This window comes from Monodelphis domestica, chromosome 2 (genome assembly GCF_027887165.1).
Source record: "Monodelphis domestica isolate mMonDom1 chromosome 2, mMonDom1.pri, whole genome shotgun sequence".
In the NCBI taxonomy this organism is placed as follows: Eukaryota; Metazoa; Chordata; class Mammalia; order Didelphimorphia; family Didelphidae; genus Monodelphis; species Monodelphis domestica.
In genome coordinates, this window is record NC_077228.1 from 498583577 (window position 1) to 498655665 (window position 72089).

At 39.0% G+C, this 72089-nt stretch overlaps 2 protein-coding genes across 3 annotated transcripts; one reads left to right on the top strand and one right to left on the bottom strand.

The window, feature by feature from the left end:
• Nucleotides 1-13675: 13675 nt before the first annotated feature.
• Nucleotides 13676-23650, top strand: LOC130457528 (uncharacterized). 2 transcript variants are annotated; one of them, XR_008916817.1, is made up of 3 exons: nt 13676-13790; nt 14676-21903; nt 22024-23650. XR_008916817.1 is itself a non-coding variant. In XM_056819437.1 (2 exons), exon 2 carries the CDS (start codon nt 15099-15101, stop codon nt 16812-16814), a length of 1716 nt encoding a protein of 571 aa, XP_056675415.1. In that variant the 5' UTR covers nt 13676-13790; nt 14676-15098; the 3' UTR covers nt 16815-23650. The 2 variants fall into 2 exon arrangements, 1 of the variants encoding a protein (XP_056675415.1); XM_056819437.1 differs by having other exon boundaries at nt 14676-23650.
• Nucleotides 23651-59619: 35969 nt separating this feature from the next.
• LOC103096160 (late cornified envelope protein 3C-like) lies at nt 59620-60099 on the bottom strand. The gene has a single exon (XM_007485490.2). The coding sequence runs from the start codon at nt 60090-60092 to the stop codon at nt 59787-59789; it is 306 nt and encodes a 101-aa protein (XP_007485552.2). The 5' UTR covers nt 60093-60099; the 3' UTR covers nt 59620-59786.
• Nucleotides 60100-72089: the final 11990 nt, after the last annotated feature.

Genomic DNA, 72089 nt, shown 5'->3' on the forward strand with positions numbered 1-72089 from the left:
GAAAACATTTGATTCAATAACACAAGATTTCAGTTTCATCTTTTTTTTTTTCTAAAAAGAACAAGTGACCTTTTGAGAGGCAGTAAAGTAAGATAGATTGGAAGTCCATTGACTCTGGAGTCAGAGTATATGGATTCAAATTTCACCTCTTATTGCTCAGTACCTGCATGATCTTGGATAAATCACTAAGATTCTAAGCTTCAATTTCTTCATCTATAAAAAGAGGAGGCAGCACCAGGTGGTGTAAGAATCCTTTTAACACCAGATTTCTAAGCCTATTCAGTCTTGGTTGGGGATTTTGAAGAGGAAATTTGTGTTTGAGAGGCAGAATCATATAATGGTTGTAGTGCTGGCTTCAATCAGGGAGACCTGGGTTAAAATCCCACCTTTGTGAAAATTTGTGATCCTAAAATTCACAACTTTGGGTCATTGCCCTTACACCCAGCACAATATGGTTCCTACAGCAATGGCTTCATTCCCATGTCTCACCTCTCCTCCCCAAAACTATGGCTATGTTGATAGCTACCCACTGGCTGCAAATCTTATCCCCTTCTCTCTGTCCCCTTCAGGGGAGAGATCCCCATGGCCCTTGTCCCAAGGGAACCGGATCTGCCTTTAGAATATCCACTATGAGAAAATGAAGAGTTGAGGGGACTGGAGTAGCAAGTAGTTAATTGTGGGAATTGAGTAAACCACACCAACTCCATCTTATGACTTAATTCTGGATTTAGTTTGGATTCCATTCTAATCAACTATGCCTAGTCCAAATTCTATCTTGTGAGAAAAATGTATTCAATTGGGGGAAATGGGAGAAAACTATATTGCCTTATTTGAACCTAGTTCTGCATGGCTGGAAAAGTGGACCACCCATATCTGCTGTTCAAAGACCCTTAAACAAGGACCCAGTTTATGTTGCCAGGAATGCAGTCAGATCCTAGGATTGATGTAAAGAGTTTTCTGATAATTGTACATTTCAAGCAACCTATATGTGTTATCCAAAAACTAGTTCCATGCTGATCGATTGGTTATTGTTTCCATGTTTCTTTGATTATTTAAAGATACTTTTCGCAGTTCAGGGAAATATATTTGTTCACTCTCCCAGTCACAATTTGGAAAATCCTTCAACCAATTAGAAATAAAATTACCTAGTTTATTGCTTCCTTTTAATTAATTGTTCTTATTTGATTATTTTTAATAAATAAAAGTCTGTCTCCTCCTGTTTTCTTTAGCTGAGGAAGGGTCCTGGTCTTGATTTGTTAGACAATTGGCCCATATTGTTTAATAAATTGATATTCTCAAAATATTAAACCTTTGTTTCCTCAAGCATTTTATCTTTTGCTTGTTACATGTCAGTACTGCCATCTCTTCCCTCTACCCTATCCCACCCTCCCTCAACTGTTTTTGCTCCTGTTGAAAAAATAATCCCATTTATGATTCTGGTGATTTTGTGATCCCTTAGATTCTTTGGATATGATCTCCCTAAAGTCTATGTTCTTTTCCCCTTCTGAACTCTAATGGAACATAAAAACTCTAATAGAAAAATATACGTTTGACCATAATCACACACTGTTTTGTACATGTAACCAGCATCCACACTGGGGTGCCAGATTGCTCATTAAAGAACTCTTTCTCTTCCATTGGGATCCCTTGTTTCTTTCCCAATGATCACTTACCCTGGGTTCTAGATTTTTGGGGAAATTTGGGGGGAAATTTGGGGGGAATGGTTGGCATAACAATACTGAAGATCACATTTTCCTCTCTCTTTGGGAATCTGTTTTCTGACTGTCTTCATTCTTCTGCTGTCAGTGTATTGGAAAGTGTCTAAGTCACCCTAAAGAAATTAAAGGAAAAGTGGAAGAAGGAAGCTAGATGACTATGTGAAGAAGAGCATGTTCTACTATCTTTTGGCAATTTCACTGTGTTAAATCATAAGATCATAGATTCAGAGTCAGAAGGGACCTTAAATTTCAACTATTCCAAACCTTTCATTTAACATATTAGGGTACTGTCCTAAGAAAGTTCAAATGCCTGGGACTAACAGAGGTAGAATTTGAATCTATGTCCCATGGGATTTGAAACCATGTTCACACCAAGGATGATTGCCTGTGTAATATTAACAAAGATGGGACGAGATTGAACTCTGAAATCTCCTAGAGATAAGAGATGGAACTCTGGAGTTAAAATTATCCTTTGTTCATAATCCAGAGCAAAAATTGTGTCTTGAAGCCAAGATTGATTCTGAACTTTGGTCACCAAGTTTCTTTCTTGCTCAGTCATTTTGAAGCCCTAGGCTTGGTAGTGTAACAATTAAATTAGTTTCTCTACTAAAAGTATTATATTTTTAGAGGTTTATTAAAGATTATTAAAAATCTAGGATAAAGAAAATACACCATAAGAAAGCACATGCCTAGGGCATATAGCCTATTCACAGCCACTTACATCTTGCCTGTGTGTGCTTAGAAGCAGAAGAAGAGAAACCCAAGTAGGTGGTACAGTCAGTTTAAATACAAATTTTGTTCTCGGTCCAGGTGAGGATCTCAGGTGAGATTATAGGGCATTCTGGGAAGTTCCAAGGACTTCTGGGAATTGAAGTCTGGGGTTCAAATCTCCATTTTTACAGTAGAAATTGGACTGTGAAAGGATGAACATAAAAGGATTCTTCTTCCCAGTATGTCAAAGGGACCTCGAGATCACCACTGAGCTGGTGCTTAAAGAAGAGTACCACCTTGTGGGTAAAATTACAACCTACAATCCTTTGCTGGTTAATGGTAAAATGGCACAGCTGATATTTCTGGTCTATAAAAGGCAGGACAGAAGCTGATATGGGGTTGCTTATACTTGCACAGTATCTCAAGTGTCTTTGGAACACCCAAGAATATACCCAGCTCATGTCAAAAGTCATAAATAGTTCCATTCTCTGAGACTGTAATGGACCATAAAGTCCAAAGAATCTCAGAGATAGGAGGGAACTCTGCCCGTCTTAAACCTGAGCAAGGATCTCTTTAACAACACTCCCAACAATGAGTTTTCAAATCTTTATTGAAGACCTTTAAAAAAAGGTACTCATTACTTCATTGGACAGACCATTCTACTTTGGGTTAGCTCTACCTCTTAGGAAGTTTTTCCTTTCCTTTAGGTCTAAATCTTCCTGCTACTTTCATTGCACCTTGCTTTGCCATCCAGGGCCAAAAAGAACAAGTCTAATCCCCTTTCTATAAAAAGTAGCTCTTCATATTCTTGAAAAATGCTACCATGTTCCACTATGGCACAATTTCTTCCTTTTGCAGATCTGAAAACTAGGGTGGAGAGAAGGTCACCGGAGGGGACCTAGACAATAAATAGCACAGCCATCATTTTTCATGTGTTCTCATCCCTAATTCTTTGTATCAACCACAGTACCTTATACACAGTAAGCACTTAAAAAATATTTGTTGATTAATTGACTCTTCAGCAATGTAATCAATTCAAAAAATTCAGTCCTTCCAAAGGACTATAGACTCATCAGAGAATTTCATCAAGGTGTGGCACATTACTGAATTAAAATAAATAGCATGGTAGTAACCTATACTCTGGCTGCTCTAGACATAAACATAAATATATGTGTGTCTTTTTATTTCACATATTTATTTCATAACAATTTTATACTGAACAACAAAATCTACAATATTCCTTCATGATTAGCTATAAAATCTAAATTTTGTATTTTTCTTAATTAAGGAATCAGAATCTTAAAGTTGGAAGTGAAAGCATTTACCTCTCTGATCAATTCACTCTTTCCCTTTCCTTTTCATCCTTCTTCAAGCCTCCCATGGCACCCCCTACCCCATTTTGTTAGCTAACAAAAACTTTATGTCATACTTGATTGAAAAAAATTTAAGAAATTGCCTAAACACTTTCTTTTCTTCTCCAATCCTTGTCTCAGCTCCTAGACTTCCTCCTCCTTTACTGCTGACTTCACATGAAGAAATGACTTGTCTCCTTGGGAGGGCAACCCCCTTGTATGTATTTCTGATCCTATTTCAATGCATTTTCTCCAGTGAGTTGGCTACCATCATCTCTACATTCTTGAATCTTCAATATCTTATTTTCTATCACTTAGCTATTTCATTGCTGTCTCCAAAATCCCCACATCTTCCTATCTTCAAAAAATTTAAATTTTAAAAGTCTTCATTTAATTCTACCATCCCCAATAACTATCATCCTGTATAACCCTAGCCCTTTGTGGTTAAACTCCAAGAGAAAGTTGTCCACAACTTAAACCTCCTTCTCTTGCCTTTAGTTGATTCTAAACTGTCTGGAATCTGACATCTGACCTAATTAGTCAAGTAAAATTGCTCTCACCCAATTTACCAATCATCTCTTAATTACCAAATATAATGGCTTTTTCTTAATCCTCATCTTTCTTTGCCTTTACAGCCTTTGACACTGTTGAGCACCACCTTCTGAATACTCTCTCCTGCTGTTTTTTGTGATACTGCTCTCTCCTGGTTTCTTTCTGTCTCTCTTAGCCCTCTTTTTTTCATCTAATCAGTTAGTTCTTTTTCTAAGACATGTCTATGAATTGTAGGCTTCCTCTAAGGGTCTGTCCTGGACCCTCCTCTTCTCTCCCCCTATACTATCTCATTTCGTGATCTCATTAACTCACATTGATTCTGTTGTTAACTCTGCAGACAAGTACTAGTCCATATATCTAGCCCTACTCTCTCCTCCATTCTCACACTGCCTAGGCTACTTTTTGAACTAGATAGTCCTTAGATATCTATATAACTCATCTTTCTCCCTTCTTCCTCTTTCTTCCAAACTTCCATGATCATCAAAGGCATCCCTGTCCTCCTAGTCACCAGGCTCTTGACCTGGCCATCCTCTTTGGCTCCTCACTTGTAACTCATCCCACATTTGGATTCTTATCATTTATACCTTTCTAGCATTTCCAGAATACCCCCTTTTCATTCTATTCACAGAGCCCCCACCCTAGTGCTGGCCCTTATCACTTCATTCTGGATTATCGTGATAGTTTGCTGTGATCTGCTGCCTCCCCACTCCAATCTATCCTCCACTCAGCTGCCAAGATCATTTTCCTAAAGCACATGCCATTCCCCCTCTTTTCATTCAATAAACTCTAGTAGCTTACATTACATCACCAATAAAATATTTAGAACCTTTCATGACTTGATCCCTTCCTACTTGTTTAGCTTTCTTACGCTTTGCCCTCTTCTCTTTATACTATGGTCCAGCAAGGACCTTGAAATTCTATATTCTATTTCTATGCCTTTACATTGACTATACCCCAAGCATGGAATGCTTCTTTCCTGGATCCTTGCCTTATGACTTCCCTAACTTCCTTCAAGACTCAGTTCAAATCCCACCCTTTCTAATAATAATAATGATCATATTAAACATTTATATAGGACTTACTATGTGCTTTACAATTATTATCTCATTTGATCCTCACAATAACCCTGAGAGAGTAGATGCTACCATCCTCATTTTATAGATGAGGAAACTGAACAACACTCCATTCATCCCTAGCTTACTGTCCTGCTGTGTCTGTCTGTCTTCTCTCTCAAAGATTAAACTCGTTCCCAGTGGAATAAAACATTCATTCTGTATGTTGTCTGGTATTTGATTTCCTGTGTATACTTTCTCTGATTTTCATTTGCTATCAGTTTGGATAAATGGGTATATTTGTTGGTCACTATTTGTGTTCATTAAAGAATTGGCAGTTGGTGGGAGGCATAATGATGATTGTAATGTAGGTGAAATTAGCTTAGTTAAGAATGGACTGTACTCAGTCAGGACTTATAAACCTCAGATGTGAGGTTTATATATGTGAATTGAGATTTCCTAGGATGCTTTAAGATTTGCCATGGAACCTTGATGAGGTCAGAGAAAGATAATTTTGCAGTGTGTCTTAAAAGTGTCAGTTGAGAAACCATCAACCTCTTCTGGGACAGAGACTCAGAGGTTGGTTGTTCCTGGCTTTCTCTCTGATCAGCCTTGGAGAGTTTATGGAAGATTTACATTTTGAATCTGACAGAGTTGGGAAGCTATTTTGATCAGAGAGCAGGAGAGTTACTGAGCAACTCCTCAGAACTCTTCTGGGGGCTGCCAGAGGGCAGCTGCTGTGGGAACAGCTAGTGACTCAAGTCTGACAGAGTTTGGATCTTTGACTGAAGGAACAGGAATCTCTATCTCTATCTCTATCTATCATAATTTTTGGAAATGTGTTTAGTGAGTTAGAATTCATAATTTAGATAGATAGTTGTATAGTTAGAAATTCTTGATCCCGAGACCTCGTGGAAGACCCTTCCTTACCGATACAGACTGAATGCTCCTAGGGCACCGAAATTCAATCTGAACAATAGGACAGAAGTAGGGAACCCTCCTTCTGGACTCAAATCAAAAGGTATGCCCCCCAAAAGCCGGAATCTGAGAATACTCAGGGCTAAGGGGAAGGCAGAGTGAAAGTCCCAGGACCCCTCCCCCTCAACCCAGTGGGCTGAGCCCCCAGTAGCAGCGGGAACCTCTGAGCGGGCAAAGGTGCTGGTTTGCAGGGTCTACCTTGTGAGCAGCGGGGCGCCGGGCTCGGAGCATCCAGCTTGGACAGCGGGGAGGAAGCCAGGGAGAAACAGGCCTTGGCTGGGTCCCTCCATTGGGCTCCAGTCTCACCATTGCCTTGGGGCACATCCAGACCAATCCAGTTAAATCTAATCCCATCAGAACTCCTCAGAGTTTAGGGAGGTGGGCAAAGGCACTTGCGGACAGCAGAGAAGCAGCTGGAGAGAACTGGAGAGAGCCTGGGCAGCCCAGCCTTCCAGGAGTCCTCAGAGCCTCAGAGCTTCATACCACATACACCCCAGCCCAGTTGAACTCAATCCAATCAAAAGCCTCCAGAGGACAGGGAAGCTAACATTCCTCCCCTAGAGACTGTACCAAGAGATCTGACAAAGCTCCAAGAGGGGAGACTGACAGCCCCAAAACCAAAACAAAATGAGAGGAGCAAGAGCACAGCCAAATATGGGGAGCAAAGAAGGGGTAAACTCAAGCAAACAACAGAAAAAGAAGAAAGAAATTACAATAGACAGCTTCTGCACAAGTAATGAGCAAAGAGTGAATGAAACAGAGGGGGAGGACCCAGCAAAGGAAAAATCAGAAATCCCAGCGAATTAGATACAGGCTTTGGAAGAACTCAAAATGCAATTCAAAACACAATTAAGAGAGGCTGAAAACAATTGGGAAAAGAACTTAAAAACTAAGATAAGTCATCTGGAAACAGAAAATAGTGTCTTGAAAGCCAAAATCAACCAGCTGGAAAATGAGGCAAAGGAGATGAAAGATGAGGCAAAGCAGATGAAAGATGAGGTGAAGAAGATGAAAGATGACCTCCAAAGAAAATCCGACCAAAAGGAAAAGGACGACCAAAAAACTAAGGATGAAATCCAGTCTTTAAGAACCAGAATACAACTAGAATCGAGCAACCTCACAAGGCAGCAGGACACTATAAAACAAAATCAAAAGAATGAAAAAATTGAGGAAAATGTGAAGCATCTCATTTACAAAACAGAGGATTTAGAAAATCGTTCAAGGAGAGACAATTTAAGAATTATTGGCCTACCAGAAGACCATGACAAAAGAAAAAGCCTGGACATTATATTACAGGAAATTATTAAAGAAAACTACCCTGAAATCCTTGAACAAGAGGGAAAAGTAGAGATTGATAGAATCCACAGATCACCTCCTGTACTTAATCCCCAACTGACAACACCCAGGAATGTTATAGCCAAATTCAAGAACTATCAGACCAAAGAAAAGATATTACAAGCTGCCAAGAAGAAGTCATTCAGATACCAAGGAACCACAGTGAGGATAACTCAGGATCTGGCTGCATCCACACTGAAAAAAAGAAAGGCATGGAATACGATATTCCAGAAAGCAAGGGAACTAGGTCTACAACCAAGAATCAACTACCCAGCAAAACTGACTATATTCTTACAGGGGAAAGTATGGTCATTTAACAAAATAGAAGAATTTCAAGAATTCATAAAGAAAAGACCAGACCTGAACAGAAAATTTGATGTCCAAGCACAGAACTCAAGAGAATCATCAAAAGGTAATTAAAAAAGAGGGGGGAAAAGAAAAACAAAAACAAAAAAAATTTTAAGAGACTCAATAAGTTAAAATGATATGTATCCCTATAAGAAAAGAGGTCATTGGTAACTCTTAAAAACTGTTGTTATTTGCTGGGCAGCAAAAAGAAGTATACTTAGAGGGAACAGCAACAAACTGTATAGGATGAAAGGACAAGACATAAATAGGTATATAGATACATGCATGCAAAAATACATGAGTATGCATATATATTTATATATATAACTAGAGCTTAAAAATAGGTTAATATTAAAAAAATGGGAAAAGAAACAAATGGGCATAAATTTATATGTCATAAAGAAGCTCATGGTGGGAGGGGGGAGAACATCAATACACTGGAAGGGTAAAGAGGTCAGAGACAGGAAATACTCAACTTTTATGTGCTTTGAAAGTGACTCAAAGAGGGAAAAACAATCCAATCCATTGGGGGCAGAGAATAGATTTGCATCCTATAGGGGAGTAGAAGGGTAACAAATGGTCTGGTGGGGAGGGAAGTAGTACAAGAGAGGGAGGGAGCAGGGGGTTAATTTTAGAAAGACTACAGGGAAAATAAGAGGGGGATAGAAAGGGAAGTAAAATAAGGGTGGGAACAAGGGGGACTGTTCAAAAGCAAAAATTGGTGTAGAAGGAAATAGTGAAAGAAGAAAAGGCAGGTAAAGGAGCAGAAATCAAAATGCTGGGAAATACACAGCTAGTAATCATAACTCTGAATGTGAATGGAATGAACTCACCCATAAAATGCAAGTGAATAGCAGAGTGGATTAGGATCCAAAATCCTACCATATGCTGTCTACAAGAAACACATATGAGAAAGGTAGATACACATAGGGTGAAAGTAAGAGGGTAGAGCCAAATCTATTGGGCATCAACGGACAAAAAGAAGGCAGGAGTTGCAATCATATCTATATATCTCTTAACCCATTTCAACAGCAAGAATTAGAAAGTGAAATACCGTTCAAAATTACCCTAGACAATATAAAATACTTAGGAATCTATCTGCCGAGACAAACACAGGAACTATATGAACTCAACTACAAAACACTTTCCATACAGCTAAAACTAGATCTAAACAATTGGAAAAACATTGATTGCTCATGGGTGGGACAAGCTAACATAATAAAAATGACAATCCTACGCAAATTAATTTACTTATTTAGTGCCATACCCATTGAACTACCAAAAAACTTCTTTACTGAATTAGAAAAAACCATAACTAAGTGCATTTGGAAGAACAAAAGATCAAGGATATCCAGGGAAATCATGAAAAAAAAATGCAAAGGAAGGAGGACTTACAGTCCCAGATCTCAAACTATACTAAAAAGCAGTGGTTATCAAAATAATTTGGTACTGGCTAAGAGACAGAAATGAGGATCAGTGGAATAGACTTGGCGTAAATTATCTCAGCAAGACAGTTTATGACAAACCCAAAGACCCCAGCTTTTGGGACAAAAACCCAGTATTTGATAAAAACTGCTGGGAAAATTGGAAGACAGTGTGGGAGAGACTAGGAATAGATCAACACCTCACACCCCACACCAAGATAAATTCAGAATGGGTGAATGACTTGAACATAAAGAAGGAAACTATAAGTAAATTAGGTGAACACAGAATAGTATACATGTCAGACCTTTGGGAAGGGAAAGATTTTAAAACCAAGCAAGACTTAGAAAGAGTCACAAAATGTAAAATAAATAATTTTGACTACATCAAATTAAAAAGTTTTTGTACAAACAAAACCAATGTAACTAAAATCAGAAGAGTGGCAACAAATTGGGAAACAATCTTCATAAAAACCTCTGACAAAGGTTTAATTACTCAAATTTACAAAGAGCTAAATCAATTGTACAAAAAATCAAGCCATTCTCCAATTGATAAATGGGCAAGGGACATGAACAGGCAGTTCTCAGCCAAAGAAATCAAAACTATTAATAAGCTCATGAAAAAGTGTTCTACATCTCTTATAATCAGAGATGCAAATCAAAACAACCCTGAGGTATCACCTCACACCTAGCAGATTGGCTAACATAACAGCAAAGGAAAGTAATGAATGCTGGAGGGGATGTGGCAAAGTAGGGGCACTAATTCATTGCTGGTGGAGTTGTGAATTAATCCAACCATTCTGGAGGGCAATTTGGAACTATGCCCAAAGGGTGATAAAAGACTGTCTGCCCTTTGATCCAGCCATAACACTACTGGGCTTGTACCCCAAAGAGAATTAAGGAAAAAGACTTGTACAAGAATATTCATAGCTGCACTCTTTGTGGTGGCCAAAAATTGGAAAATGAGGGGATGCCCATCAATTGGGGAATGGCTGAACAAATTGTGGTATATGTTGGTGATGGAATACTATTGTGCTAAAAGGAATAATAAAGTGGAGGAATTCCATGGAGACTGGAACAACTTCCAGGAAGTGATGTGGAGTGAAAGGAGCAGAACCAGGAGAACATTGTACACAGAGACTGATACATTGTGGTACAATCGAAGGTAATGGACTTCTCCATTAGTGGCAATGCAATGTCCCTGGACAATCTGCAGGGATCTAAAAACCACTATCCACAAGCAGAAGATAAACTGTGGGAGTAAAAACACCACGAAAAGCAACTGCTTAACTACAGGGGTGGAGGGGATATGACTGAGGAGAGACTCTAAATGAATACTCTAATGCAAATACCAACAACATGGAAATGGGTTTGAATCAAAAACACGTGATACCCAGTGGAATTGCGCTTGGGCTATGGGAGAGGTGGTGGGAGGGGGAGAGGGAAGAAAAGAAAATGATCTTTGTTTCCAATGAATAATGTTTGGAAATGACCAAATAAAAATTAAAAAAAAAAGAAATTCTTGATCCCCTAAAACTATATTACCCAAAGTTCATTTCTGTATTACCTAGAATCTTTTTCCCTTTTCCTGCATCCTCGGGTTTTGCGTGATGGTATTTAAGTAGGCTGTAACTCCTCCCATGCTCATTTTACTTGCAACTGGGCTGAGTTCAAGTACTTCCTTTTACTTTAGTTATTATTAATAAAAACTTTTTTATTATTGTTTTTCCTTTCATATGCAATATAGTATTTCAGTTTTAATTTTTCTCTCCTTTTTGTATTTGAAGCACATGTCAACAATATTGAGAAGATTTTTCTTTAACTTTTTTGATTTTGCAGAAATCTAAGTTTAAAAAACATTTGCTCTAATATCAATGCATGCCCAAAAATCCTTAGACTATAAAAATGATGCCATTGATTGTTAAAAAATTATGAGACTTTGCTTAATGATTCTGTCTGATTCCAGAAGGGAATAACAAAATAACCATTATACAGTGCCAAGGAACACAAGGTCAAAAAAAAAGGACCAAACAAATCCAGGTAAGATTGATAAACTTCTAAGCCAATATGAAAGGACTTGAACCTAGTGTGACACTCAAGGTTGCGGCACTTGACATATGTTAAGATGCAGGAAACCTTGTACCACACTCCTTGTGAAATACTCCCAAACAAGTACTGAAGTTTTGCTATCATCCTGGCTCCTCCTATCCTTGAGAGTGAAGTTAAATCAGCCCAGAGAATGACACTTCCCTATCACACAATAATCTAGTCCCTTTTTTCTGTCTTTCATAGTGTTGCAAACTTTCTGTAGTCCTGGCTACTGATTGAGTAAGGGCATAATTGCTTAAATGATTTTCATTGGGCCCTGATTCAAGGACCTGCTATAGGTTTGGTTTTATTTTTCTTTTCTTAGATTTTTTAGACATAAGATTTTGATATTTTATATTTTATCCATAAGTTATTTTTTCTTCTTTGTTTGGATTTTTTTTATATTTTGGATTTTCTTTTGCAAATTGATTCATATGCCTCATAACTCAACTACATATCCCTGTGTGATTTCTATGTGTATCCATCTATCTTCCTCAAGGGGAAATGTATTATTATTCACCACAGGAGGGTTGATATTATTGTTTGAACTTTGATTTAAATTTGAGCAATTTTAGGATAAGAAACTTGCTACCTCCCAGGACAGATTTTGGGGGAAAATAGAGGTTGGCATAACAATACTGAAGATCACATCTTCATCTCTCTTTGGGAATCTGTTCTCTGATATGTCTTCATTCTTCTGCTGTCAGAAGACTCCATGAAAATGCCTGCAGAGACCACATGCTACACCAGAAGATCCAGAGTGAACTTTGGGATGTGAATTGAACTATGGGGGGTTGAAATGCCTTTGTTTTGAATGTATACTCTTATGCTAAAGGGGACTGCCCCGAAATTGGCTTTTTGTCAACCTTGTAATCATTGATTTTGTTCTTTTTTCCCCTTTTATCCACAAACTATTGCAAATTTATAAGTTAGTTGTGTTTCCATGATCCTTTTGGGAAGACTGGTTTCCCCAGCAGGATCACAGGGAGGGATGTGTAGTTAGAAATTCTTGAACCCCTAAAAATACACTACCCAAAGTTCCTTTCTGTATTACCTAGAATCCTTTTCCCTTTTCCTGCATCCTCGCATTTTGCATGATGGTATTTAAGTGAACTGTAACTCCTCCCATACTCTCTTTACTTGAGAGGGTGCTGAGTTCAGGTACTTACTTTTACTTGAGTTATTATTAATAAAATTTTTTAAAATAAAATACTTAGTTATTGATTATTAATTTAAAAACCCACATTGTATAGGGTAAGCAGGATCACTATTAGTGATCAAGAAGGCTTTCCATGAGGCAAAGAATTGGGTTGGGAATTTATGTAGAATTATTAGTTACTAGGGAATTTCTTATCAATACTTATTTCCTTTTACTTTTGTCTTTTTTTAATTTAATAGTCATAATAAATAGTTTATATATATATATATATATATATATATATATATATATATATATATAACTGGCCTAAGCAGGAGTTTTCCTTCAACTGCTTGAGCAGCCATTTCCCTCAACGGTCAACCTCAAGAGCCTGTTTTCACAAGTGACAATTATTGGTAGTACCAATACCAATAATGAATAAGAATCGATTCCATTTTCAACAGAGGTTAAATTTTATATATATAGTTCAGGGACACTCCCAAGGGATTAAGGGATAATGATCAGGAGCTCAATATGAACCAAAAAATGATTTCTCTAGGCTCACAATATTTAGGGGAGTAGATATATATAATTCTAGCTTGGTACCCCCTTTCTCTGAGGTGAATAAAGTGGCTAGTCTCTGGTCCCAATCTCTTGTTCCCCTCCTGGCAGGAATCAGTCACCTTTGGAGAAGGGTGAGGTCAGAGACTCTAAATATATCTCTTCATGCCTCCCTGCCAGTCATATCTAGTTAGTAGGTTATGTGTGGAGACACATAACCTACTTAGGCAAAACACACCCCCTTACACTAAGGGCAACTTCCCCAAGTGCCTCATTATCCTAAAGTATAATCACCATAGTCTCTTCATTTCTTACTGAACTCCTCCAAACTTCTCCACTATGCCCCAGAAACCTCTTTAGCCCTGGAATTCATACCACAGCAGTGCTCTCCACCCAAAGCTCCTCCTTATAGGTGGCTCCTCACAGAACCTCCATTTAAGAAGCGTATCCAGGACAATCATCTCTTCATTTCTTACCAGCTAAAATCCCAACTCCATCATACTCACATATTGGGCACCCTCTACTCTCCTTTTCAGGTATCCTTTTAAATGCTGTCTTCCTCATTAGAATATAAGCTTCTTGAGGGCAAGGACTATTTTTTATGCTTCTATTTTTATCCCCAAAGTTTAACATCAGTCATTACAGTCATGTCTGACTAGTTTTGAGCCAATTTGGGCTTTTCTTAGCAAAGACACTAGAGTGATTTGCCATGTGCTTCTTCAGATGAGAAAACTGAGGCATATTAGGATGAGGCAGATAAGGAAACTGAGGCAAATAGAGTTCAATGATTTGTTGAGGGTTACATGGCTAATAAGTATCTGAAGTCAGATTTGAACTGAGGAAGATAAGCCTTCCTTACTCCAAGACTGGCATTCTATCCACTGAGCTGAGGAAGTCAGCTAAATGGGACCTGAGATGACATTGAGTCTAATTCCTTATTTTACCAATGAAAAAATAAAAGCTTAGAGAAAGGAAATTACTAGCTTAAAGTCACATATATGGTAAATGGTTGATCAGTCACTTTGACTGTACCATACTGCCTTGGAAGGCAATGATAATGGCTCTTACCAATAATGGCCTGCCCTAAGAATTAGTAGGAATAGATGAAATTTATGGAATGTTTCATGATGCTTCTGATTGGCATGGAACATTGTACCCCCAAATTATAGAAGTGTTTCAGGTCAAACTGTAAGCAGGAAAATTCTTTGTTCCCTTACATCCTTGTGACTACTAACCCTAAACATCTGATAATTACTAACATTATACCTTGAGAGGATTATCTTCTTTGGATTATCCTTTAGGTTTTGAGATGGACATAGAGATACACCTCCAGGCTATGCCTTGATATCATCTATGCTGTCTTCCTGGCCAGATTCAACATTACCTAATAAACTAATAAATTTATTTTTTTTATTTTTAAGCTAAGCTGTGGATCCTTGTATTCTTGGAAAGGGTACCCTTCCGAAACTCAGGTGCTTTGCCTCAAGTCCCCCTACAACATTTGGCATCTAACGTGTTTGGTTCTTGGGAAAGCTGCTCCTGTACCCCGGATGATCCACAAGAATACAGCTTCTCAGGTAGGAAGCGGCTCTTCTTGGACTCCTGAAACACCCCATTTTTGAGGGGTGACATCTTTGTGGGACCTCTTTTGCTCTCTCTCCCATTGACCTCAGAGGTCAGTCAGGCTGCTGGATTTGGGGCCTATCGTCCGCTGTTTCAATATTAGAAGACATTCTAATTTAGAGGAGACTCACCTCAGTGCTGAGCTAGTGATACAAGTCAGGCAACCTCTGTGGATGCACAGTTGTTGACTCTTGGTAAGCAATTGGCCATTCCTCATCTAAATGGGACAGAGACAGAGCATACCTCGAGATTCCCCTTTGGGGTGCATACTTAAAAATTGGAAAAAATTGACTCTAGACAGCTTGAGAAGAAAGAAACTAATTTATTTTTGTAATGTTGAATGGCCACATTACACCCTTGATAAGCAAGAGGTTTGGCCTATTCATGGTACCCTGAATTATAATACCATCTGTCAATTGGATTTGTTCTGCAGGAGGGAAGGGAAATGGACAGATATTCCCTATATTTCAGCCTTCACTAAACTTAGTCGGAACCCAGACCTTAGGAAGACCTGTAGGATGTGCCTTACTGTGCCCTTGCTGACCCCCAGTGGAGAAAGTTCTCAGGAAGATGTTCTAGATGATATAGCCTTTATGAGGATTGCTCCATTGGCTGAGGTACAACCAAAGCCTCCCTCCTCCTCAGCCTCCACAGAAACAACATCCACTTCAGGATCTTCTCTTCTGGGTTCAGCTGTTTCCTCTCCTCACCCCTTGGCTCCCAAACCCCCACCTTACTCTCTGGATTCAGAGCCTGGGACCACTCCCATCCCCCAAATCACTCCCTATCGTAACATTCTTTTATATCCCCCACTGCCTGATATTCCCATCTCTTCCATCCCCCACCCAAGCCCTCTTCACACCCAGTGTGGACTGAGTTATGGCAATAGGGCTTGTCTGCTCCCTGAGAGGGAAGTACCTTCACAAAATGGGACAATTCCACTACATGTGCCTTTTTCTATGACAGATTTAGCCTATATTAAGGAGAAATTAGACTGCTACTCAGAAAACCACACCAAGTTCATTGAAGGGTTTAAATCACTTACCCTACAATTTGACCTGTCCTGGGCAGATTTGAATATTATTATTTCTAATTGTTTTACTCCAGATGAGAAAAAGAGGATCTGGAATTTGGCTATAGGAATAGGAGATGAGAAGGCTCAAAGCAGCATATGGGTGGGAATCCCTGGTGCCACAGCTGTGCCAGGGCAGGATCCTGGGTGGGATTATCAGAATGAGAGACACAGACGTGGAAGGGACCATATGATTGATTGCCTCTTCGAAGCCATGCAGAAAGGAATCAGAAAGCAAGTGAACTATTACAAACTTAAAGAGGTTACTCAGAGGAAAGAAGAAAATCCTGCTCTTTTCGTGTCCCGATTTGTCAAAGCTGTGAAAAAATATACAAATGCCCATCCAGAGTGTGATGAAGGGGCAATTGTCTTACACCTCCATTCTATAGGACAGTCAGCACCAGACATCAAGCCAAAACTGCAGAAGATGGATCTGGGACCCCAGATTCCAGTGAACCAATTAATAGATGCCGCTTTTAAGGTTGTTCACAACAGGGACCTTGTGGAAACAGAAGGACAGGCCTATGAGAAACTGCTTACAGCTGCCCTCACCTCCCTAACCCATGGGCAGAGGCTAAAGGGTTCTTGCTATGCTTGTGGATGGAATGGGAATTGGTCACAGAACTGTCCTTCAAAGGAAGGACTGTCCTTGACTACATGCCTAGCTTGTTGGCAACGGGGACACTTGAAATGCCAGTGCCCCACTAGAGCAGAACCTCAGCAAACCAAGAAGCATCTCCCTACCCTCAAGTCTCCTGAATACTCAGAACAGACATGCCCTGGAGCCAGCTCGCTCCCATTTTCTGTCACCATGGATGAACCCAGGGTCTCTCTCAAGGCTGAAGGTAAGGTGGACTTAAGGTAAGTGACCTTAGAAAGGTAAGTAACCTTTCTAATTGACATGGGAACTACTTACTTGGTTCTTATATTTCACCATGGTCCTACAATTTTATCACAGCACAGGATAATTGGAGTTGGTGGGAAGATACTTAGATGTAGAGAAATGGCACCCCTAGCCTGTGCCCATGAAGACAAATTATTTCAACATGTATTTTTGGTTATTCCCTTCTCCCCATGCCCCTCACTGGACAGGGATATCATGAAGAAGCTAGGCTTTCAATTCTCCCTTATCTCAACTCTATCTTCCCCATTGTGATTAGCCACTCCCTTGCCGAAACCCTCAACAATATCATCAGAGATCTGGGAGAAAGTGCTTCCCATAGTCTAGGATCAAAACATTCCTGGGTGAGTCTTTCATGCAACCCCAGTAATGGTTCACCTTAAACCCAATTCTCCTTATCCACAAAGAAAGCAATACCCTATATGCCCAGAGGCCAGAAAGGGATTACAACCTCTCACTGATAAATTCCTAGCCCATGACCTATTGGAGAATTGTTCTTCACCTTGTAATTCAACCCTCCTCTCAGCAAAAAAAAAGAAATGGGGCTTGGTGTATGGTCCAAGATTTTAGACATGCAAATGAAGAAATAATTTCTTTCCACCCCATTGTCTCTAACCCATAAACCAGTTTGGCTCAGATACCAGGAAATTCTCAATGTTTTTCTACCATTGACTTGAAAGATGATTTCTTTTGCATCCCCCTGCACCCAGAGTGCATATTCCTCTTTGCATTTGAGTGGGTCTTCCCCTCAAACCTCCAACCCCACAAAATCATGTGGTGTGTCCTTCTACAGGGTCTAAAGGACAGTCCCCATTACTTTGGGAATGCCCTCAGCAAAGATCTCAGGGTCCTAAAACTCACAAGTAGCTCAATCTTAAAATATGTCAATGACATTTTGATAGCTAGGCCATCGAAGGCTGCTTCTATTACAGATACAATTTCTACTCTAAACTTCCTAGGAAAATGGGGTTGCAAAGTCTCTGCCTCTATATCCCAACTAATCTCTGTCTGTAACTTATATGGAACACATCCCAAATTCTCACTCTCTGACCAGAGACCTGAAACAGGCTATCCTGTCCATACCTATTCCCTCCACAAAAAAAGAGAGCCCTGAAATTTTCTGGGTATGACAGAGTTTTGCCACATTTGGATCCTAAATTTTGGAATCATTGTGAAACCTCTCTATGAGGCCACAAAGGGACCTGATTTGGAACCCCTGGATTTGGGGGGGAGGGTGATCAGGAATGAGCATTTTCACTTTTAGAATCAAGGCTCTCCTCAGCCCCTGTCTTAGGGATTCCAGACCTCAAAAAGTTGTTTTTCTGGTTTGTGGATGAGAAAAAGCAATTTGCCATAGGGGTTTTAGCACAATACCTGGGACCTGACCTCTGCCCAGTAGCATACTTCTTCAAATGATTGGGTTTGGTCAGCCAAGGGTGGCCATCATGCTTGAGAGCTGTTTCAGCCACTGTCCTCATGGCAAAAGAAGCATCTAAGCTAACTCTGGGCTAAATATTAGAAATTCTGACCCCTCATAGGGTCTTCAACATTCTGAAACTAGAGGCCACAGATGGATCACAGGGGGCTGCCTTACAAAATACAGAACTCTTTTGCTAAACACACCCTACCTCATCCTAAGGGTTAGCAGGATGCTGAACCCAACTCCCCTACTCCCTCTTCCAAAAGACCCCACCCCCACCCCCCATGACTGTGAGGGATTTATAGACTATAGACTTTTCAAGCTGACCAGACCTTAAAGATAGTCCATTACCTAACCCAGACATGGTCTGGTTCACAGATGGGGCATCTTTTATGGAAAATGGGATTAGGAAAGCAGGGTACTCAGTGGTATCTGAGATAGCCCGGATGCAAAAGGGCTTCCCCCTGGGACTTCAGTGCAAAAAGCAGAGCTGATTGCCCTCACAAGAGGGTTACAGCTAGCTAAAAGGAAAAAGGCTAACATCTATACTGACTCAAGATATGCTTTCCATGTTCTACACACCCATGAGGCTGAATGGAAAGAAAGAGGTTTACTAACCTCCAAGAAGACTCCCTTAAAGCACAGGAAGGAAATCCTGAGCTTACTTGAGTCAGTCACACTACCAAGGCAGATCGCTGTTATGCACAGTCCAAGCTCTGGACTCCAACATAGCCCAAGGGAACCATGGGGCAGACCTAACCACCAAAAGGGCTGCAGAAACCACTCCATTGCCTGCTCTGACCCTAATCCTAGAACACTCCATAGTGATAATGATCCCATCTTTATTGCACAAATCACACAGATGGTTGCCAAGGCACTGGGCATTACTTATCATCTACACTCAGCCTAGCACCCCCAATCTTCAGGGAAATCAGAATTTATAAATCAGACCCTAAAAAGAGCCCTCACCAAACTTTGTGAGGAGGCAAAGATTGTTTGGATCCAGGCCCTCCCAATTGCACTGACCAGAATTTGGATAGCTCCCTCAGTAAATCTAGGGCTAAGTCTATTTGATTTCCTGTATGGGAAACCTTTCTTAACCTCTGATTTTTTTTAGATACAGAAATCCATAGTGTTATGCGATTCTCTAAGCAAGTTGGTCCCATTCATCAAGCTCTAAGGGAATACACCAATCAGACTCTCCCCAAAACTTCAAAGGAGGATAGAGAGGAATTCACACACCCCGCCTAAACAAGAGACTTGGTCTACCTGAAAATCTGGAGAACAGAAGGATCAAACCCAGCTAATACCTCGATGGGAGGGTCCCTATCAAATTATCCTATCCACCCCCAATACTGTCAAACTGGAGGTACAGAATACATGGACTCATGCCTCTTGTATTAAATCCTAAACAGTTGGTAGAGGGGGAGAAGAAGACACCTATTCTTGTGAGCCAGTGGAAGATCTCAAATTCCTCTGTTGCTGCAGGAAAAACCTACAGAAGGGCACTTTGGAATAAGTATCCCCTCCCCCTCTCTCCCTGTTATCTTAATCTCTCTTATTACTTTTGTTACTTTAACTCTTAACTACCTGACCCATGACTTATTCCTCTCCTCACATTCTGGGTCTTCTTTTTGTTTTAAAGTATGCATACCCAGCCAGCTGGACAGATAATTCCTTGATTCAACTTGGGGAAGCAGTAGCAAAAGCAGGTTCCTCTGACTGTTGGATTTGTATGAAACACCCTGCCCCCCCACCCCACAAGTGGAAAAAGTCCCAGACCTCTAGCCCATGGTCTCAGTGCCTTTGAGGCTTCCAGGAGATTTACATCCACTCCAGTTTTGGCTACTTCCCTATGAAATACCTTAGAGGATGCTACTTGCTTTCTCACAGGACAGCCTCTCACTTTTATAGAATATGCCCAAGCCTAGCACACTGGGACAGTATTCATCAAGGATGGGTGGGTTAACCTAGAGCCCTTCTGGTATAAGTGCTTTGATAAGAGTTGGAACACTAACCCTTTTCCTTTTAATATGACTCATACACTATGTAGAAATTGCTCTGAGGATCTTGCCACCTTCATGATAGCAGTAACAATATATATATGGGTATCCCAATGAAACCAACCAAACTCCCAGGGATAGCTTCAAGAAGTTCTCCACCCTAACCCCCTTTCCAAACAACCACACTATGCTAAAAACTTTACTCAAGGCTGGCATCAGACCCAATAGGTTAGCATCCTACAATAGTTCCTCTGAATGGGGAATTAATGCTACCCAAATGCTAAAATTCATAGATAGATCTATTTGTGCCCCATTCAAGGTACAGATTCATCTGTGGTCACCATATGGCCCCCCTAACTTCTCAGGTCAGCACCCCATTTTATACACCAGAGTGGTCACCTGAAGAATCTTTTAAGTCAGTAGTTTTAACTACATCCTGCCTTAGTCCCTATATCAACTTTGGAGCATATACTTTGGGCTTCCTGGAGTTCCATGTATTTTTATACCAGAATTCCCTAACCCCTTATCCCACTGAAGAATACAGGGTAAAGGGGAGTTCTTGGGACAATTTCTTCTGGTGGGCTCAGAAGACTACAGCACTGACAATCCTCTGGATAGGACACTTGAGCCATGAGGTCATACTGACCAACCTGACCTTAGCAATTGAGAGTTGAAAAAAGCTACATTTTATTTATCACCCCATTTTGGGAGTGTGGTTGAAGTTTTTTTTTTATTAATAGAATTTATTTTTGTTTATTAATTTATTAATGTTTATTAATTTATTAATGTTTATTTTAGAATTTATTAAGGTTAATTTTGCTAGATTTCTTGTTGAAAGATAATTCAATCAGAGTCCCTGGAGACCTAACTATTATCCCAGCCACTTATCAGGGAGCCAAAATCTATGCAAGATTTTTACAGCCTAGAACCTGAAGGAAAGAAGCTACCAAAAACATCTCTTCAGGGAACCTCATAGCTACAGAAGAAAGACTTCACCAAGCTTCCCAAGGACTATTGGAACCAGATAAGTATTCTGTTTCTTGTCTCCATTGATGTTTTTAATAGGATACTTAATTAGAATTTTACTGATATTTTTATTTTGCCACTAACAGTGAGAGGGGCCATCTTCAGATTCAAAAGCCCTGATAAAACTTCGATATGGATTTTATTTTTGCTTATATATTTCTATAGTTTAGTTTGTACTTATTTTTATTGTTGTTTAATAAGATTACCTTGGTATAGAGTAAAACAATCTTTTTTTATGATTAAGCATATAGCTTACATATTTTTGTAATTGATATAAAATATTCTGATAGAATTAATAAGAAGGTGTTAAGAACTAGCTAATGAGATTGCTTTTAATAATTGATCTAAACAAAAGTGGCAAGTATTTTTAAGGACTGCTGACATTTTAAAGCAGACCAAAAATTAGCGGCATATTTTAATCCCATATGAAATAGCAAGCAAAATCACTGGGAGTTATTCAAGTCTTATTGAAGGTTTATGGTTTTCTCCTGTTTTCTCTTGCAGCAAGGACGTTGTCTACCCAAAAGAGAGATCTGCAAAGGAGAGTACATTGATGTCTTCATCAGCACCCATTTGAAAGACTAAAAGACTTTGGGGAAATGAGGTAGTGTTTTGTTTGTTATACCTTTGTTAGGGCAATGGCTGCGACAGGCTGGCTAAACCTTGTGAGGGTAGCCACAGGGTTGTCATCGACCCCTGGTGAACTAGGGCTTTGCTTACCCAGCATGTGAAGACTGTTTCGGTGGAACAGGCGGAAGAAACCAACAAGAAGGTTCAACAGCTGAGATGGCGATACAGCAAGGCACTGTGGAGTGCTTAGGGCGTGTTGGAGCACAAAAGACGACATGGCCATCCAATGTAGCTGAGGAAGTCTCCAGGTGTAACAACTTTTTGTGCCAATGGACCGAGGCTTCCAACGCCGAGAGAGTGGGACTATCTCTGTGCATCGACTTTTCCACTTAAATCTTCATGCACAAGTGTCTTTGTGCCCAAAAATGCATAAAGACAATCGTCATCTTCGGTTACTGAGAGACTACTACTACTAACTTTGTTAGAAGTGTGATAAAGGATGAAAGGTTTGCAAAAACTGTTGCAAAAACTGAGAGATGCAAACCTTAGAGAATGATTGACAGGAGCATGTGACTAAGGATCACATGGGAGCCTGGGCCTTGGGATCTGGGAAAATTCTATGCCCAATGTTTGCTTCATCTCATAGTCTGCTCTCCTGGAAGGACCTAAGGCTTGAAGAGGATTTTTCTCCTGAGACCATCAAGGAAAGAGGTTTCCTGGATCTGGCTGCTGGTAGCATCAATAAGAAGATGTCTGGACTACTTGGACATCTACCAATTGAAGATCCTGGCCCTATTTGATTGGACTCCTGGTGTAAGACTTGGATGTTGGAAAGTTAATGCTTAGCTTAATAAGATAGTTTAGCTAGTTTATAAAGTTTAGCTTTTACGATAAATATAAGTATAGTTATCCCTAAAACCTCTGTTCCTTCCTACTCTTCCAACAAATAAATTTGATTTTATTTTAATGTTCCCCATTGTTCTTTCCTCACCCCAAATCCCATCATAACAGAAGCAGACTGCCTGCTTTCTGTTCCTTTGTTAATGTGCCAAGCATTTGGGGAATGCCCCCAAATGCCAGTTGTCTATACTTGTACCCCAAAGTTTTCCACCTTTAGTAACAGGGTCAAACTCTCTTAAGCAACACCCACTTATTCTTTTGTGTGGTCAAAGGCATTAAGCCTTGACCACAAGGGGGGGGATGTCAACTTGAAATCTAGAAACCCCAAGTTTAGTTAGCTTGAAAACTGGAGACCCCAATTTTGCCCCTGCTCCCCTGAGAATTTGCCTCCAGGAAAGTCTCAGACTTGCCATATCAGACTGAATAACAGACCCTGAAGTACTTGATTATCCCAGATTAGGTGGGGCTTAATTTAAGCATATACTAAATACCCTTTTAGTTTTAGAAGATATCCCATTGTATCAAAGTCCTCTCCCAGGCAGCCCAACCCTTGTCTGAATGTTTCCCTTTTGTATACATTGTAAAGTATCAGCCTCTCCCTGGTAGCCCAGCCTCTGGCTATGGTTCCTTTCCCAAGTCTGTCAGTGCAGTTTGAACATTCCCATTTCTTTGTAGTCATGGTAATGCCAATCAGTCATATTTCCCTGTCTCTCAGTTCATATAAGTTCCCCAAATTATTTTTCTCCTTAGAGCCATCATCTCACATGGTGATCTCTCCCAGGGATCCTGTGGCCAGAGTGCCAGAGCCTTCAACTCTATGTGGGTTTTGAGCCTCTGACTCTGTGTGGAGGCCTAAGGATTGTAGCGCATCCCTTTCCTGATTAAAGACTTGGTTTTTCTGACTATTTAATAGTTCTGTGTTTTTCTCCAAATCAACACTACAAACCCTAAACATCTGATAACTACTTACAGAAGACCCTGAGAAGATTATCCTCCTTGGGTCACACTTTATGTTTTGAGATGGACATAAAGATACACTTCCAGGGAATGCCTTGATATCATCTGGTTGTATCTAAGGCATCTATTTGTCCCCTAAACTATGAGGGTCATCCCCTATGGGTGCTTCTGCACACCACTCTGAAACCACACCTTCACTGATGTAAAGAGTATAAAGACCCCAGAATTGATGCCCTCTAGGAGGAAACTTTCCAACTATGCTGTCCTGGCTGGATTCAGCATTACCTTCTAAATTACTAAATTTCTCTTTTTATTCTTAAGCTAAGTTTTGGAGTCGTGCATTCTTGCAAGGGATACCCTTCCCAAACCCAGGGGGTTCACTTCAAGCTCCCCACAGCACCATCATCTCATTTGATCTTCCCAACAACCTGTGAGGCAGGCACAGGGCAGCAAGTATCCTCATATCCATTTCATAGATGAGGAAACTGAGACACAAAGAAGTTATTACTCGTCCAAGGTCACATAGAAAATAAATTATTGGAACCCACATCATCTGGCTCTATGCCTAGGGACTTTTTTAGTATTCCATGACAGTCTTCCCTTCCCTAGAGGTCTGTAACAACTGGTCCAAAATGATGTAGAGGGAATTCCTGGTCAGGTTGGACTGGATGACCTTTGTGACCCATTCCAACTCCAAACAACTGTGATAAATAACAGAATATTTCTATAAATTGAGTAGGTATGGTATCAAATTCTTCATTTAAAAAACAATTAACTTATTTCAGAGGTCTCAGGATTTCTATATGTATAATTATAGTAGCTCAGGAAGGAATATGAACAGGAAAGCGAGTAGATGACATCTGAATTAGTGGAGGAAAGTATCCACTTATGAAAGATTTATTTTTTTTAATAAAACCCTTACCTTCTGTCTTGGAATCAATACTTGCCCAGGGTCACACAGCTGGGAAGTGTCTGAGGCCAGATTTGAACCTAAGACCTCCCATGTCTAGGCCTGACTCTCAATCCACTGAGCTACCCAGCTGCTCCCCACAGATTTTTTTTGAAAAATTGTTTTGACCCAAACCCCTATCTTAGCTCCTCCAGAGCTAATTCCAATTGACTCAGAAATCTGTGTGGCAGGGCATCAGTAGAGGATTTAAAGAAGTCTAGGAGAAGCCCAAACTAGGAGAATTGCCCTTGGGAAATTCATGGGGAGGAGGAGCTGGGGGAGGAGGAGCTGGGGGAGGAGGAGCTGGAGGAGGCTCTAGCCCATTCCTTAAGGGTATTTTGGAAATTGATTTTCCTGTTTGTTGTGACTACAGTTTTTCTATAGGCAAAAACAGCCTTGGATTCCAAACAATGCTATCAGTCAAAACCATCTTTGTAGGTTCAAGGAAAGGGTAGTTGGCAGTAAAGGACCTTCTCCACTCCTCCCAGAGCCACACAGCACTACAACCTCAGACACCAGAGAATTAAGAAAAAAAAAACAAAAAACTAGTTTCTCCTGGTTTAATTTTTTTTTCAAAAGAGAGTGTGTATATGTGTGTGAGTGTGTATGTGAGTTTTTCAATGAGCCAATTTTTAGCCCAAGATATTTGAAAGACAGAATTCATGGAATGAAAGAAAGCTAAGCCTGGAACCAGGAAGAATGAAATTCAAATTCTGTATTTATTTGCTTTTGTGGCCAAACTAGTAGTATAGAAATTGGAAAGAAGTATGAAAAGGAGACTGAGCCAGAGACTTTGTTTTCAAATCTTAGAACTGTCACTTTCTAGATGTATGACCTTAGACAAGTCACTTCCTCTTCTCTGGGACTCAGTTTCCTCATTTGGAAAAAAAATGATGAGGTTGGAGGAGATGAATTTTAGGATCCCTTTTAGCTTTGGAGCCTATAATTCTTTTAGCACTTTAAACACAAATACACAAATACACACAAAATCTTCAAACATTTCTGAAATGAAAGCACAATGAAATCCTGATAAGCAGCTGGATCATTACAGGACAATTTTTTTTGAGCAGAGTACCATTTTGTTTGCCAGGCAGGGCTGTGGGATGCAGAAGGGACACCAGAGGGCGATGCAGCTTCGTTTATGCTCCAGGTAAGCCAACTACATTCTCAACACAAAACTTGTTAGGAGTGGAACTGGCCAGTTAGGGCAGGTGTCCAGGGACTCTTGTGTCCTCTGAGGAGCTCTGCTCTTGGATGTGAATTTACCACTCCTGGTTTCTCTAAATATAGACACAGGTTAATTGAGTCTACAAGGGTTTGGGTTTCAGATCCTGGTAGGGCAATTAGAGGCCAGGAAAGGACAAGACTCAATCTCCCAATCTGTAAAATGAGGGGTTTGGAATAAAGGACCATGAATGTCTCTTTTAGCTCTAAAGTCTGTGATCTTTTTTTTTTTTTAACCCTCATCTTCTGTTTAAGACTCAATCCTATGCATTGGTTCTAAAGCAGAAAAGCGGTAAGTGTCAGGCAATGGGTGTTTAAGTGACTTTCCCAGGGCCATACAGCTAGGAAGTGTCTGTGGATTGATTTGAACCCAAGATATCCCAACTTCAGGCCTGGCTCTCTATCCACTGAGCCACCAAGTCTATGATATTCTAATAATAAATAACATTTGCTTATAGTCTTATGGTTGGTTGAAAGCTTTATACACACACACGTACATAAAATTTCATTTGCTTTATAACAACTTGTGAAATAGGTAATGCAGATACTATCATTCCCATTATACAGATGAGAAGACTGAGGCTGAGGGTGGAGGTGGGGGAATCTGCCCATGGTTATTGTCAACATGGAAATCTGGAAGTCCCCAATTTATTTAGTTTGAGGGTAGAAGCCCCAGGTTTTGACCTTGTCACAAAAGATTTCCCCCTGAGGGAAGGTCCCACTTCACCAGACAAATTAACATCCACTTCAGCTTTGGTGCAGTAGGTAGTGAGTCAGTCTCACAAGCTTTGTGATATACTGGGAAAGGCTTCTGGAGGCAAAAGAGCTACTTGACTTCGGATGGGATCTGCCTCCCACCTGAAGTGGATGTCTATTGTCTGGTGAAGAGGGACCTTCCCTCAGGGGGAAATCTTCTGTGACAAGGTCAAAACCTGGAGTTTCTACTTCCCTTAGAACTGGGGATTTCTAGATTTCCATGTTGACATTACATAGCAAGTGAGGATTGGAGGCAGGAATCCAAGTCAGTTCACCCCCTAATTCCAAGTCTAGCACTTGGTTTACCAGACCATGCACGAGTCCAGGGTTTGGTGAATATGGGACATCTATGTATCCATGGGAAGATTGGAGTAAGCTGTGTTGCCCTAAAGATACTGATTCACCAACACATCCAGAGTCTAGGTCCCTCCTGCTTTGTCCCTCACAGCTCCTCCCATTGCTATCCTATGCTTCCTCCTTTATCTCCATCTGGGCCCAGAACTTCCAAGATGCTCCACTGGGATGCAGATTGTTTCCCAGAAAGAACATTTTGTTTCATTTCAAAGCCAAAGTTTTCATTTCATTTTTCTCTTCTTCATAACAAGAAAGCTCCTTCCCCAGTTGTCCCTTGGCAACTATGATTACTCCTCACAGCCAGCAGGGGTATGATTTCCAATGAGCTCATCTCAGGAGAAACTTCTTACTGCTTCCATTCATCCTATACAATCCTACTTCTATAGGTCTACATTTCCTTGTCCAATGAGCTCAGCACATGTGTGGGGGAGTAAAGAGGCCAGAGAAGAAAGGATGAGAGAAATAGCTTGAGAAATCAGGATCACGAGCTCAAAAAGCCAAGAAAAAGAATATAAGAAAAAGAAGAGGGTGGTCTGCAGTATCAAAGGTTGCAAAGATCAAAGAGATGAAATGGAGAAAAAGCCATTGGATTTTACAGCAAGGTGGTCATTCAATCAAAGAATCTCAAGGTTGGAAGGCACTTACTTCAATGGAGGTAGTGAAGTGGTGCAGTAGATATAGTAGTAGATAGAAGACTCATCTTCCTAAATTCAAATCTGAACTCAGACTCTTACTAGCCATATGACCTTGGGCAAATCACTTAACCCCATTTACCTCAACTTCCTTATCTTGAAGAAGAGTTGGAGAAGGAGGATAATACACATATTCCTTTCCTTTTGCATTAAAAGTCTTTTGCTATCTGACTTTAGTTTACTGTTCTAGGATTCTTTCATATTCCTCTCTGGATGTCCCTTTCAGGTGCCTGGTCTGCTTGCTGTGCCCTATATGTGACAATCCCTCTTATAAGCCTTTGTAAAGATCATTCTCTAGCCTTGCTCACCTCATCCTTGTACAATCCCTTGTTTCATACAGAACTCAACTCAAGTGTCATCTTCTACTGGAAGTTTGTCCAGATACTCCCAATTTCTAATGCCTTGCCCTCCATAAATTATTTTAGATCTGCTTTGTAACTCCTGTACATTTACAAGATGAATATTGCTTTCCCCCAATAGTATTTCAGTTCCTGAATGTCATGATCTGTTTTATTTCTCCCTTCCTTCCTTCCTTCCTTCCTCCCTCCCTCCCTCCCTCCCTCCCTTCCTCCTTCCCTCCCTCCCTCCTTTCGTTCCTTCCTTCCTTCCTTCCTTCCTTCCTTCCTTCCTTCCTTCCTTCCTTCCTTCCTTCCTTCCTTCTTTCCTTCCTTCCTTCCTTCCTTCCTTCCTTCCTTCCTTCCTTCCTTCCTTCCTTCTTTCCTTCCTTCCTTCCTTCCTTCCTTCCTTCCTTCCTTCCTTCCTTCCTTCCTTCCTTCCTTCCTTCCTTCCTTCCTTCCTCCCTCCCTCCCTTCATTCCTTCCTTCCTTCCTTCCTTCCTTCCTTCCTTCCTTCCTCCCTCCCTTCCTTCCTTCCTTCCTTCCTTCCTTCCTTCCTTCCTTCCTTCCTTCCTTCCTTCCTTCCTTCCTTGTTGCTTGGGTGCTTGTTATTTTATTGTTCAGCTTATACCCACCTCTTCATGATCCAATGGACCATAGTGAACGAAGAGATAGGGTTACTGGGGTGGTTTGCCATTTCCTTCTCCAGTAGATTCAGTGGAATCATTTTGTCAGCCAATCAGAGGTGACTTGTCCACGATCACACAGCTAGGAAGTGTTCAGGGCTTAGTAAATAGAGTGTATTGAATGGATGTATGAAGCAGAAATCAAGAAAGTAGATGTGGGGTGGGGTCAAGAGTTGCACAGTATTAGGGCAAGTCGCCCAAATCAAAAGGGAGCAAGGGACTTTGAGGGTGGGTGGGGATGATTTTATAATTGTCTTGATTGACTAAACAGCCAAGAGTAGTGCATGAAATATTGCCTGAACATCAAGATGAAGTCAGAGGATTGTTAATCTAATTTAACTGTTACAAGAGACCTTTCATCAAGGAGGAGTAATCCATAAATGTTCATAATGTAAGAACAAAACGTAAAACCTTAAAATAAAAAAGCAAAAGTATCTTAAAACTAGTGTCAGGAGCTCCTGAGGGCAGAATAAATGGCTGAGATATTGTTGTATAAAGCAGACATGAAGAAATGTGGACTTGGGTTGGGTAGTTGTGGAAAGAAGAAGGAGTTTCCATCTGAAAGATATGAAGAATAAAGGTAACTTGGGGGAAATGGGTCATAGGGATTAATGAAAGGGATTATTGAAGATCTCCTTTAGCGAGACTGGAAATGGTCATGCCATTGACAGGAGAAGGAAAATCAGAAGGGATTCTTGTTTGGGAAAATGAGCAAGCGGTAAGGGATGAAGTAAGAAGGGACAGAAATGGATTTAGAGAGAAACTGAGGAAGCATGGTTTAGTAGAAAGAATCCTATACTCAGAATGAAGAGATCTGAGTTTAAAGCCTAGCTCTACAACTAACTCATTCTGTTGTGAGCAAGTCATTTCCTCTCTAGAGGCTGTTTCCTCCCTTGTAATTGAGGAATGACAATAGAGTCCACTGGGACCTTACTATTCTGATTCCATAGTTCTCCAGTATCTTCTTAGGGCCATGGTAATCCTCAGTCATTCATTTTCAGGGTTCTGGACTTGTCCAAGTGGTCTGATACATCTAACTTAAATACTGAATGTAAGTATCCCATAGTCAGATTCCCCGGACTCCAAGGAAACATTCTCCAATGGATCAATAAAGTAAACCCAGTTATTTCTAATAGCATTATTTACAAGAAGAAACAACCCCAAAGTCTCATACCAGGAGATGGCTTAAATCATATCTGGTATGTTAATAGCTTGTGCTCACATGATATGCAAATTAAAATGTCCTTATTAAAAACCTGAATGGTAAGAAAGGCAACAGTTTTACAGATGAAAACCTGAGGCTCAGGGAAATAAAGGGATTTGCCCATAATCATGATAAGTAGTAAGTGACAGAAACAGGATTTAACCGTTTCCCACCCAACCCCACCCATTATATGACTTGGAGTCCAGGATTCTTTTCATGAAGTACAGCAATGGAAATTGAGGCCCCTATGAAGCTTAATGGTAACATGGACATTTTAAAATAATATAGAGAGATAAAAAAAATCAAGAATTTAGGACAACATTATTCATATTTAATAACCATTACATCTTTTCTTGTAACATTCATATTAGGAAATATTTGTAGGTAGTGGAAGAGATGGATTATAGATGCATATAAAATAACTAAATACAATTTTTAAGAAAGAAAATATTTGTAAATTAAAATGACATAAAAACAAAAATGGAAGAACTGAATGCAGGAAGAAGATAAGTCAGAGACTACAAGAAGAGCATAAGAATTTAAATTTAGGTTTTTATGCTAATATGAAAGTTCTAAAGTAATATTGTAGTTGTCAATTTAAAAATATTACAGCTTAAGTCAAAATGACTTTTAGCAGCTTAATTTACAAAGAGGTGGAAAGAGTGAAAGTGAGAAAATATAGATAGAGATAGAAAGTACTGCCTAGCTACAAATACCTTAAGTTTAATCCTAATGTTTCCAAACCACAAATGCAAATTTGAAAGTGAATCTTACCAGAATCCAAAGTCCTAATTAGGAAGCCAAAATCCAAAGAGCCAGGTATAATAAGGAAATTAGAAATATATTGATTAGGTTTGATAAGATAAGGAATTTTGTGGGGTTGTCTCAGAGACTACAGAGTGGCTGAGGCAAGAAAAAACTCTGTGCATAAGCTTGGAGCTTTGAAGGAGGAGAGCAGGCAGAGTTCTGGGAGCAGTTTGTCTCTGACTTCCGAAGAGATCGGCCAACTCAGCTCTTGCTCTCTGGATATAGCTCTGCTGTGATAGGAAAGAAAGAGAACTCTGAAACCATCGTGAGGGGCTTTCTATTTTCCTCACTGTGGAAATTCATTGGAAAGAAGAATGTGTCAGATCTGCTACTTTGAGAACTGTTGTGAGAGGAGAAAGACCGAAGACCTGCTTGTCTGGACTCTGAATGTCATCTCAGAATCACACACTTGTCAGTTAGTCTCTGAGACATTTTGGCTAACTTATTTGTCTACTTGGAGACACCTAATAAAAATAATTTATTCTTATATAAAGAATATAGATAGTTTTAGTCAGATAGTGTCGTTATGGGTTTTAGTCAGTGATAAGGAGTTTGAGAGTAGCTTGAGTGAATTCTCAAGACAAAGAAATACTTTATCATGAGGTGAAAGAGGTTGGGTGGAGTAATTAGTTTCCCTTAGAGTTAAGGCATTCTGTTATTATTCATCTTTATTATATAATATAAATAAATAGACTATGTGTGTGTGTGTGTGTGTGTGTGTGTGTGTGTGTGTGTGTGTGTGTGTATGTGCAAGTAGTTTGTGTGCTGGCCCAGTGAAGGGAAGTCACTCTTGGCTTTCCTTCAAGGAGGAGAGCTGAAAAGTACTTTGTGATCATCCAGCAAAGTATATACCACAGTATCCTCCTTAATAACATCCTTTTATACCCCCAAACTACACAGGAGACACTGAAAAAACCTTCAGTGCACATGAGGCTAAGAGCACCAAGAATATCAGCAGAACTCATGCTAATGGGAGTGTCCCACCAAAGCACCAATGAGCAGAGAGGGTCTCCTCACTGAAGAACCAAGGAAGGAATCACTCCACTCACCACCCCAGGATCCAAGGAAAGATTCTTCTCCTCCAGTGTGGCTCACCAACTCAGTCAGTGACTGAATCCTTAAGCTGGCCTTTTTAAAGTAGTTTTCTCCACATCACTTCCTGTCACCTCCCCCCCACACTTTTTAGGAACCAATTGTAGTCATTCAATTCACCTAGCACTGTCCAATGGGGGTAGGCAGTGACCTTTGGAGGGGTGAGCTTACTCTAGTAAGTGACTTGCAAACTCTCTTACTTAGTGTCAAGTAGGGGTACTTTAAGTTCTTGATTTGATTAGCTAAAAATAGATAAGGGGAGAGTTAATCATATCTTCATAATCCCCCTGTGATTCTTTGGAAGACTAGTCTCCTCAATGAATCATTTAACATAACTAGCTTATACCTCTAAATATTTTCTAGCTAAAGGTGCATACAATATTGCACTTTCTAAGAGGAAACTACAATAGTTGGAGATAAGAGGTAACTAGAAAAGAGAGAGCAAAACCATTGTTTTCTAGGCACATTGACACAAAGCCAATTGGGGGTAATCTCCTTTGGCATAAAAGTTTAAATTCAGAGTAAATGTGTTCAATCCCCTTCAGTTCAATCAATTACATCCCAAAATTCATTCTGGATCTTCTGATGCAGTGTAAGTTTCTTCATGGCATTTTCTCCAAGCAGTTATTTTTTTTTTTTATTCAAGGAGTTAGTGAGCTTCTTTTCCTGAAATTTCTCTATAGACAAATGTATTAAGAGGCATGTAGAGGGAGCATAGAATGGACATCGTGAATTTTAAAACTATTCCACCCTAATCAGACTGTACTGTAGAAGATCTGACTTAGCTATTTCCCAATTAGTAACAATGAAGATACTTGGTTTAACAGAATCAAGTCTTGGGAACTCTACTTTTCTCCACCCTACTCAGTTTAACAAGGTCAGGATGCCTGCACCATACTCAAAGATTTAATTATCTGAGGCAATGGCCTTCAACAGACATGTGCAGAAAAAGCGGACAGACCCCTGAGCTATCCTAAGTCAAGCTAAGCTATCATTGGTACAGATGAGACTCAGGAAAGTGACATAAAACTGTCTATATAAGGCACGTCACTGGCTTTCTTCTCTCTCTTTCCCTGGAGAGGCAACTCTGGCTGGCAGCGTGCTAGGTGTTACAACATCTTGGAGTGGTGGAAGTTATTTTGTCTGGGTTTGGTGGTGAGTTTGCCCTTGAACTGATTCAGGTTCGGGCAGCTTGGCTGAGCCCTTTTGGAGTTCAGGTTGATTCCTTCCTCCTTCACACTCCAAAACCTTACTTTCTAGATCTCCTAATCTTCCTGCCCAGTACTAGCCAGGCAGGAGAAATCCTACTCTTTTTCCTTCTTCTTAATCTACTCCACAATATCAATTAAATCACCATAAATTTCCAGCTGACTTGGATATTTTATTATTTGGGATTTTCCCTGGCGACCAATTAAATTTTAGATTTAAAGTCACAACACTAAAATTATCTTTACAACATGTAGCTCTGATAGCAAATATTAAGAATATTTTGTGAGCATGTCAATATGATCTGAGTAGTAGTATTGTGTCCTAACTAGAGAGCTGGCCTCAAAGCCTGGAACACTTAAGATCAAGTCGTGTCTCTGATACAGAATAGTGTGATTCTGGGGAAGTCACAACTTCTCAATGCGCTAGCCATCTTTCTAAGTCTATAGGAGTTGCAGAGAAGGTACCAGCATGCAAAGGAGTTTCATCATATAAGGGGCTCCTTGTGCAAAGGAAATCAGAGGTCCATTGCTTATGCTAAATTAATGAGTAAGTCACAACTTGATAAATTATGTAGAACTTCTTTCATCTCAAATATGTGTGTTCTGGATGAGAGGAGGTAATAAACTCCTCCTGAAAGCCTGATCCATCAAAAGGATTCCAGGACATTGTAGTTTCCCAGGAATTCAGGTATCTGCTACTTTCTCCCTCTCTAGACTCTAGGCTTGTGTATTTGCCTCTGAGGGGCCCCAAACCGATTATCTCATTTCATACATCTTAGGAGGTAGGTGATATTATTAATTCCAGTTTACATATGAGGAAACTGAGGCAGGCAGAAGCCAAGTGACTTGCCAGGGCCACACAGCTGGTAAGTGTTAAGGATAAGTTTTGAACTTAGGTTTACTTGTCTCTATCTTTAACATTTTTCCACTGTCCCAGAAATCCAAATTTCAAACTTATTTTTCACAAGCTGCTCAATTTCTTAGCCATTTTAAATCTATTTCTTCCTATAAAAATTAAATTATATCTACAATAATGAAAATATTGCATTTTATGAGGTTTATTAAGGATCATTAGAAATCAAGGAATAAAGAGGATACAAAATAACAACCATGTGCCCATGGCTGGTTAGCCATTTTCAAATTTTCCCCACCTTACCACCATCACTACTTATGCCAGTTAAATAACAAAAATGTGATCTCACCAATGTGAAGACACAGGGGAGATTATAGGGAATTCTGGGAAATACCAAGGACTTCTGGGAAATGAAATCTAGGGTTCAAAATCTCCATTTATACATTCCCTCCTGAGACTCGTGGAAGACTAGTCTCTCCAGTGGGTCTTGTAAACATACCAGCTATGAAATTACAATAATTTGAGGATAAGATGAAAAGAGAACAAAACCAATAATTGCTAGGCACATTAACAAAAAGCCAGTTAGGGGGCAGTACCCTTTGGCATAAGAGTATAAATACAAAACAAATGCATTCAAACCCCACACAGCTCAAATCACCACATCCCAAAGTTTGCTCTGGATCTTCTGGTGCAAGGTATTGTCTGTGCAAGCATCTTAATTGTGTCTTCTCCAAACAGTTCACTTTCTGGATTTGGAGAGGTATCATGTTTCTTAAGCTAAAATTACTCTCAAAAGGAATTTAAACTTTGCAATTTAAATAATAATAATTATACATGCCCCCCCCCCCAAAGAGGGTGATTGAAAAACACAGGGATCACTTAGGAATGCATGGCTGAGTTATGAGGTATATAAATCAATTGGCAAGAGAAAATCAAAATCATAAAAAAATCCAAATAAAAGAGAAAATAACTTGTGAATGAAATACAAAATGTAAAAGTCTTATGTCTAAAAAAATCTAAATAAAGGAAAAACAAATCTATAATAGGTCTTTGAGTCAGGGCCCAATTAAAATGATTTAAGCAATTAAGCATTTACCCAATCAGTAGCCAGGACTACAGAAAGTTGCCAGATTATGAAAGACAGAATAGGGACTAGATTATAGGAGCCAGGTAGGAGTAAAATTTGAGATACTTGGTGGTCAAGCTTCCTTGCACTCAAATGTAACTGCACAGGGTGCAGAACTCACAGTTTTGAAACTGGCCTGTATTATTGCAAAGGATAAAAGAGACACAATTTACACAGACTCCCAATATACCTTTGGCATATGTCATGCTGTTGGCATGCTTTGGCTTCAGAGGGGATTCTTAACATCAGCTGGAAAATGTATTGCCAATGAAAAACTTATTACTGAACTTCTTTCTGCCATTCAGGTCCCCAAAGCTATAGCTGTTGTTCACTGCTCTGCACATACACGTGGCACTGACCCTGTCTCCAGGGGAAATAACCAAGCAGATTTTGCAGCAAAACTAGCATCCTTAGAAGGCCTTGAACTAATTATGACACTAATAATTACTGATTATTTGGATCTATCCCTTTCTTATAATGACAAGGAAGTGGAAAAATGGAAGAAGAAATTTAAAGCAAAACAGATAAATGGAGTATGGGTATCATCAGATGGCAAACTCTTATTCCCTAGAGCTTTCTATAACCACATTTGTCAATCTATTCATAAACATTGTCATTTTGGCACCCAAGACATTGTAGACTCTGTTAAAAGAGTATGGATAGCACCTGGAATAACTGCAATTGCCTCAAAAGTATGTACAGCTTGTCCTACCTGCCAGGCCTTTAATCAACATGCCTTTCAAGGAAAAGCCTTTGGTGGGTGTCCTCTTGCTTACACACCATTTGAGCACCTACAAATTGACTTTATCTCTATGCCAAAAGCTGGACAGTATAAATTTTGTCTCGTCATAGTTGATCAACTGACCAGGTGGCCTGAGGCATTTCCTACTGCTCATGTCACAGCATTTTTTTGTTGCTAAAATCCTTTTGAAAGAAATTATTCCTCATTTTGGCCTGCCAGCATGTATTGATTTCAATAAAGGAACTCATTTTACTGATTCAGTGTTATCTCAAATTTATTCATGTCTGGGGATAACTCCTAAATTTCATACATCATATCATTCCTAGACCACTGGTCAAGTTGAACGAATGAATAAAGAACTTAAAACCATGATTGGCAAATTATGCATGGAGACTCATTTAAAGTGGCCTGAAATTCTACCTCTGTCCCTATTTTATCTCAAAAGCAGACCCAGAGGCGATTTACACACCTTACCATTTGAGATGTTATTTGGACATCCACATATTCAGGCACAACCATTTTCCCCTGCCTATACCTCACTGTTAGGATGGGATACTACCATTGCTACATATATTAGACAATTACAAATAAAATTGAAAGAACTCTATGACTCTGGAGCTGATGTTCAAGCAGGCCCCACTGATTTCTCACTTTATGATTTAAACCCAGGTCATAGTGTGTACATAAAGAATTTAAAACATACTGGGTCGACTGAACCTGCCTATGATGGGACATTCCAGATCCTACTAACTATACCAACATCCACAAAAATTGGAGAGAGGGACTTATGGATTCATTGTAGCCATGTAAAATTAGTACCTTCTGTTGATGGTGAATAATCACTTGCATTGATTGTATTTGACTATTGATTGTGATTGAACTTCTTTATTGCTGGATTTGTACTATTTTGTTACACTTTATTTGATTGACCCTTGTATTTGCACAAATTGCCTTGTAGGGCAACTCATTTACTACCTCATGGAAGAAAATCTGTATTAGTGACCAATATTGACCTGATGTGCCTTTTGTAACATTTTCTGCCTTTAATAGCTTTTTGTTTTGTTTTGTTTCTGTGTTTTCTTGAAGGTATTATTGTTTTATCTGCTTTATTTGTACTCACACTGTGGATCATGGTAATTCAAAGAGGAAATGAATCTTATTTTTTGAAAACTACTCCCTATACTTTACCTCTGTAATTGTGAAATATACACAATTTTAATATTTTATTTTCTTCCTACATGTGTCATACAGTATTTTCTTTTTTCCTTCTTTTCTCTCTTTTTTTTGCTTTTGACACACATGTCACTAGTATTGAAAAAAGTTTTTAACTATTTTTCTTTTTGCAATAGCAAAAGCTAAGATATCCATTTAACTTGCATATGTATATATATACACATACCCAGAAAGCTTTGGACTATGGCAACCTGCAACTAGTTATTTAACTCTTATGAGACTTTAGCTCTATGATTATGTCTAATCCAAGGACAAACGGACCACCAAAGGAACACAGAACTTGATTTGCAAAGTTTCAAATGCTCACAATAAATGTGAAGTAAACCAAACCAATCCTACAGGGATTGATGAAATTCTGCACAAAAAGCACAATGACTTGATTATGTGTGAGACTTGAGGTTGCGACTGTTTAACATGTGTTAAATGCAGGGCTTCCTTGTACCACACTCTATAGCAAGCATATGATATCATTTACTCTGGCTCCATTATCCCGAAAAAAAAATTCTATTTCCAATTTGTCATGAGATCTAGTCTCTTTTTCTATTTTCTCTCATGATGTGACAACTTACTGTAGTCCAGACTGCTAAATTGGGTTAGTGACTAATTGTTGTATACTTACGAGACATGGATCACTACAAGAACTTGTTGTGAGTTGTGGTTTTTTCTTTTTTTTCCCATTCTTTCCAGAATTTTTTTCAAGTTTTCTTTTTATAGTTTTTATCCAACTGAAAAGGTTTTTTTAATTTTAATTTCTTTGATTCCTTGATTTTTTTTGATACTTGATTCATATGCCTTATGACTCGACCATGTATCCCTGTGTGATTCTTATATGCATCCCTATATCTTCCTCAGGGGGAGAATATTATTATTTTCCTCCAGGGGCAACTATGTTATTGTTATGAACTTTTACTTGAATTTGAGCCAAATTTAGAACAAGAGACTACCTCCCAGAATCTAAAAGGAATGGTGAATATTCCTGCAGAGACCACACACTGTATCAGAAGACCCAGAGTGAACTTTGGGATATGGCGAATTTGAACTTGGGGGGGGGAGGTTGAAATGCTTTTGTTTTGAATGTACACTCTTATGCCAAAGGGGACTGCCCCTTAATTGGTTTTTTGTCAATGAATCTATTATTGGTTTTGTTCCTTTTCCCTTTTATTTTACTCATCCCCAAATTATTATAATTTCCATTTAAAAACTGTAACATTTGTATGTACCTCTAGTTAAAGTTATGTTAGTTATGTTTTCATGATCTATTGGGGAGACTGGTCTCCCAAAGGATCACAGGGAGAATGTGTTGATTTAGAATTTTGAACCCTAGAGACTACATTTCCCACAATCTACTTTTCCTTTTCCTGTTTGTGCATCTCCTTACGTGGAGAGAGTTTTGAGTTTCTGTTTCTGCCCACATGAAATCTCTGATTCGATGGTGGAAGAGGGAGGAGCTGCCCTTGCTTTTTGCTAGCATTACCTCCTTATACTTCAAGATAAATATTTAATAAATATTATTAAATATAATACTTGGAGTACTGGATACTAATTTTAATCTTTACACTCCTCAGCTCCTTTATCATTCCTTCTTTACCTCCTTTGTAGCCTCCCTCCCTATTCTTTCCCTCTGCTTTGGGATCTCACTCTCCTTTCTCTAATAAGCTTCTCAAAGCTTTCCTCCTGGACTCTCATGCAGACACTCATCCTGACACAGATACCAACAGGAACTCTGCAGAAGAACCAGAGTGGGTGGGGATCCAGAAGCAGGGACATCTTTTATAGGACATCTGTAATTGAGGGTTAAGTCTTTCTATATATATATAGAGAGAAAAAGAGTGGAGACCTCCCTTCTCAAAGCGGGGTTCAGGGGAGACAGCAGATATAATGGAGAAAAGGTTTGGGGATGGTAAAGGGAACAGGATGTAAAAGGACAGCTGATTTTTAGGGTTGGCTCAGAGAGAGGAGAGGGGGTTTAAAGATTTTCCTCCCTTCTGCCTTCCTTCCTTAGCTATGACTGCTCTCAGATTTGCTCTTGTCCCTCTTGTCCCACCACTCAAGACCAAAGGGTTTCTTCTTAGGAACATGTCTCTCCCCTTGATCTGTTCACTCACACTTGATTCACAGATTGGGGAAAAGAGTACTACTTTAATATAAATTAACTCAATCAGGGTAATACAAAGGAATAACTACAAGGGAAACAATGGGAAAGGAAAGTGGGGAAAAGGAGGTTCCTTTCCTCTATCTAAGACCCTTTCTCCTCCCTCCTTGAGTTTGGGGGGAACTCAAGCTTTGGCAGCCTAAGCCCCCTGAGAGATAGGTTGACTGACCCTGGGTTTGATCCTTTGGCCACAGTTCAGACACAGGGCAACAGGTGCTAAGGTAAAGTCTGACAGAGATTCAAAATACCTTTTCTCAGGTTTTCTCTTCAGGGAGTCTCTTCCATTGGGAAATGTTGATAAATGATGGCAGTAAAGGCAATGAGGATGACAGTGGTGATTATGGCAGCAGTATTGAAGATGATGGTGATAAGGACAATGATAATGATGATAATGGTTTTGGAAGTATTGTTAATGAAGATGGTAAGGGCAATAATGATCTAATGAGATAATTCATGCAAAGTGTTTTGTAAACTTTCATGTGCTGAGTGTCACCTTACTATATAAATCTTACCTTGATGAAGAAAACAGCAATGCAAATGATGAGAGAAGGAAGAGATACAGTCTAGCTTGTCACCTAGACTTCACCCTACCAGTCATCTACTGCTCCAGTTGCTCAATAAACTATTCTGTTCTCTGAACTTCAGGGAAGATTTGAAGTCTCTAATGATGGGCTAGAGTGGGCAGGCAGTCTAGTGATCAATGAGCTTGGTCAAGACTAGTGCATCCTTTGTGTCCAGAGAAAAGAGAATTGCTGGAATATTTTATTGAGGTCCATTTGATGCTTTTTTTGGAGGGGGGATGTTCCTCATGTTCTCTTCTGAGGGTTAGAAGGATAGTGGGTTCAAATGGTCAAGAAGGTCTTGGATAGAAATAGGATTATTTGTTGATGGCAACAATAAATGTCAATAATGGTAGGACTTGAGAAAAATAAGGTGGGGCCTATTAAAGGTGTGTGACTATCATCAGGACACAAAATATGTCTACATTTAAATTCAGTCTTTCCTCCTGTAGATGGAAGAAATGGTATTGACCCCATCATATGAAGTATCTGTCAGAAGGAGCCAAGCTTAGCCTGTCACTTTACCCTTTTAGTGCTTGGTTCTATATTTGCCCTGTCCTCTTCAAAGGTGTGAGAACTTGGTAGCTGCATTATTATTAATTTGTTTTACCAGACTTGAGAGAGACAGATGAGTATGAACATATATATGACTATATTTTTCAAATGTAGATGAAATTGCCTTGCATCCAGCTAGGGCTTATTATATAGCTAAGATTCAAAAAGGAAATCAAAAGGGCTTCCAAGCACTACCATCTGGATGAATTTGGCCAACATATATACTAACAAAGAAACATGCAAACTGGCTGATTTTTTTTGTTTGTGAAAATGGAGAGATTTATCATGGTAATTTATGACCAGCTCAGCACTACCAAAAATTACAGAAGAATTCTCCTTTAGAAGCCTGGACTTAATTATCAGTGGAAAGAAATAGTGCAAGGAAATGGTTGAGATTTTACAATACTATAGGTTGTCAGAATGTTGAACTTCCCAAGTACCTAACAGGACATGACTGTGTAGCTAGAATTCTATAACAAAAGCTCATTCTTTCATTAAATGCAGATGGCAAATCTTCATATAATAAATATTGACCTCAATATCTCTTGGAGAACTCAACCAGCAAACTGTGCTATAACTGTGCTATTATACAAACTGAACCATTACCTACAATTATCTGGAATTAGCATTAATTAACATTAATTAAGAAATTAAGAAAAACATTTTAATTAGGTCCTTCCATACCAAATATTCCCAATCTCTAAGCTACAACCAAAGGAAACTAGTTTAGGAAAGAGAGGACTAGTTGAGGAAATCAAAATCATATGGGAAGAAGACAAGATATGGCATATCTTCCATGTTGTTCTTCCTGCCATTGCTGTTGTACCATGTCCTAACTATTCATTGTGAAACCTCATTCTAGCCCTAGAATTTAAACTTTTTCTACCTTGATTGGATGGCTCTTCCCAGAACCTCCATATAGAGAGGACATCCAAGATAGCCATGTTTCATTTCTCTTCAAATTGTATTCAGGAATCCCTTTATGGTTCCCCCAAAGCTGAATGCCTTTGTTCATCACCTCACCTCTCCCTTTTCAGCTTCATTTATGTGTTGTCTTCCCTTTAGAATGTTCCTTGAAGGCATAGACTATCTATTTCTACTTGTATTTCTTGTGTTTACTATAGTGCTTGGTACATAGAAAGTTCATTATAAATGCTAATTGATTGACTGATGAACTGATTGTACTGAAGATGATTTCACTGATCCTAAAGAGTATGAACATATTCAAAGAAGTTGAACTTATTCAACTATGAAAGCTATTATTTTATCCACTTTGCAACAATCAACAGAACATTGAATATAAAGGGATAATGGCAGGAACCCTATTTCTCTCAGGACTATTTCTCTCTGAACTCCATGGGAAAAAAAACTTGAAAAGAGCAAGGCAACATTAACAAAACAACAATAACAGTGTTGATGCTATAGATTAAAAAAAATTAGCTGCTGCTAAATACCTAATCAGACAGAACCTGATGGCCAGAATTATACATTAGAAACTTGATATTTTTTTATGGTCTACTGAATGACAAATTGAAATATTTTAAATCCACAATTCACAATATCCTGGGGAAATTAACCAACAAAACTACACTGGGGGCGGGGTAGGGGGGTAGCTTAGTAGCTAGAGAGCCATCCCTGGAAATGGGAGTTTCTGGGTTCAAATTTGACCTCAGACACTTACTAGTGTGTGTCCCTGAGCAAGTCATCTAACCACAACCACCTAGCTCTTACTGTGTTTCTGCCTTGGAACCAATACTTAATATAAATTTCAAGACAGAAGCTAAGAGTTAAAAAAAAATACACTGGGACCTGAGGATTATCAAACAACAATATTTATACATAATCATCTGGATGTAACATTGATTCATTAAAACTTAAGAACAGTGCCTTAGATAGATGACAAAAAGGACAAAAAAAAAGAATAATCAAGGTTATAAGGGTTTGTAAAAAATAGACTCGAATACAGGACTACAATCCCCACGAGCCTTTGCTCCACTTCCCCAGAATGCCTTGTAATCTCACCTGGGCCGAGATCGAGAAGATATTTAAGCTGATTCAAAGGCTTTTGAGGGGTCTTGGCTCTTTTGGACTTCCGTTTTGGAGCAGGCGAGTCTCTTGCGTGATGTGAGGTTATTTTGTCTAGGCCTCTGGCCTAGGCACATGTTTCTTACTTGTATATTCTTTAATCTTTAACCTTTAATAAACCTCTAAAAAATATAATACTCCTTGCAGAGAGAAACTAATTTCTACCTGCCTCAGTCTCCCCATCTCCCCTAAATTTTAATCTTTACAGGTTGTGGAAAGAAAGGCATGCAAACAATTGGGTGAGCCATGGTTTTGTACAGATATCTTGGAAAATAACTTGGAATTATGCAAAAAAATGACAATAATATTCCTATCTTTTAACCTAGTGATTCCACTCTTAGGTATATAGTCTAAAGAAAGTGCTGAGTAAAGGAAAAGTCTCATAAAAAGTAAACATTTATAGTGACACTTTTGAGGGTCGTAAAAGAACTGGAAACAAAGTAGATGTCCATTAGAATTTTTTCTTAATAATGAAACAAAATCTATGAGATTGCAGGCACAGGTGTGGTAATTTAATTAGCCTTGGCAGGAAAAGTGCCCATCTCTTTCTTTGAGAGAGGTAAAAAGGGAAGGAAGATGGATTAAAATAGAGAAATTAATAGGAGTAGAGGAGGAAGGTGGGAATGGGGAGATAACCCTGTTGTTCTGAGTCAAATAGGAGGATTCACTATTATTCACTATATTTGCAGCTAGGTCACTTGGAACAGGAAGAATCATCTTCCCAAGTTCAAATCTGGTCTCAGACATTTAATAACTTCATGACTCTAGGCAAATCACTCAACCCTGTTTGTCTTACTTTCCTTATCTGTCAAATGAGCTGAAAAAGAAATGGCAAACCACTCTTGTGTCTTTGCCAAGAAAACCCTAAATATGGTCCTAAAGACTCAGACATGACTGAACAATTACTTCACCAACAAGAGTTGAGATCTTGAGTGAAGAGAGCAAAGTTTGGAGTACTTACTATAAGGAATTCAATAATCAGCAAGGGATGAACAAAACAATGTGTAGCTGTTAAACTTTAGCTGAAATTTTAAAAACTGGATAAAATCAGTGTTAATAATAAAATAATAAATATACATATAATAAATAAACAAATAATAAAATAAAATAATAAAATCAGTGTAGCCGTGTCAATAAAGAAAATTTAATATCACTAAAATAGGCTTTTGAATTTATGTTCTAGAATGAAAGGTAGAAAATGAGACCATGTGTGCATCTTGATTGCTGTATGTCAAAACTCTTTGAGGACAATCTTTAAGACCTATAAAGTACATGTAAGAAAATATCTTTTAGTAATGATACTTTTATGAAGACAATGAAGAAATAAATACAGAGGAATAAAAGATAAATTGGAACTTATATGTATTTTATAACAAGTATTTGTTAATTAAGTAAGCAATAAAAGATTATGGACAATTTAGGTATAGGTATATGAAGAGCTGAGTTTGAGTAAGCTGTATTTCTTTAAGTCAGAGTGGAATCTTAAAAGGATGATGGGGAAAGAACTTTCCCAAGGAGCCTTGGGAAAGGCAGTTGGGCCAAGAATCACTCTTTGAGCTGTCCTGAATAAGGAAGGTTGTTCAAGGAGCTTGCTCTGTGAGTTGGAGAAAATCTAGTGAATTTATTTCTTGAAAACATCCTAGCAGACAGAAGAGTGATTGCAATTCCTCTGTTTCACCAGTAGGTGACAGGAGAGAGGCAGCAGTTGAGTCTGAAAATTCTGACAGCCTGAGTTACATAGGAGCTGAAGGAAGAAATCCAGTTTTAATCTATTACTGTTTATAAAATTTTTAATTTAGATTTAGGATAGAAAGATAGCTAATTGGGAATTTAGTTACTATAGATTAAGGAACATTACCTTTGGTAATCCAAAAGCAGCCCTTTGTGAGGCAGAAATTTGGGTGGAAATATAGATTAGATTTTATTAGTGTTAGGGTATATTTTACTATAATTATCTTTCTGTTTCCTTTTCCTTTCCCTTTCTTACCAATTAAAAAGTTATAATAAATAGTATTTTATATAACTAGTCAGAACAGGATTTTTTCTTCAACTGTCTAAGCCAGCTTTTTCCAACTATCAAACTCAGGATTACATCAACTCAAGAGCCTTTCCATATCACTAATAACCATTGATAAATACAAATACCAACAAATAATAAGGGTCAAATACCTTATTACAGTTGGTTATTATAATTTAGAGGGATGATGTACCCCTAGGAAATATAAATCTGAGTCTCTGCCTCTCCTCAGATCCACATATACCACGTATAGTGTATTAGTATGGTAATTGCCCAATAAACATATTTCATTCTTTTGATTTTGCTTTATAGTTTCCTGCTGTCTTGTGAAGTCATTTGCTTCTAATTGTTGTATTCTAGTTTTTAAAGACTGAATTTCATCCCTGCCTTCTTGTCATCCTTCTCCTTCTGGTCTGATTTTCTTTGGAGGTCATCTTTCATTTTCTTTGCCCCATCTTTCATCTCCTTTGCCTCATTTTCAAGCTGATTAATTTTGGCTTTCAAGATACTATTTTCTCATTTCAGTTCAAGTGCCTGTTTCCAGATGACTTATCTTGCTTTTTAAGTTCTTTTCCCAGTTGTCTTCAGCCTCTCTTAATTGTGTTTTGAATTGTATTTTGAGTTCTTCCAAAGCCTATGTCCAATTTGCTGGAGTTTCTGTGTTTTTGCTTGGTGTTCCTTGATCTTCCTCTGTTTCATTTGCTCTTTGTTCATTGCCTGGATAGAAGCTGTTGATTGTAATTTCTTATTTATTTTTCTGTTGTTTGCTCATATTTGCCCCTTTTTCACCCCCTGTAGTTGCCTGTAGTCTTGCTCCTATCATTATGTGCTGGATCTGTGGGTTTAGGTTTTTCTGTCCTGAAGGGACTTCTTCTCTGCTCTGCTGATTGGTCAGGTTGAGTCCTGATGTCAGATATTCCCCAGCTGTCAGCAGAAGCTGAAAAAGAGCTGGACTTCCCACCTTGTTATTAAGGTGTTCTGTAGTAGTTGAAGCCTTCAACCTTGGAGCTTAGTTAGCAAAGCTCTCAGAGTAGTCTTTGGGGGAGGGGTCTGGAGCTTGAGCTTCCCTACCATATGAAGGCTTGATAAGATTAAGTCAAGGTGGAGTTGTTCTTGTAGAACTGGATGTATCTTGAGGTCAAAACCTGGGGGGAGGGGGGCAATAAAGAGTATCTCAGCTGTGATCGGACTGCCTTCTCTGAGCTTCTCTTTCAGCTGCCTCCCCGCTGCCTGTGTTCAAAGCCCTAAGCCTGGAACAGCTTTGCCCACAAGGTACTTTCTCTAGACTAGTGCCCTTTCTCACCAAGAGATTCCAGCCACTGATAGAGGCTCAGTGCTTTAGGTGGGGGAGGGGTCCTGGGACCTTCCTTCTTCCTTCCCCTTAAACCCAAGAATTCTCAAATTCAGGCTTTTGGGGGGCATACCTTTTAAGTTGAGTCCAGCAGAAGGGTGCCTTAGCTCTGTCCTGTGGTTAGATTTGGTTTTCAGTCCCCTAGAAGCATTTTGTTTTTAATTGGTGAGAAATGATTTTCAGAAGTCTGAACTTTTGCTGCCTCTATGCTGCCATCTTGACCTTATGCCAATAAACATATTTCAAATAGATGAATGTGTAAATGAATGAATGAATGAATGAATGAATGAATGGTGAACAGTATAGTGAAAACAACCAATGAGTGGGAGTCATAGAACTGGCTTCAAGTCCTGACTCTCCTACAAGTTAGCTGTGTCATCTTGAACAAATTACTTCCCTTCTCTAGACCTCAGTTTTCTTTTCTGTAAAGTTAAGCAATTAGCCTAAATGGCTCCTTCCGACTCTAATGTTGTGGAATTCTATGAGTCAGAGGCTCAATTCTGAAGTGAGGGCGGGTGCCTTCTTTAAACCTGTGGGTGGGGGTGAGGCTGTGTGTGAGGTGGGACCTCTCTCAGTTTTGAGGAACTAATCTCATTCCCTTTTGCCCCTTGGAATGGAGTGCTGGTAGTTTTGAATGAATCAACATTATACCCATGTGACCTTGACAAGCTGTCCTGATAGAGAGAAGTCAGAGGGTGATCTCATCAAAATGCTTTCAGGATAGGACGAAAGTGGGGAATAGTTCTGGCCCATTTCAGTAAGGGAAACAAGAGGAGACAAGCTCCTAGCTGAGATACAAGGCTGGAGTACAAGGAGAAAGATATGTTTAAGAAATCTGGTACCAGGTTCCAGTTGCCTCAGGGTAACTAGGGAATGTGTGTTTTGAAAAGAGATACCACACTTCACCCAAAGAATTTCATGGACCAAGATGCCCTACCTCTACAAGATTCCTGAGAACTCCTTGTGGCCTGGCAGATAAAGGGCTCGACTTGGCGTCAAGGTTGTCTGGATTCCAAACCTATCTCTAAACAGGAGAAATTTGTTTAACTGCCTTGAGGCTTGGTTTCCACATCTGTAAAATAAGTATAATAGGTCTGGACTGATCAAAAAGGCACAGACCTTGGGGTAAATGCAAACATTGCCTGATTTTAGTTCTAGGAACAAGCAGAAATATTCTCCCACCTGACTTCCGTCCAAGAGACAATATGGATACTTGAGACAACTGATTTCAGGCCATGATGATTCAAGGGTTTGACGTATGTGGTGATGAAAAGTTATCTGATTAGTTATTGAGCTAAAAACACTGACCTCTTAATAGATGCTCTGCTGGAAATGCGTATGAATGCAAAAAACAAAGGCTAGTATATCTCTCTCCATTTCTCATAGTGGCAGGACTTACATTCAGGAATATACTTGCACTAACTTGTATCAGCTCCAAAATTCAGTTGTTAAAATTTCAAGGTGAGCACTTACAATGAGGAAATTGGCAAATATTATGAATCAGGGCAGGATTTATTGTTTGTTTAATTGTCTAGGCTTAAGAAAATGATGGAGAAAAATGTTAATAGGGAAGATTAAACTTAAAGATGTATTGTATGTGTGTATGTATATATTAAAGCAAAATTTTGAAAAAATAAAACTTCTTTTTTGTTATAATCTTATAGTGGCTTTGTCTCTTTTTGGGCAGAGTGTCTTGTAGCAATGTACAAAATCGGTTGCTTTTTGTCTCCGATTACATTATTGCGTCTCTCTTTCTCGGTATCCTTTGATCTATGGGTGTGTATTTGTCTCTGTTTCTGCCTCTGTCTGTCTCTCTCATATACATGTTTCCAGGAAAACAGAAAAGCAGCATCCATTCTCCCTCTTTTCCATGCCAAGAACACAGAAGCAAGCAGGAATCCAGATTATGATAAAGGCTCAGTCATATGTTTGTCAGGGAGTTGAAAAAAGTTCCTGTTAAGGTTCTTTTCAGCTATAAAGCTATAATATAGAGATACTGCTATAAAAAGGTGAGGTGGCTAAGGAGCACAGACACCATTTCATTGCTTATGGAGCTTAATAATACTGATGGTAGTGCTGCTGCTAATGAAAGCAATGATTATCAAATGAGAAAAGTATGTAAAATGTTTTGTAATCTTAATAATCTTTAAGAGCTGTGAGAAGATTTATTCCTAATGCAGAATCATTTTTATTTCTAAATAATGCTCTGCATAATTTGATTTCTAACTGGGTTGTTATTTTTTTCCAAACCCCTTCCCTTACTCCTCTGTCCTGAGGATCCAAGGAATGTTCTCCCATTCCCTATTCTAGAGTTGCTTCTAAAATTGGAACAATTAAGACTGAGAATCTAAGATTGATTTTTTATTGTCAACAAATTTGGATATAGACAAATAGGTCTGAGAAACAATAGGGCAATGTCCTTGGATATCCCCTTGGGGTGAAGAGAGGTCACTTTTTTTTTTAAAACCCTTACCTTCCATCTTAGAGTCAATACTGTGTATTGGCTCCAAGGCAGAAGAGTAGTAAGGGCTAGGCAATGGGGGTCAAGTGACTTGCCCAGGGTCACACAGCTGGGAAGTGTCTGAGGTCAGATTTGAACCTAGGGCCTCCCATCTCTAGGACTGGCTCTCAATCCACTGAGCTACCCAGCTGCCCCAAGAGGTCACTTTTAATCAGGTTTCACATGATTTCTTCATCCAGATATTGGAATCTTATGATCATGCATGTGATTTTCCCATTTTCATGAGCAGGATTAGAGAGAGACTATAGAATTAGAGATGTCTTGGGGAGGGCTGAATAATGAGTTTCCCAAGTTATATTTAATGACTGAAGATGCTGAATGAATTTGTCTTTGATCACTAAGAGAACACTGACCAATTTTTGCTGGTTATTACCAGCTTGATCAATAAATTGGATTTTTTACTTGTAACTCAATGTCTTTAGTGAGACCTGGTTGCTACTCATTTACTACAAATTCTGCTACAAAAAATACTACACAATTATGATCAAAAAAGAAACATCAAGTATATGTATTTTCTGGGTTAGTTAGTAGGCACGAGGATCTACCAGTTACTTTGTTCCGCTCTCTTTTGTGTGGGCTGGGATACAGAAGAACTCACTCTTAGGGTGTGACTTTCTCCCTAGTCACTCCTTCAGTTCAAGATTTATTTAAATTGGCCAATCAGAGAGGTAATGACTGTACCTAGATCACCTGACCATATTTCTAAAATGTTACTTGACTCTGAATGCCTAGAGAAATTCGTGTCAGCAGATAATGAGTGATGGGCGACAGTTGGGAGTGTCAGTCTGGGTCAGGCTTTGCACAGTACTGCTCCATCTGGCCCAGAGTCATGTTTATTTTTATACTCTTCAATGGTTACATACTTTTTTCTTGGCACACAGCTACATTATTCAACATACATGTTCAAATGCAGATAATTGGATAAGTGATACATTCATTTTTAACAAATCATTTTATTAATGATGTGATCATTCTATATACTTATATTGTTACTATTGATTCTGACAACCTACACAAAGCTTTTGCAATAGATAAATGATTTCATCACAGACAGCATAGCTATAGGTCAGTTTTTTCATTAACCTGTGAGTTGTTTTGGAATTGTGGATAATCAAAGAAAACCATGTTACTTTTAATAAAATAGATAACCAATCAGGAGTTCTAGAAGCCAATCAACAAACACTGCTGTTGCCAAGTTGAGGGATCAAAGGAGTAATAGAAACGCAATTCAATTTTAATATTAGGCTAATCATTTTTCAGTGTTTCATGGGGAGTTTCCGAGATGGATTTTAGTTGGTAAAACAAGTCACTGAGACATGGTTTACTGGCTTCTCACTAAGGTAATTGATGTACTGGCTTAGGAGAATGTGTTCTAGGCCTGTACATTAAGTGGAGAATTTTGAGTATACCTCTGTTAGGAGTTAACCCATAAGAGTCTTTTAGGTTTCACTTCATAAGTGTGATCTTTTGGTGATATTCTGGGGGAACACTAACATTAGTATTAATCCTGCAAGTATTTTGCTTTCATATTATTTTTCCTGAAACTAGGGGGAGAACAATGATCACAGAAATTCCAATAGTAAGGGATGTTAGTGAAAGAAGTCACACAGAGGGGGGCTAAGTGGGTGTCTCCATCCTTCTAAGGAGCCATTTTGTGATCTCCTGGTTTCCACCAGTGACCTTGTCAAAACATTGTGACTTGGCAGTCCCCAGCACTCTCTCTCTCTCTCTCTCTCTTTCTCTGTCTGTCTTTCCCTTTTTTTCCTTTTCCCTTCCTCTTCTCCTACCTTCCTTATGATGATGAACCCCCAGTCAGAAATCTTCCTCTGGCAAATACAATTGTTTTATTGTTTTAATATCTCCCTGCTGGTTCTTTCCTCATCACCACAGCAATTTGCCCTCCTCCCAACACTGAGCCCAAAGCATTAATATGCATAGCTTAACAGTTAAGCCAAGATTTCAATAAAATAGAGATTAAAGTGAACTTAGATTAAAGAACTTCCAAAGATCCATGGATTAGTTAGCCATTGAAAAGGAAAGCATTCTCTTTTCCCAGGAATTATGGAAAATGTACATGGGTATAAGCCTCTCTGGAGAGTGGACTAGAATGAGCTCATAAAGACTTAGACACTTGTTTCTGTTCCTGATCACTATCAATTTCCATATCCTGCCATCCTGCTCTGTCCTAACACCTCTGCTGATTTTACTTCGTTTTCTCCTCCACCAAAAGACTGGAAAGTGTGAATCTTAAATTTTCCCAGACTCTACCTTGGAATATTATCTTAAGGTTATGGTTAAAGTTATTCTCCATTTAAATAATGAAGGTACTTGATGAGGAATATATTGGGAACTTTTAAATTACTCCACCCATACTTAGGCATACTTTAGGGGAAGATAAAGTTGTAAAACTCCTTACTAAACAATGAAAAAGTATTTAACTCATACTTATAGTGAGGCCAAACCCTTAAGCGAGACCTATTTTTAGATCTAATAAAAAAGGGTGCTAAGTACCTATGAAGGTCAAATTAATCACTAAAAGATCAGGCAACTTGTAAGGGGCAAGTTTAGCAAAAAGGTGTGAAATACTCAGAAGATATAATTTACCCAGAGAAGGTGAGAACTGAAAACTAAGAATGGGCTGTCCTAGGAAAAGCATCTCCTGTGATTGGTAGATGTGAAAATTTAGGGGAGGTGACACAAGAGAAATTTCTCTTTCTCTTCATCTTTGGAAGCTGAATTGGAGGTCAGGAGTCAGAAGAGGCTGCTGGGTCTCTGAACACTAGAGTTTTGCTTGGAAAGATCTTGTGGTGAGTGATTAAAGACTGACAGTTTCTCTCTTAAAGAGAAAGGCCTAGGCCATTACCCTAGGCCCTAGTTTTCCTACTATTTCCTCTTACTCTGTCTCTCTCCCTTCCCTTAATTCCTTCATTTGTATTAATTAAAATCTCCATAAAACCCAGCTGACTTGGGTATTTCATATTTGGGAATTTTTCCCATGGTGACCTCTTATTTTTGATTTAACTCAAGACACTAAAAATTATCTTTACAGTTTTGGCTGTTTCAAAGTCTTGAAACCCACATTTTCTCAGTCACAAAAGAGATTCAAAATCCACTCTGCATGATGTTCTGGAAGCTCTATTTGTACCACCCCTCTTCAGAAAGTACCATTCTCCCCAAATCAAGTCCCTCCTGTATACCATCACCTTCCAGAAGCCATGGAGAGCTGGAAAATGACCAAGAAAATGATAACACATTAATCATGGTCCTTAACCATCCTCTGTAAAATCTAACTCAAGCCAGTCTCTAAATGTCATGTAATACTAGAACAGTCCCAAAGGTTCTTCATGGGTAATATCATAGAAATTATGACCAGGCAAATAGTCTGTGAAATCTGAGTGGACCCTGTGTATATTATAGAAGGCTACCTAGCCAGAAGAATTTTCAGGGTTTCAGGAATACCAGAAGATACCCTAATTTATCACCCAAATATTCTCATTGTAATAATGTCACAGGACCAAAAATCTCATCTATTGAGAATGATTCCTCTGAGATAAGACTTTGTCCCAAATAGTGTGCTGGATTTGACTCAAGAGACCTGTTCAAGTATGGCTTCTGATGATTATTAGCTCAATATCCAAAAGACAGTGACTTAAATCCTTTGACCTCCACCTTCTTTAGGACCTTGTAGAGTTGTCAGAAGGAAGGAGCTTTGAAAAAAATAAAACTCCAAATAAATGATTTATCATTATTTTTATTGTTAAGAACAATTGCAAATGCATGTGGAACACATTTTACAGGGCAATTATCTTCTTAGCATGTATTAATTTACAAACATAATATTGTTTTGTAGTCTTAAGTCTTCTTGTTAATTTTTATTGTTAGATTGAATATTTAATTGGTCACCAGGGATTAAATTTTTAAATCCCCAAAATGAATTACAAAGCAAAATGGAATTTATGGTAGTTTATTTTTACAAGAGAGGGCAGATATTAAGGAAGAGAGAAAAGGGGAGAGAGAGAGAGAGAGAGAGAGAGAGAGAGAGAGAGAGAGCTCTGGCTTCCTCTGAGCCAGGTAGAAATTCTAAGGCCCCAGGCAGGGGAAAGGAATCTCAAGATGATGGGCCTTTCCCGGAGGTTCATGCCTCCAGAAATGGCAAGGAAGAAGACAGCCTTTACACTCACCATGTTGTCATTTCAATCACCAGATTCTTTTATCAGTCTCAATTCCAGCAGGCTCCACTCCAAGTGTGTCTCTTTCAAACTCCAAATGTCCCTCTTCACTCCAAGTCTCTCTTTACTCCAAGTGTCTCTCTTCAAGTATCTCTTCACTCCAAGTGTCCCTTCACTCCAAGTCCGAGTGTCTGTCCTCTGTGTGTCTCTCTTTCCACTTTAAAGACCTTTTTTCTTGTGTCACTTCCCCTAAATTTTACATCTACCAATCACAGCTGATGCTCTACTCCAGGACTGTCCACTCTTGCACATGTGAGTCACAGACCTCCGACTTAATGTATGAAATGGGTGTTCACACCTTTTTGTGGTTAAAATAAAAAATGGGTAGTCTCCATACTCAGCTATAACTACTGTGTTTACACTTTGGGGATTAAAATCCAAGAATATATAAAGGATTACAATTTAATCTTCATAATCAAAGAAGAGCTAAGTACCTTCATTGTTACAACCAGGAGAGAGCCAAATGCAATCTTCACATTCTCTATCTGGAAATCAATGTGTTTTTGAGAGATGACAATGTGTATTGGCTATAAGTGAAGGAAGTTTCTTAACCAGGGTTCCATGCTTCTGAAAAATCTTTCCATTATTTTTCTTGGATGAGAGAATTTGGGGAAAGATTAAAATACAAAGGGAGCTCCAGAGGATAAGAAGTACCTAGAACACTGGTGGGATAGCAAGACAGGATATAGATAGGGAAGGGGGAGTATTAGTCCTTGGACACTGAAATTGGGCAGTTGAAGAGAATTTTTGCTTGCATCTGATGAAAAGAGGTATTTCTTGGGACAAAGGAGGCATGAGAGGGGAAGTAGGGGGAGCTTTTGATATGTCTGTGCTCTGCTATGGCAAGAATTAGTTAATTTGGCAGCCAGGACTAGTGCTGGACTAGGAAAGGGTGGGTAAATCTCGTATACTCTATCCACTATTTCTTAAATGACTTCATAACAAATTGCACTATGCTGATTTTGCTGACAGGGTATTTCCGGGTCAGTTCAGTAATTAAGAAGTAGAGAGATTTTGCAGATGCCTGAAACTCTGTAGGAAGATTTCTTTACCTCCATTCAATTGATCCTTCCTAAATATTTAAAACAATACTTTTTCTCAAAACTATTGCAAACTAGAGGACTGGGAGGTCTCTTTTTGGCAATCTTCTAGCCCAGTGTTGGTGAAAGTTTTTAACTTTGGGTACCCAAACTGCAACTTCAAGCTGCCTGTGAGCCCCCTGCATTACTCCAGAGAATGGAGAGAAGTGCCCTCTTTGGGTGGCTGGACAGAGGGACAGGGTATGCAAAAAATGTCCTTGGTCCCTGGGAAGTAGGGGAACAGAGTGCCGGCTCAACATGCATCTCACACTTTTTTTTTTAATTTAAGTTAATTTATTTAGTCAATTTAGAACATTATTCCGTGGTTACAAGAATTATATTATTTCCCTCCCTCCCCTCTCCTCACCCTTCCCACAGCTGGTGAACAATTTCATTGGGTTTTACATGTATCCTTGATCAAAACCTATTTCCATATTGTTGGTGTTTGCATTAGGATGTTCATTTAGAGTCTACATCCGCAATCATATCCTTTTGATCTATGTATTCAAGCAGTTGTTTTTCTTTGGTGTTTCTACTCCCATAGTTTTTCCTATGAATGTGGATAGTATCTTTTTCTTGTAGATTCCTCCAAGTTGTTCAGATCACTGCATTGCCACTAATGGAGAAGTTCATTACATTTGATTGTACCACAGTATATCAGTCTCTGTGTAAATGTTCTCCTGGTTCTTTCGCTCTGCATCAATTCCTGGAGGTCATTCCAGTTCCCATGGAATTCCTCCACTTTATTATTCCTTTTAGCACAATAGTATTCCATCACCAACATATACCACAATTTGTTCAGCCATTCCCCAATTGGAGGGCATCCCCTCATTTTCCAGTTTTTTGCCACCACAAAGAGCACAGCTATGAATATTCTTGTACGAGTCTTTTTTCCTTATTATCACTTTGGGGTACAAACCCAGCAATGCTATGGCTGGATCAAAGGGTAGGCAGTCTTTTAGCGCCCTTGGGCATAGTTCCAAATTGCCCTCCAGAATGGTTGTGTAAAGATTAAAATTTAGGGGAGAGGGGGAGACTGAGGCAGGTAGAAATTTGTTTCTCTCTGCGAGGAGTATTATATTTTTTAGAGGTTTATTAAAGGTTAAAGATTAAAAATATACAAGTAAGAAACATGTGCCTAGGCCAGAGGCCTAGGCAAAATAACCTCACATCATGGAAGAGACGCCTCTGCTCCAAACGGAAGTCCAAAAAAAGGCCGAGCCCTTCAAAAGCCTTTGCTTAAATATCTTCTCGATCTCGGCCCAGGTGAGATTACAAGGCATTCTGGGGAAGTGGAGCAAAGGCTCATGGGGATTGTAGTCCTGTATTCGAGTCTATTTTTTACATCCCCCCGTGTGATCATTTGTGGAAAAATTAATTTTTCCCCAAAAGGATCATAAAAACATAATAAACTTAAAAGATTACAATAGTGTGAGGATAAGAGAAAAAAGAATAAAACCAATAATTTCTGAACACATTGACAAAAAGCCGTTAGGGGGCAGTCCCCTTTGGCATAAAAGTATACATACAAATAAATGTTCAATCAACCACACCCAAAGTTCAATTTTGTGCAACTTGTGGTCTGGAGGCTTCTTCATGGTGGCTTCTCCAACAGTTCAGTTTCTGAATTCAGGGAAGTAGCATCTTCTTTACCTAAAATTCTTCTCAAAAAGAATTTAAACTTTGCAATTTGAATAATGATATTTTTTACATTCCCCCGTGTTGTGGGTGATTGAAAGATTCAGAATCAGTTAGGGATGCATGGCTGAGGTATGAGGTATATGAATCAATTGGCAAGAGATATTAAAAAGACACCAGAAAATCCAAAAGAAAAGAAAAATTTCTGGATGAAAATATAGACTATCAAAGTCTTATGTGTAAAAATTCCAAGTAGAAGAAAAATAAATCTATAACAGGTCCTTGAATCAGGGCCCAATTAAAATGATCTAAGCAATGATGCATTTACCCAGTCAGTAGCCAGGACTACAGAAAGTTACCACACTATGAGAGGCAGAAAAGGGGACCAGAGTATATAAGCCAAGGTTCCGGGAGCCAAGTTTGAGGTACTTGGTAGAATGTGGAACAAGGAAGACCTGCTTTTAACACATGTTAAACAGCCGCAACCTCAAACCCCAAACACGTTCAAGTCCTCTTTGTCTAGGCTCAAAGTGACGTCAATTTCTCCAGGATTGGTTGGTCTCTTTGACCTTATGCTCTATTGGCACTATGCAGTGGCTCTTTTGTGTATATCTTGTCCTAGAATCAGACAGAATCATTAAGCAAAGTCCCATAATTTATTTAAATAATTAGTGGCATAATCTTTATAGTCACAAGCTTTCTAGGGCATGCATTAGCAAATGTATTTCAAACTTGTAGCACTGAAAAGTCAAAAAGTTAAAGAAAATCTTAATACTGGTGACATGTGCTTCAAATATAAAAAGGAGAGAAAAAATAATAAAAAAACTGAAAAAGTATATTGCACATGCAAGAAAAATATAATAAAAAAAGAGCTTTAAAAAATTCAAAAATATAGCTTATAACCATTGACACTCTGTGTCAGTTAAGAAAATATAAAATACAAGGCTTTCTCACCAAAAAATGAGATCCATTTCCTCTTTGTATCTGGCCATGATCACTGTGAGTAGAAGGCAAATGAATTGAACAAGGTTAACAATTTTTTCATCTTTAAAAATACAGTAGTACAAATATGTAGTTACCAAAATCCCCAAAATTCTCAATAGCCCAATTAATTACAATAGCAAACAAACACACTTTCATATTTCACATAAGTTGCTGTATGACATTAAAAAAACCTATGAATTGATGGACATTTGTCACAATTTTTACAAACATAGCAATCCTTCAACCTTGGTATTTAAACATATTTTTTTAAACAAAGTAAAACTCATCTTGGGTTTAGAACATAATCAAGAAATCTATATATCATTCTGGTAGAAGTAAAATAGTGAGCTAAAGAGCATAAATAAAGGGGTGCTCCTTTTGGAGGCTTTTTAAGGGTACAAATGCCCTGAAATTTAACTGCCCAACTTCCATTCACATGTGGGAAGGTTGGGGGTTATAAAATACACTTCACTTCAGCTACTATTGGCCTTACCTCGTGGTAGAGGCAGGCAAAAATAACCAGATTGTTAAAATTCCAAAATCATATTTAAAAACCCTTAAAATCAAATCATTTGAGGTATTTAGCACATTAAAATTCCAAAGGTTGTTAATACAATTATAACCAGTTCTGAAGTCCATCTATCCTCAGCAAAATAAAAAAAAGCTGTTTTTTCATATATGGGCTTATTCACAATAATTTTTTCAACACAGTTATAGGGGAAAAACAACAGAATTTCAAAACTCAGTACATTCAAAATAAATTCAATCAACCTTCAGTTCACAGAATAATATTCAATCCAGTAATATATGAACTTAAAATCACAAAGTTAAACCTTAAACAAAACAATGCAATAGAATACAGAGATTTTTTTTATTATAAACCATTGGAGTCTGAAATGCCTTAGAATGTAGCCTTTAGTCTCTTCAAAGTTCCTTGGGGTTTTTTTTTTGTTTGTTTGTTTTTAATTATCCATTTAAATGTCTATTGTCCAAAGGTAGAGTAGTAAGGGCTAGGCTATGGGGTTCAAGGGATCCGTCCAGGGCCCCACAGCTGGGAAGCATCGGAGGCCAGACTTTAACTAGAGACCTCCCATCTCTGGGCCTGGCTTCCAGTTTGCTGGGCCACCCATTTTCAAATTCAAAGTTGAATCTTTGGGCTGAGTCTGCTCCCAGACAGGCAGGTAAAATCAATGAAACTGCCAGAAGAGTCAAAAATCCTTTTAAACAGCCCATTGTTTTTTAGGTTTTTGTTTGAAAAGTACTGTTTCTTCTCTCTAGTCTTTTCTCTCTTTCCCCTCTCTGATACCCCAGTGCCAATACCCCCAGCCACGTGGAGGTTTAGCCTAAGGGAAAATTGCCCGGTCTCCTTTCCCTCTGGTCTCTCCCCTCCGCCCACATGGCCAATACTGTTACCAGCTGGTCGCAATGAGTCCTGAGCGATCTGCTCCAAGGATCTGGGTGATGAGCCAGCTGGGTCAGAAGCCAGATGGGTGAGAGACAGACTGCCGGGGTGGGTCGGGCTGGGAGCTGGAGCACAGCTCAGGCACCAGGTGAGAGGCCAGGAGCAGAAGCAGGAGCTGGAGAGGGCCGCAGGCAGGAGCTGATCAAGATGGTTTTCCAAAAAGCATCTTGGAAAATCGTGGCTTTTAAAAAAAAATTCTCTAGGCTAAAAATTTTTTGAGAAGTTCTCATCCAATCTAGTGGTCGCCAACTGTAAAGATTAAAATTTAGGGGAGAGGGGGAGACTGAGGCAGGTAGAAATTTGTTTCTCTCTGCGAGGAGTATTATATTTTTTAGAGGTTTATTAAAGGTTAAAGATTAAAAATATACAAGTAAGAAACATGTGCCTAGGCCAGAGGCCTAGGCAAAATAACCTCACATTATGGAAGAGACGCCTCTGCTCCAAACGGAAGTCCAAAAAAAGGCCGAGCCCTTCAAAAGCCTTTGCTTAAATATCTTCTCGATCTCGGCCCAGGTGAGATTACAAGGCATTCTGGGGAAGTGGAGCAAAGGCTCATGGGGATTGTAGTCCTGTATTCGAGTCTATTTTTTACATCTGGATTAATTCACAACTTGGATATATAATATTTTTTTTAAATTTTTAAACATTATTATATTTGGTCATTTTCAAATGTTATTCATTAGAAACAGAGATCACTTTTTTTCCTCCTCCCCCACACCCCTCCCATTGGCAATGGATGATTCCTCTGGGTGTCACATGTGTCCTCAACCCGAGCCCATTTCCTTGCTATTAGTTTCCGTAGTAGGGTGTTCATTCAGAGTCTCTCCTTGATCATATCCCCTCCACCCCTGTAGTCAAGCTGTTGTCCTTCCTCAGTGTTTTTACTCCCACCATTTATCCTCTGTTTGTGGGTAGTGTTTTTTTCTCCTTGGTCCCTGCAGGTTGTTCAGGGACATTGCATTGAGACTAATGGAGAAGTTCATTACATTTGATTGTACCACAATGTATCAGTCTCTGTGTGCAATGTTTTCCTGGTTCTGCTCCTTTCGCTCTACATCACTTCCTAGAGGTTGTTCCAGTCTCCATGGAATTCCTCCAGTTCATTATTCCTTTTAGCACAATAGTATTCCATCACCAACATATACCACAATTTGTTCAGCCATTCCCCAATTGAAGGGCATCCCCTCATTTTCCAATTTTTGGCCACCACAAAGAGCGCAGCTATGAATATCCTTGTACAAATCTTTTTACTTATTGTCTCTTTGGGATACAGACCCAGCAGTGCTATGGCTGGATCAAAGGGCAGACATTCTTTTGTCGCCCTTTGGGCATAGTTCCAAATTGCCCTCCAGAATGGCTGGATCAGTTCACAACTCCCCCAGCAATGAATTAATGTCCCTACTTTGCCACATCCCCTCCAGCATTCATTACTTTCCATAGCTGTCATGTTAGCCAATCTGCTAGGTGTGAGGTGATACCTCAGAGTTGTTTTGATTTGCATCTCTCTGATTATCAGGGATTTAGAACACTTTTTCATGGGCTTATTAATAGTATTGATTGCATCCCACACTTTTGACAACACTGTTCTAGCCTTTCTGGCCTCTCCACCACCATGGTCCATAAGTTCTGACTTCTCCCAGTAGGTCTTTTACTTCATGAAAGGGGATCCCCAAGACCTACAGCCCCCTTTTGGACTTCTCTGGCCTTTGCTCTATGAACTCTGCTCAGTAGGTTTCTTCCATTTAGAGCAAAGCTGGCTCCCACCATCAATTGATTTTCAATTTTGCATAGCACACACTGATATTCTGTGTCCTCTTGAGTCTTCATGGAAAGAAGGTATTGTCCCAGAAGCCTCTGAGTCAGGCATAAATCAGGGGCAATGGGTGTAAGGAAACATTGCATAAAGGGAGACTTTGACTGCAAAAGGAGGACGAATAGAGAATAAGAGACAATTAGAACTAGATAGAGCTTTATTCTTACATGAGAAAAATGAGGCAAATATGATTGGATTCAAATTTGAGATGTAGGATTTAGAAATAAAATAATACAATCTTTGTAAATCACCTTAGGTTCCTCAGGATACTCAATCAGTGTAGAGCCCAAGGAAAATCAAAGAGGAGGATAAGCAAAGAATGAAGGGGGAAAAATGGAGAGTTGATTCCTGAGTCAGCAGCAACCCCCAGAGCTCCCACAGGAACCTCCAGACTGTTGACTGTGCCCACTGCCACCATCACAGTGGTCAGAACTCTGGCGCCTACATCTGTGGGATCGTCTGTGGTGATGGGAAAAGAGACAGCAGCCATCCTCAGAGCTAGAGCTGCAGCCTCTTCCAGAGCTGGACCCAGAGCAAGTCCCAGAGCTGGACCCACTGCAGGAAGAGATTGGAGGAGAGCATGGAGCTTGGGGAAGAATCTTGGGAGTCTGGCATTTAGGAGGGGGCTGGCACTGCTGCTGGTTTTGCTGGCAGGACATCTTTGGGTGAGTTCAGTAATTCTGAAAAATAATGGAGAGACTTTTCAGGTGCATGAAACTCTGGTTAAGAAACTTCCTTCACTGAGTCAGTCCACATTGCCAACTGTATAAAAAACATATTGATTTCTAGATAGAAGAGACTTAAGATTTCATAGCATTAGCTTACACCTTACAAGTCATAATTTATTAAAGAGGCAATGTTTTGAGATAATAGTGATTAATAGAGATTAATAGTTTATTAACATATCAATTTGATATATAATTTAGAATTAAGCAAAACATTTAGAATCTCAAGGCAAGTAGCAGAATATCATTTTGTAAAGGAGTAAGGGAAGAGGATGTGCTGCCCCAATATCCTAGGAACATCCTTAGGATTTTGGCTAAGGACAAAGCTTCTAGGAATTATGACCATTGTAGCTCCTTTACTACCAGAAAATGGGTCCTTACTTTCTTATGCTATGAGGGAGATCCAGGTTCTCTGTGAGCCTCTAACAAAACCAAAACACAACCTCTATTTTTCTCAAGCTTTCCTGATTCTGACTCAGTTTTTTTTTTTTCCTGGCTGTTCTATACTTCCAACATTTCTAAGCTCCCTTCCATGATTTGTATAGTCATTCTTTCTCCAATACCCTGTTCAAAGGCCTCCCACTCTTCTTTTCATAGGAATACTCACCCTGATTACAGCCACAGCCACAGTGTCCCTGAAGAACCAGAATGGATGATAAGGCAGTGTGGCAAGAGAACACCTTTTATAGGATAACCCAGGCAGAGTTGTTGGCATGAGACTCAACCCTCTAGAAGGAAGAGTGTCTTTCTGAACATATAGCATGAATCAGACAATTCCTAACATTCCCCAAAGTGACAGCTATGCAAATGAGTCAATTAGGAGATTGTTTAATTGTAAGGGAAGGGGAAGGGAACAAGTGTGTATTAAGTGTTTACAATGTTCCAGGCACTCTTGAAAAACTTTTTTTTTTTTAATATATTCTTACATTCCATCTTAGAATCAGAGTGGTAAGGGCTAGGCAATGGAGGTTAAGTGACTTGCCCAGGGTCACAGAGATAGGAAGTGTCTGAGGTCAGATTTGAACCTAGTACCTCCCATCTCTAGGCCTGGCTCTCACTCAATCTACTGAGCCACCCAGATGCCCCCTTGAAATATTTTATAAACATTATCTTATTTGATCTCATTTTTAGGGAATTTGAAACATGATATAGGAGGTAACTAGGGAGCAAAGTGGATATTTTGGGGTCAGAAAGACAAATTCAAATCCTAAGCTCTGTTTTCCTTAATTTCCTCATCTGTAAAATGGAGCTAATAATAGCACTTCTCTCTCAGGACTCTTGTGAGGATAAAATGAGATAAAGTTCTTTGCAAACCTTGAAGCACTATATAAATGCTAGTTATCATCATCATCATCATTTTAGGTCCCTCACATTACAGAAGAAAAAGCTGAGGCTCAAAAAGATATAGCAATTTGCTTAAGGCCACACAAATGAGAAATAAAAGGCCTTAAATATGAACCCAAGTCCCCTGACACAATTTCTTTTGTCCTTTCCCTTATACCAGACCATGGGAGCTCTAAGGCTTCTCCTCTAGAAATATGGGATCTACACCATCCTTTCAGAAATCCATTTATTATCTTGGGATCAGGGTCCTGCTCCTCCTTCCACACTTATGGGGAATATCAATGATGTCCATCCACTGGGCAATGACTAGAGGGCTTTAGTCACTGAGATTATATCCATTCCTAAGAATCTCCAGGTGGTCTTTGCCCCTTCCTCCACAAAGACTCGATTGTCCCTCAAGATGTCATAGTTTATGTATGTCATAGATGGAAGCCTCTGTGCTCAGGGCTTCTGGGAATATGAAAGATGAATAAAAATGACCCTTGTCCCCAAGGAGCTAATGAACTTGTAAGGGAAAAGATAGATAATAGACAAAATTAGCATGAGGGATACAGAACACATCCTCAGGTGGTGATATAAGGAAGAGGACTTTTCTGGCTGGGATAACTATAAGTATCTTCATGAATAAGAGACTATTTTTTTTTAATTAAAAATTTTTTTCCATGGTTACATGATTCACGTTGTCTCCTTCCCCCTTTTCCTCCCGCCCCCTGGAGTTGACAAGCAATTCCATTGGGTTATACATGTATTATCACAATGAGAGGCTATTGTGGTGGGGCTGGAAGGATAAGAAATACTTACTTTTCCCTTAAAGGGATGTCCAGATCTTTATTTCCCCTGTCAGCACATGTTCTATGTTGTATATATGATACCCTCTAACAGCTATTATTATCTCTTCTCACTGGGGCCCTCTGAGATTTTCTAAGTCTTTGAACCACCATAAGAGTCACCATGAAGCCATTTTCAAAAAGACTCCTGAAGGCATATCATAGGGACCCAAGGAAACCACCTGAACCATCTTCATGCCTCCAACTCGTAAGCCCACAGAATAGGCTACATTTGACCTAAACACTGAAAATTCCCCCAGTCTAGTCTTTCATGTTGGGTGGAAGGGAGGAGGCCTCAAGATTTTCCATAGGTTTGGTGGCACATGGATAAAACATCAGTACTGGAGTCAGAAAGACCTGAATTCTAATCCAGCCTCAGACATGTACTTGCTGTTTGACCCAGGCCAAGTTACTTAGCCCTGATTGCCTCAGTTTCTACAGTTTAAAATGAGATGATGGAGAAATGGCAAACCAATTCAATATCTTTGCCAAGAAAATTCCAAAGAGGATCATGGAGTTTCAGACACAACTGAAATGACTGAACAACAAAAATAAAGGTTCCAAGTTCTAGACCTTGAATTGAGTGGCTAAGAGAATAATTGGCTAGTGGGGTGGGGACCACATGACAAGACTGGATCCTTTCTGACTTTCATCAATGTCATTGGTTTCTTAGTCATCATGGAAAGGTATTTATAGTAACCTGGGATTCATTTAGTTCCTTCAAATTTACATAACTTAGCCCATTTGCTCACCATTGTCTTTAGAATCATCACCAAACTACCATCATTATCATCATTACCAAAGTCGATAGGAATTTCCTGAACTTTGTAACAAGAGAATACCTGGTTTATCTCACTTTGCATAATAAAATCCAAAGAAAGAAGTTCAGATGCCCTCTAATCTAATTCCCTCATTTTAGAGCAGAGGGTTGAACCTTTAAGAGCTTGGTATTTTCTCAAGGTGACCTAGATAGCAAATAGCAAGTCTAGGTTTTGAATCAATGATAACAGACTCAGGGACTTTTCCACGGGACTCTACAATGCTGAGTATAAATTGTAATATTGTTAAATGGATGTTAGTTTTGGTGTTTAAAGAAACTTCATTAAAGGACTGTGACTTCATCTTTAAAAGGGAAGATCCATTTTATACAAACATACCTCATTTTATGTGCTTTTTTAAAAACTGAAGCTTTCTAGCAATCCTGCATTTAGCAAGTCTATTGATGCCATTTTCAATAGCATATACTTCCATCTTGTCTCTATGTCACATTTTGTTATTTCTTGAAATATTTCAAACTTTTTCATTATTATATTTTATATTATTATATTATATTTTTCATTACATTATAGGGATCTGTTATAAGTGATCTTTGATGTTCCATTCTAATTGTCTTGGGGCACTTCAAACTGTGCCCATAGAATCAATAAAATGTATAGGTATTCTATTCTTTCCATGGACTGGCTATTACACCATCTGTCTCCCTTATCCTGGCCCTTCCCTATTCCTTGAAGCAAATAACAAAGATACACAATTACAATTATGGAACTACAGATTTTGAGAAAATTAACTTCAATTCTGAAAGAAGTTATACTTGGGGTAAAATATTTTCAGACAACCTGACATCCTACAGAGAAGTCTTTCATGACAGGAAGAGCCAATCAATGAAGTAAACTTCATTGCTGTCTTATTTTAAGAAACTGGGACAGCTACTCCAGCCTGCAGCAACCATCACCTTAATCAGTCAGCAGCCATCCACATTGTGAAGATTAAATTAACTCTCCCCTGCCCATTTTTAGATTTAATCACCAGAAGTGTATAAACCCCAGTTACACTTGAGTGGGGGAGGTCTGTGACCCACTGTGATAGTGGGTGACAAATCAGAATCAACTGACTGCCCCTGGGCAGTCCTAATCAAAACTTCAGCTGTAATTGGTTCGTAAAAGGGAAGGAAGTCATAGGGAGTGATGAAAAGGAATGGTCTTTAAAAATGCCAAGAACTTCCTGTGAAGAGGTTCTCTTTAGTCTTTCATCTTTGACTTGACTTTGGAGGAGCTCTGACTGAGGATCTCGGACTACTTTTACTGTCCTTAAACTACCACATGGGATGAATTAAAAAGACTGACTCCTTTCCTGGATTTTCTGAAGGGACTAGTCTCAGGAGAGACCTACACTATTGAGAGAGGCTTCCTGCATCCCCAAGTCCTGGACTCAAGGCTGAGGTCCCTCTGGTTACGGACTAATTAGCCCTGCCTGGGTTGATCCAAGGGCTGGAGCAAAATATTTAGTTTGTAGGCTAGATATCTTACCCTATTCTCTCTCTGATTTTTCTTACTTTCACTCTTTCTATATTTTATAAATAAATTGTTAAAATAAATCTTGGAATTAATTAAATTAAATTCCTGGTGACCCTATTCTTAAATAATCCAGTACAACCTTTTATAAAAACCCCTCACATTTCTACCCTTACAACATCAAGGGAAGACCTTCTAACATCAAAAAGACTACCTCTCACTGAGGGCTGAAGTGATGGTTAACATTTTTAGCAAGAAAGTATTTTTAATTAAGGTATTAATAATACCTTAATAAGGTAATTAACATAGATTGTTTTGGTAGACATAATATTATTGGGCATTTAATAGACTATAGTATAGGGTAAGCATAACCTTTGTATGCACTGGGAAACCATCAATCTAGTGATTCACTTTATTGCAATATTTATTTTGTTACAGTGGTTTGGAATCAAATTTAATATCTCCTAGGTTTGAATATAATAAGAAATGCCCTCTAAGTTTTTTACTATTCATCTGATTTCCTTAAAACTCCCCTTTCCTGCCCAGTTGGAGCCACACTTCTATCTTAGGAAGGATTTGTAGTTTGAGTGTATAAATGGAGATCAAAAGATTTGGTTTTTTCTCAGAAACATAATTTGATTAAAAAGATAAAACCTATTGAAGGGTTTGGAGCTTGACTGGTCCTCTCTGATATGGGAGGAGGTAGGCCATGTTGGTGTGTTCCAGGACCGATACAATGCATTATCTTGGATTTCCTGTTTTTTTTTCTCTCTTTTTGATGGAGATGACAATTAACCTAGTTTATAGGAAAGAGAGAATGGCTACTGTGGGTCTGATTACATTAGGTCCTTAGTAGTGTATATAGGTCTTTGAGTGTGAAAGAGAGAGGATATAGATGTAGTTGAAATGAACTTGAGAGTGTAGGTAGACAAGTGATTGACCTGAAGTATGACTATGCTGAGAGAGGATGAAGAGGAATGTCTATCCCTAGGTGTTCTGTTGTGTCCTAGAAGAGTCATGGCTGTATCAGAGCTATGTCATAACCCAGAAATTGTTAGGAAACTCTTGTCTATAGAACAGGAGGCCACACAATATGTCAGAAGAAACATAGAATTTCAAGGTAAAAGACATGTCCTCATATTTCTGCTCTGTCATTTATGTCTTAAAGACCAGGTCATCTATTTAATTTCTCAGGGCCTTGGAATCCTAGTATATAAGAGGTGTGCTTTGGCTATGAATACATTTGTTGCAAAATTTACTATTGGATCCTTGGTTTTACCTTCTCCCATCACCAGTGTGGAATCTCTATGAGAGCAGGGAGAGTTTCCATTTTTGTTGCTGTACTGTCAGCACCTCCTAATTGCTTGGTATTCAGCAAAATGATATTATATGGTGTGATAAAGGTATGATAAAGATAAGGTTGGTGAACAGAACTGAACTGAATTTAGCACACCATCTCAAAAGTTCTACCTAAAGAGTGATTTTGAATTTGGCCCCTATGGTATCTGGAGAATTTATAATGTTTAACAAAATAAAAAGGAAATGTCACAATATTTCGGAGATATTACGTAAATATGATATAAATCAGAGATCAATGGTCACAATAAGGGACAGCATATTTGAGAGAAAAGTAAGACCTTCCTCATCCTTAAGGCACCCCTCTTTCAAGAAGAAAACTCTATTTCAGATAATATGATTTTATCCTGAATTAATTTCATATAGAAGGATCTATGAACTACTTAAAAATGTAATACCTTAATATTGGTTGGTCAATCAATAACTATTTATATTATAATATTTATTTTATTGATAATCTTGTATACTTTATGCTTTTAAAAACATTGTGAAAGGAGGTCCATTGGCTTCACTCTGGACCATGCATGAGGTATAAATGGACTCCACTCCTGTCCTTTGGTATATTGTCTATTCCTTCATTAAAGCATTTTCTCACCTTATGTGACAGAATAGAGATGCTATGTGTAGTAGAGGCTAGCGAGATGGGCTCTGAACCAGAAAGGTCAGTTTTCAAGACTAGTTCCTGACAGATATTTGCTGTGTTACCCTGAGCCAATCCCTTAGTCACTAAACTCTGAAAGACTTGCAGTTGCATCAAAGCTGCTGACCTGCATTGGTAGAAGGAAATTCATCATCTAAGGGAGGGGTTCAGTCCTGATGTAATGGACCACATCCTGAACTTAGCACAATGTCTGGATCATCATGGGAATATAGCTTAATAAATGTTTGTGGGCAATTAAACCTGTTTTTTCTAAAGAATATTTTATAAATATTTTTCCATATAATTTTCTTTATAATCTTAGTAAATGTACACATTTAAAAATATTATACTTCTAAGGGGTTCATTTTTGTTGTTCTAGTTCAGTTGTTTGAGTTGTGTCTGACTCTTCACAATCCTATTTGGGATTCTCTTGACACAGATACTGCAGTGGTTTGCCATTTCCTTCTCCATCTGATTTTATAGATGAGGAAACTAAGGCTAACAGAGTTGAGTGATTTGCCCAGGTCACAAAGCTAGTAAATATCTTACGCTGAATTTGAAATCAGGAGCATGACTCTTTCTGACTTCAGGTTTGGCACTCTATTCATTGTGCCATCTAGCAGCCCCTAGGGTCCATTGATTGCTCCAATTTGTCAAAGAGGATTAAGAATCTCACTCTAGGGAGTTCCAAAGGCCAGTGAACTCAATCCCAATATGGCATAGGATTTATTTGTACTTGTCTGCCATCTACAATATATAACAGGCTCCCTGAGAGTATGGAGCTGTTTAGTTACCTTTTTATATTCTCTGAAGCCCTGAGGCTCAGAACTTTATACATAATACTCAATAAATGTTTGTTAAGTATTGATTAAGTGAATGAATGAATGAAAAACCAATTATTCCCAAGCCCCAAATTCTCCTTAGTTCAGAGGCAGAGAGAATAAAGGAAATAGAGCATTTGACTAGAGTCCAACCTTATTGGACTTTATAGATATTCCTCAACCTTCTCTTTAAGAAAGAAAAGGTTAATTACCAGAAAGGATAGAGTTTTCTGAAAGCATCATCCTTCCTGGAGGAAAAGATACCTCAATTTTGCCATGTACTAGAATAATGAAAAGAGCATTGAGTTGGGTCATGAAGAACTTGACTTCTAGTAGTGGCTCTTTCATATTCAACCTGTATGATCATGGATACCTCATCTAACTTTGGGCCTCAGTTTCTCCATACATATTATCAGAGACTGGAATTGGTGATATCTAAAGTCCTTTCCAACTCAGTGGTCCAGGTATTGACTCACATCAATGTGTGAGAGGCTGGAGAATGTCAGGAATTATCTGACACATGCCATGGGTTGGGAAAGATACTCTTCCTTCAAGAAAGTTGGATCTCATGCCAACAGCTCATCCTGGGATTCCCTATAAAATGTGTCCCTGCCCCTGGTTCCTCACCCATTCTGGTTCTTCAGCAGAGAGCTCCTGTTCCTGTTTCTGATCAAGGTGAGTGTCTACCCAAGAGCCCAGGAGCAGAGTGTTGGGAGTAAGGGAAGGAGTGTATAAAGCAGGAGGGGAAAGGAGTGGGAAAGGGAGATCTTTTTCTCTTTTTAGAAAACAAAGCACTTAGCATAGTGCTTGGCACCTAGGGGACACTAAGAAATGTTTATGGATTTATTGAAAAATGAGAGAGGGGATTAGAAGAAAATAGAGGGAAAGTGTATGAGAAGTACAGGAGCTAGGGCACCTAGGTAGCACAGTGGATAGAATGCCAGGCATGGTGTAGGGAAGACCTGGGTTCAAATTTGACCTCAAGCACATTCTAAGTATGTGACCCTGAGCAAGTCACTTAATCCAGTTTGTCTAGCTCTTCTGTATTAGAAGTAATACTAAGGTAAAAGGTAAAAGAAATGAGCATCTGTTCAAAAATAGAAAATTGTACTTTGAATTTTGGGCACATTGGATAAAGAATTGGAAATGGAGTCAGGAAGACCTGAGGTTAAATCCTGTTCCACATACTTACTAGTTGGGCTACCTTGGGAAAGTTACTTAAATTTAGAACACTGAGAGGTTGTGACTTTCCTGGAATCACACAGGCATTGTGTCAGAGCCAGGCCACAATACTGCCTATCAGATCACATGGACACAGTCACACAAAGTTCTGAATACTCAGTGTGAGTACTAAATGTTCATTCTTTGCTCCCCAAATTTTCATCTAAAAGCATTTTAAATCTTTTGCTACTGGACCATTATTATGGCTTAGTTGGTTAGCTGTGTCCAACCTCTCTGCAACCCTATTTGGGATTTTCTGGGCAAAGATACTTTTTATATGAGGAAACTGAGGCAGAGAGTTAAATGATGCTGAATCCAGGTCTAGAATTCAATCCACTGTGCCACCTAGTTGCCTGTTGCTATGAAATACTACTGTCTTATAGACATAATGCATCTTCACAGTGTGAATTGATTCCAAATGGAAAAAATAAACCAGGTTCTCCAGGTTTTAAGGATCTGAAACACTCCATTATTTTCTTTCAGGTTAACTGACCTCCTACAGAGATGTCCTGCCAGCAAAACCAGCAGCAGTGCCAGCCCCCTCCCAAATGCCAGACTCCCAAGTGCCCCCCCAAGTCTCCCCAGGCTCCATGCACTCCTCCAGTCTCTTCCTGTGGTGCATCCAGCTCTGTGGGATGCCACAGCTCTGGCTCTGGGGCTGGCTGCGGTTCTGGCTCTGAGGGTGGCTGCTGCCTCTTTTCCCACCATCACAGGAGGTCCCATAGAAGAAATCGCCAGCACTCTGACTGTTGTGGCAGTGGCAATGGGCACAGCCAGCAGTCTGGGGATTCCTGTGGAAACTCTGGAGGATGCTGCTGACCAGATGTCCTTGGCTAAGAGGAGCAGACATGGAAGCATCCAAAGAAGCTACTGACTCTGCTCCTGCTTTTCCTTCATTCTTCCCACTTAACTCGCTTTCCATTGTTTTCCTTTACAGTTCTAAGTTTCTAAGATTTATTTTGGGAAGCAAGAGAACCCAGAACTATCATTTCATCTCATTCTACTATCCCCAAATTTCAGAATTGAACCCAATTTTGTCTGCCTCATTGCCTGATGCAACAATAAAGCTCTCTCATCAAAGATATCTCATGCTTGCTGCTTTTTTTCCCCTTTATAATCAATGGTTCTCCTTTGGCCAATGACAAGCCTACATAAGTCTATCACTTAGTTTTAAATTTCAAGGCTATGTAGTTCCTATAAAAGAGACCTAGGATTGTTAGTGGACCATAAGCTCAATATGAGAGCAGCATAGTGAGCTGGCCAAAAGAGCTAATTTTATCTGGGACTTACTGAACAGAGGAATTGTTTCTAGAGACACAGAGGTAATACTTTCACCTTCCCCTGTCCTGATCAATCCACATTTGGAGCTTGATGTCCAATCCGAGATCCATTCTGCTGATAGAGTATGTTGAGAGCTGATTGGTTCAGAGAGAAAGCTGAGAAGGGTCCTGAGAGTCATCTTCAAAATTTTAAAAGGCTCATGTTTTATCCCGTAGATTCATGTTGATGGACACAAGAGGGCAAAAGCAGGGCCATGGGTGGAAGGTGCAGATGGGCAGTTATAGAATTAATATCAGGAAGAATTTTCTTTTTTTTAATTTCTTTTTTATTATTTTTTAAAATTTTATTTAATTAGAAGGTTTAGAATATTTTCGCATGGTTACAAGATTCATGTTCTTTCCCTCCCCTCTCCCAAACCCTTCCCATAGCTGATGCACAATTCCACTGGGTTTAACATGTGTCATTGATCAAGACCCATTTCCATATTGTTAATATTTGCACTAGAGTGATTGTTTAGAGTCTACTTTTCAGGAAGAATTTTCTAACAATTAGAGCCATACAAAAATTAAATTGACTGTGAATAAGAGTGATGGTAGCATCCTAGACCACTTTGCATAATCTTGTAGAATAGAGTCAGTAATACCAAAGCTCAAAATGAGTTGAATCTGACCACAATACCTAAGAACTCATTAAGACAATTACAAAATATTGGAGGAAAGAGGAAGATGAAATCAAATTTGAGTTAGAATGAACAATGATAACTGACAGTGGAAACAATTATTCTAATAACTAACATTTACATATCACTTTAGGACTTGAAGAACAGTTTACTTATATGATCATATTTTAATCTCTTGAAAAACCTGGGAATGGATATTGTTATCACCATTTTACAGGTGGGGAAACTGAAACTGAACGATGTTAAAGAAGTTGCCCATGGTCACCCAGTCAGTAAGAGTCTGAAGTGGAATTTGGATCCAATTTTTTTCAATCTCTGAGTCTAAGATGAAAGTAGAATTGAGGCACTTATTTATGCTCAGTTTTTTTTTTCCTGACATGAAAACTTTCCCTGACAATTTCTGTAGTAAACTATGGATTGTCAAAGACATCTCAAAAATATCTAACAGAGAGTATGATACCCACGGTAAGTAGAGAGATAGCTAAAAGCACACCTGTTTGAGTCTTTAGAGCACCTGTAAATTTCTCCTTAATTGCTTAATTGCCATTGCTCTCCAGGTTCTATGATCCTTTCCTTACTGAAACTTCATTTTAAGAGCCTTTCCTGGGGATCTCATAGAACATTCTAGGTACTTTTACAAAGAATGTTTCTGCAATGGAAAATAGCTTGTGAAAGCTATCATTAGATATTTGCAGGACTGAGAGAATTTTCCATATGAAAATAGTTTGCAGGAGTTTCAGACTTCTATAATCTAGAGAAGAAAATACATCATTATGAGAAGTGACCAAAAATATTTGAAGATACTGGAAAATTCAACAGGAGTCTAAAGGCATTTGAAAGTTTGTCCTGTGAAGGAAAAAAAAAAAGATATGAAATTTTCTACTGGTTCTTAGGAGGCAGAATTAGGAGCTATGGATGAAACATTGTAAATAACTCAATTTAGGCTTGATGTCAGAAAATAAAAATAAAATTCCTACCAAGGTGAATCATCTTAATGAGGAATGGAATGCATCAGGAAGTAATGTATTTCCCTTCACTGGAGACATTCAGGAAAAAGCACAATAAATACCTCCTGGATATACTGTAAAATCAAGTCAACAAGTATTGATTAAGCACCAGCTATGGCACTCTGCTAAATAGTAGATATGCAAAGAAAAGCAAAACCAGTCCATGCCCTCAAGAGGTTCACAATATAATAGAAGAGATAATATGAAATGGCCATGTATATATGAGATATCCATTATAAATGGCAAGCAATCTCAAGGGAAAGGCAATTGCATTAAGATCTATTAAAGACTTTCTAGAGACATTGAGATTTTAGTGGACAATTGAAAGGGATTCTTGTACTATCATGGGTTAGACTAGATAGATGCCCTCTGAAGTCCCTTTAAGGTCTAAAATTCCATGATCATATTCTATAGGTTAAAATCTGGGACCTAGAATGAGAGACAGCTTTTCTAGAGCTCTTCTA

Excerpts from the sequence above, each read along its gene's own strand:
- LOC130457528 (XM_056819437.1), top strand. The coding sequence starts at position 15,099 with ATGGGACAGAGACAGAGCATACCTCGAGATTCCCCTTTGGGGTGCATA.
- LOC103096160 (XM_007485490.2), bottom strand. The coding sequence starts at position 60,092 with ATGTCCTGCCAGCAAAACCAGCAGCAGTGCCAGCCCCCTCCTAAATGC.